Source organism: Lissotriton vulgaris, chromosome 4_1 (assembly GCF_964263255.1).
Source record: "Lissotriton vulgaris chromosome 4_1, aLisVul1.2, whole genome shotgun sequence".
In the NCBI taxonomy this organism is placed as follows: domain Eukaryota; kingdom Metazoa; phylum Chordata; class Amphibia; order Caudata; family Salamandridae; genus Lissotriton; species Lissotriton vulgaris.
The window spans coordinates 910,426,985-910,499,073 of NC_141691.1; positions in this window are offsets into that span (position 1 = coordinate 910,426,985).

The following is a 72,089-nucleotide window of genomic DNA, read 5'->3' on the forward strand; positions in this document are numbered from 1 at the left end:
ATACGGTAACACCAGATATGGAATTCCCTTATCCATAGTATGTGGCATCAACCCACACACCCAACAATTAGTAGTGTTAACCACTAACTGATGCTGATGAAGGAGCTGAATAAAGGAATTGTTGCGGAATTCTGCACGTCTAGCCTGCTCGTGTTCAGGTAAGATATGGAAGGAATGGGGAGAAGCGGTGGAGGTAAGTTTAGGGTCAGGGGTAGGAGTAGGTGTAGCAGAAGGTAAGAAGTAAGACATCGTGTAATACACCCCACCCGCCAATAATGCAGAAGCAGTCAAAAACAATACAAATATTTGGAATATAAAACATTTGGTACGACTGAGTTGCTGCAGCTTGAATCTATGAGCCTGAGCTCCTTCCAAATCCTTCAGCTTCAAAAATGCCATTCCCTACGACCGTCCGCAACGTTTCTTGACGCACTTCGTTCTGTGTAGCAATAGTCAATCCCTAGGAGTTCCCAGGAACCGACGGCCTTTAACCTAGCGTCAAGACCTACTATCCAGAAGGAAGTACGCGCGCGGCCCTACGGCCTTTAATGCACAATATTTATGTATACAAAAACAATGTCTCTCAGCTGTGGAAGCAAAAAGTGTAAGGAACGAAGCTCAATGAATATGTACAAAATAATTACAATGGTACGAATGTTCAAAACTGATCACGGAAAACGGGATAATGCAGTTGTCAATACAGCAAAGCAGGATCTTTTATTAGTCTTTAGTGCTAGATCGCAAAAAGTATCGAGTTTTCCCAGGACGTGTCTGTTCGTCAAACAAAGGATCCGTTGAAGGGACAGCGTCCTGTTGATCAGCTGAATGTTTTGGTCTTGAGTCTTTTGCTGACAATTGTTCAACAGTGTCTCTCTGCTGCACTGAGGATTCTCCGACAGGTTGTGCGTCGCTAAAAGGTACAAACGCCGGCAATCCTTCGGTTTCAGTTGATGCAATGCCTTTCCTCACCCACGAGTCTGCTGGCAACGGGATGGGGACTTTCTTTGTGTGGGTGGCGTGCACCCAATTCTTCCGCCCCTCAAGACGAACTGCAGTTCTCGTGGCAAGGAGGACCTGGTAGGGTCCGGTGAACCTCGGGTCCAAGTTGTTCTTGCGCGAAAAGTTCCGCGTCACCACCCAATCTCCGGGCTGGAGCTGGTGGCCTGGACCCTCCGTCTGCGTCGGCAATGCTTCGTGAACCTGTTGGTGAATTAACCTCAGTTTAGCAGTCAAGTCATGAAGATAATCGATCAACATTGGATACTCAAGATCACAGAAAATACCTGGCCTAGGAACCCCCCACACATTCGCAGGACGACCGAACACTATTTCGTAGGGACTAAGCCCTACTCGGGAGTGTACAGTCGCCCTAGTTGACAGTAATGCTAAAGGTAAAGCGTCAGGCCACGAAAGACCAGTCGTAGCCTGAATCTTCGCTAGCTTTAGTTTAAGGGTGCCGTTATACCCTTCAACCAAACCAGCTGACTGGGGATGATTGGCGCTGTGGAATTTCTGATTAATTCCAAGGCCCTTACACACACTCTTCATCACACTACCCACAAACTCACTTCCGTTATCTGACCACACGACTCTAGGCATTCCATACCGAGGAAAGTATTCCTTCAGTAGGATTTTCGCAGTAGACAAAGCAGTATTGTCTTTGAGAGGATAAGCCTCGATCCATCGGGAGAATGCGCAAACCACGACTAAAACGTATTTCAGGTTATTGCATCGCTCCATATGGATGAAGTCCAATTGAATCACCTCAAAGGGACATGAAGGAGGAGCAAAACTGCCAGGAGGAGTTGGGGTTCCCTTGCCAGGATTGTACATCATGCACACCATGCAATTCTTCACCAGACGTTCAGCACATTTCGTGATACCATCATTCTTCCATACAGGAGACAACAATTTGCAAATACCTTTCGCGCTAATATGTTCTAACCCATGCGCCATTGTCACAACGGCCAGCACATACGCATCCGGTAACATCCATCTTTTCTGATCAGACAAATCAATCCAACAACCATTCGCATCCAACCTTCCCGTACTTTCTTTCCACTTCGTCTTTTCAGTGTCGGTGGCCTCATTCTGAATTGCTTTCACACTCTCTGTAGTGTCCTCACACATGCTCGATTCTGTAGGCCACCTAACCGAACTCGTCACATACATTCGAGTGCTAAGGTTCCGGGCAGTCTCCTTAGCAGTCTCATCCGCAAACGCATTACCACGACCAACATCATCCGTCACCTTACGATGCGCACTACATTTAACAATCGCTACTTGTTTAGGCAACGTCAGTGCATCCAAAAGATCATTCACAAGCTGTCCATGCTGAATCTTCGTACCATGCGACGTCAAGAAACCTCTCTCTCTCCACAATCGTCCAAAACTATGTGCGACGCCAAACGCATATTGGCTGTCGGTAAACACATTCACATGTTTCCCTTTCGCTAACACACACGCTCTAGTAAGAGCAATCAGCTCTGCAGCTTGGGCAGAATTCTGATTTAATCTTGCAGTCTCAACAACAGTATTCAACGTTACAACAGCATAAGCAGTAGTCACATCGCCATTCGGCAACTTAAAACATGACTCATCCACATACAGTGTACCATCCGGATCTTTCAATGGGGTGTTTTTAAGGTCCACTCGACCTTTTGTTTCTTCTTCAGTCCTCAAGTAACAATCATGTTCTGCTACTACATCTGACTCTGTGCTAATTGGTAACAAAGTTGCCGGGTTCAGAACATTACAACGTTTTATTTGAATGTGGCTTGCCAACAGCGTCAACTCGTAACCAGACAACCTTGCACTCGTCAAGTGCTGAGTTTTCGTACGATTCAAGAGAGTATCGACTGCGTGCGGAACCATCACCGTAAGCATATTATCCATGACCAATCCTGCTGATTGTCGGATGGAGACCGCGGCTGCCGCTGTTGCTCTCAAACAACTCGGCAATGCTCTAGCTACCGGGTCCAAGGTCGAGGAAAAATATGCACATGGACGTTGCTTACCACCAAAAGGCTGCGTTAAGACACTCAACGCACAACCTTCTCTCTCGTGAACATATAATGTAAACGGCTTGCTATAGTCAGGGGTACCTAACACAGGAGCCGAACACAATGAATCACGTAATTCAGAAAAACTTTTCTGACATTCTTCCGTCCATGGTAAAGGAGTCGAAACATCCTTGCACGTAAGAGCCACCAATGGTTTCGCTAGCAATGAAAAATTTGGAATCCATTGCCTGCAGTACGATGTAATACCTAAAAAGGCACGCACATCTCTTTGGGTTGTTGGCACAGCCATTCTCGCAATCGCTGCAATTCTCTCTGGGGTCAACCGCCTTCCCTCCTTTTGACAATAAGTGACCTAGATAGGTTACTTCTTGACAACAATATTGGAGTTTAGAAGGGGACACCTTGTGATTCAACTCACAGAGATGTTGCAGCAACGATACCGTAGCGATTTTGCAAATGTCCTGAGTATCAGCAGCCACCAATAAGTCGTCGACATATTGGATCAAGGCCGCACCAGCCGGCAACCTAAACGCATCCAGTTGACCCTTCAAGGCTTGACTGTAAATTGATGGACTTTCACAGTAGCCCTGAGGAGCGCGTTTGAACCGGAAGCTGCGTCCACCAAGAGAGAAACCGAAAAGGTCTCTGCTCTCTTCGGCAATCGGGATGCTGAAAAACGCGTTTTTCAAGTCAATCACCGAAAACCATGATGCAGAAGCTGGAATCAGAGTCAGTAGCGCCGTGATGTCAGGCACAACGGGGAATTGAGGAACCACAATTTTATTCACCTCCCGTAAATCGATAACAAAGCGATAAACAGGCGGTTTTGAGGGATCAGTACGTTTAAGAATGGGCAGTACAGGACTATTGCACACGTTTCCCCGAGTCTCTTCAATAACATCTTTATCGATCAAATCATAGATGATCGCTAACAGTGCTCGTTCACCATCAAGGGAGATACGATATTGGGGAATACGTGGCAATCGCACATTAGATTTCAACTGAACAACATATGGGGAGATATCAAGTAGGCCCACATCGTTGGGACCTGTCGCCCACAAAGACGCAGGAAGAGAACTCAATTCCGGTGGAAGCTTATCGAGAGACAAGTACATGGGAGAGACAACCTTCTCTCCCAACGTAAGCTTTACACCCGCAGGAGAACAATACAAAGTTGCATACAAACGTTTAAGCAAATCCAGGCCCAAAAGATTTTCACCACAACCCGTAGTTAAAATCAACGGAGCTTCAAGCTCACGAGGCCCAATTTTAAGGGGCAAAGGGCACGAAACTGGATTGCTAACAGGGGCGCCAGAGAATCCAACGGAAACATTTGTTAAGCCAGACAAAGGTGCGCCAGGGAGTTTCGAATGCTTAATGGAACTTTTCGCTGCACCAGTGTCCAACAGAAAAGGCTCAACGACGCCCGATGTAGCAACTGCGACGTAATGCCCTCTCTGACCAACCGGAACTGATACCACTCCCTCTCCTTGTCTATGGCTGTCCTAGTAATTACTGTCGTCAGTTCCCTGATCGACGTAATAATCGTCTACATTGTACTGCGCAGATCGTCCTTGCGACGATCCACGTTGATCAAAACAATTATCGGAATTGGATGAGTTTTCTGAGCGATCGTTCTGAGCACCACGACCTCTACCACGTGGTGCCTGCTGCGAACCACCACGACCTCCTCTCGATGAATTACCACTATTACGTTCATTTAGAACAGGACAATTGAATTTAATGTGACCCTCTTGTCTACAATAAGCACATTGATTGTATCCTAGCGAGGATCTTTGGGAAGAGGAGTCATTACGAGTTTGGGATCGGTTCGATTGCGGCTGCGATCTATTTTGTTGCGAATTATTCTGATTCAAACGTGGAGGATACGCTTGCTGAAGCAGCACTTTAGTTTTTAGCTCTTTCGTCTTTTTATCAGCACGGTCGTTCTCTTCTTTCTCTCTGTTCTCATAATATTGTGCCGTAGCCAATATCTGAGCTGAGGTAGAAACGGCCCATGCACTTTCTGAATTCTTTAATTTATTGCTCAAATCGGGCAATAAGTTTGAAACAAATTTATCCACAAACAACCTCTGACCACCCTCAGTGCTCATATCCTGACCACTATGGTCGATGAATGCTTCCTCGAACCTCGTAAAGAAGTCGGAAACACTCTCGTCCTTCTTTTGCTTACAAGCTGACAATTTGTCCCAATTTACTCTCATAGGTGGCATAAGAGTTTTCATTAACGTTATTATTCTTTGAGGGAGAGCAGCAATCAACTGTTCAGGCTTAGCACCACCAACTTGCAACCCATCCGCCGCTATAATGGCCGCCCAATCACCACCTAATTCGTTTGCGTGATTTTCCTGACGAATCTTAGCCCATACCGGTTGCGGTACAACATTGCCAAACAGCATGTCAATATCGGCAAGATTCATTATCGTAGCATCTACAAGCTGCGATAACTCTTTGTAATACCCTGCAGGATTTTTGCGAGGGTCAGGCAAAGATTGCTTCACCTGCAACACTTCTGATCTTTTCCATGGGAGATGTATCCATACTCTCTGAAAATACGGCAGGATAGGTGGAACGTGAGCAGCATCACCTGGCATCAACACGGGTGGAACTTCACGCATAGGAAACTGACCAGACTCATCTGGCTGTCTTTCGACATCCTCAACAAACAAGGCTTGAGGTATAGGAGTGGGACGAAAAGATAACAATCGTTCAACAGCACGTCGAACATTGGTATCCACTATCAGTCCAGCCGAAAACTGAAGCTGTAAATCAGACAACGCGGTCAGCACCTCGTCAGGTGAGTCGGCCGATATCTGATCACGAAGGACCTTGCACATTTCCTCGAACACAAATCTCTGGGTTGGTATATTGAACTGACAAAACGTGTCGAGTACAATACGGGGTGGATTTCTAAGGGGGTGCGTCATCCAACCCATCGCCATATTATATAGCGAAGCACGTTCTCTGTTACCTGGAAGCTGACTACGTCTCTGAGGACCATCTGAACCAGCGGACCCAAGAACGGGTCCGAGCAAATGGAAAAAGCTAGCCGCAAGAGGAGAATTACGACTACGAGTAGAGGGAGAAGTATAGGACACAGGACTAACAAGTGAAGGAGTAGAAACAGGAACAGCAGCAGGGGTTAACAAAGCAGGAGCAGTAGCGGGAGCAGGAGTATGTGGAAGCGGAGGAGCAGTAGGAATAGCAACAGACGAAGGAGCAGGAACATTCGGAAGAACGGGTACAGGTTGAGGAACAGGCAAAGGAAGAATAGGTACAGGAACAGGTACAGGGGGAATCACAGGGGCTGTGGTACCCTGTACGTACGGAGGTGGCGATTTCATAAGATAAGACATTAAAGGATCCTCAACTGACTCATCCTTCTTTTCCGGCTCCGTAGGCAAAACAGGATAGCATTTATCTATAGTCATACGCTGTAATCTGTCAAACACTTCCTTTTCCCTAACCTCCTTATCATGCTGAAACTGCTCTGCTTTCTTTACAATGGTACCAGCACTATCTCTCTGATTTCGCTTAGTCTGTCTGATTTCTTTCTGTCGGGCTTCTTTGCGCCACAACCGAAAGGCATCAAACATGGCCGGCCTTGACTTTTTCGCGAACAATTTAACCTCTAGATTATCTAAGATCGGGGCCTCGAAGCTACCATGTGGTGGCCAGCGAAGGTCACCGTCCTTCTTCGTGTATTTGATCCAGTAATCATTAAAAGTAATCGGGCCTAGCCCATGTTTGCTGTACAGTTCATAAGTGGGAGTTCCAACCGGAGGTATCGGACACGAGTCCTCCAGTCGGGAATCCGTACCACAAGGTCTGAAACAACTAAACAAAGTACTGCGACCAGGCATCTTGCACACTAGCCGAGTTTCACAAACTTCAAGGGTTACGGGATTTACCAAGTCCCAGAAAAGAACAAAACCCTCGGTTTTTGGCGGCTGCAGTCGTCAAACAACACAACAAAGTACCAAGAACTACAAATGCAATGGAACCATGCAACCACTAAGTAACCACAACCAAGAACTCTGGGAGCGACCCACAAATACTTAACTCAAAGATCGATGGCGTCTCCAGGAAGGCCCGTCAATCGTCTCGCTCTACCAAGGTCTACGCCAGGCGCCAAAACAGGTCTACAGTCAGGGCAGCAGTCCGTCGCAGCCGTCAGGAGGCGGGAATCTTCGCGGGAAAAGTCTTCGGGCCACTTATTTCGACAACAGGATCGATGAAGCGGAGTGCACCTTCCCTCGGAGATTTCACACGAAGTTCCTCACGATCGTCGGGCTTGGACCGGTACGACTGATGCAGCCCCACGTGGGCTCCAACTGAAGGACTGGGTTCTTTAAGACCCAGCGGTGCCAGGGCACAACACCTGAAACATTCGTGGGCAACCTGCTCTGGCGTACGAATGACAGAGACACGGGACACTTCCTTCGGCGTCAAAGATTCAAGGTTTATTTGCTGCAGGGAACACAGATATCACGACAAGTACAACTCGTGCAACTTGGGGAGACTGCTTCAAATTGGTTCTGTGGATCGCTCCTTTTATACAGTTTTTTCCCATAGGACAACATGGTACACAAAGGTTTACAACCCGGTTCCCACCATTATCCCCCAGAGGGGTCGCTTTGGTCACTTTGATACACATAAGGTCCGGAACATAAGTGCGGAAACATTTGGCGGTTCCCAACTGTAAAAACCCATCTTCCCAACATTAGTGCATTCCAATCGGCAGTAAAACAGATCGAAATAGGAACAAGGACAGGTGCAGAGGAAGACGGAGACAGTGGGGAGATCGGAAAGGGTGTAAAAGGGGAGGTATCGGGAAACACGAGATACAGGCATCAAAGGGACGTGCCTAATGAGATGCACGGCTGAGACAATAAACCGGCACGGCGAGATGAGCCTCGAGCGGGGCCATCTGCCTTACAGTATCATCCCCCTCGTCATAAAGGCACTTACAAAGGACATGTGTCTTCCGCAAATATCTTGGGAGTCCCAGGGTCGCGAAGCGGACAGCGTCCGTTCGCTGGCTACTTGAGGGCAAGAGACAAAATGGATGCCGTATCTAAGATGGAACCCGTGGGTACAGATGAAAAACCCACATAACAAACGAACGGTTTAAGTTAGCACAGCGAAACTTCGCACACTTACTAAACTCGTCATTTGTGGTTCATAGATACCAGACTCGACCATATTCGTGCGAGTCGAAAACACCACTTACAATTGTCACGGAACCTCAGCTCAAAGGATTGAGACATGCCTGGGGCACACAAGGTGTCCCATGCATAGTCCAGTTCAAACCGGTGCTGGGGCTTCCCTGCCCCAGCTCTGGCACGAAACTGGACAAAGAGAAAGGGGTATAACCGTCCCCTTCCCTGGTCCGACCCATGGGAGGGACCTAGCAGGTAATCCAGCCCCTAAGATCAGTATATAGGTAGGAGCTGAGTCACTAGGACTTTAGATTATCCTGACTGAAACTTTGAAACGAAACTCTGGACCTTCATCACTCTAATTTGGAAGAAGACGACTGAAGAATCTCCCTTGTGGTCAAGGTGTGACCACCCTGCACAAGCAGGCACCATCCAGCGATCGACGACTTGCTTTGCCGCCGCCTCCGGCCGGAGCCCGAGCCCAGAGCCTATCAAGAACTAGATTCCCAGACATCCAACAGCCTGATTCACAGTCCCTGCAACGCTGAGAACCGTGGAGGCAACGTGAGACGTGGGACAGACCATCTTGAAAAGTCTGCCACCTGCTAACTGTGCAGCCCCCGAGGTCCCCTTGAAGCTGTGCATTGGGGTTTCAGAAGCCTTCAATCAATCAATCAGGAGTTTGTTAAAGCGCGACTACTCACCTGTAAGGGTCTCAAGGTGCTAGGGGTGGGGTGGGTGGGGCGGGTGCAGGTTCCATTCCATCAAGGAGGGGGTCTGTCAAAGAGCCAGGTTTTGAGGTTTCTTGCGAAGATGGGGAGCGATGTTGTCTGTCTGAGGTGGAGCGGAAAGGCGTTCCATGCTTTGGCCGCGAGGAAGGAGAAGAAGCGGCCTCCCGATCTGGTCTTTCTGGTGCGGGGGACCACAGTGTAGCCTTAGCCCTGAGCAGCACCTGCACCAAAGTTTAGCCATGCACACTTCCCAAGTTCTGCGTGGGGCCCTTTTGCATTTTCCTGCTTGACACGTCTGCCCGGTCACTTGCCCATTGACTAGTGGCCATCTTGGCGACGATCTTGAGAAACTACACTGCTGGTCTGGTTGTACCAGAGTGGCCCTTGCTTCCCTGAAAAGAAGCAGCCCCTCAGACCTTGCTGGTCTGAGTAAGAAGCCTATATTGATTCCTGCATGGGTTGCCTATGCCATGGCTTGTTGCCTCCAATCTTAAAGCCAACACCACCGACAGCAAGAGCCTTTGTGAGACAGCTTGTGACTCAAGCCTGATTGTCGTCAATTACTCCTGGACCGCGTGGCTGCAGAGACAAGCTTCCCATCAGCACCTGATCTCATTCCAACATCGCCTGGTTCCATCCTGGTTCCACGCTGGTCACTGGATAGTGACCCAGACTGTGTCCCCTCTGCTTTCAGGTACTCTGCATCTTTGATCCACCCTTGGATCCACCCGCACTCTTCTCTTCTGGCCGCCTGCAGCATCTTCACTCCAAGGCTCCCTAGATCTCCACGACAAAACCCGACACACTTTTGAACCTGTGCACCCGCTTCCTGTGGGTTAGGTAACGCAAGTACTACGGTGCTCCTGTAGAGGTTTACATCCCTAGTGTCCTAGTTTCCAGTGGATAAGTTCTATTCCAGCGGGAAGTCTCCTAAATCTTTAACTTTTTAACTTTTACGCACCCATTGACTTCAATGTGTACACTCGTATGCTTTTAGACACTGCACACTCCTCCCGTGGGCCTCCTGCTCCCTAACTATTGTTAGCTCAGTGTAGCCTCAGCGATTCCCTAGGCCCTAGGCTTTACCATTGTTTGTGTCGTGGTACTTATACCACTTTTTTATTATATGGTTTGACGGGCCAACCCGCCCTATCCATAATTGTGCAACTTTTATCTATTCTATTAAGTTAATTGTTTTGCGCTTGTACTTCTGTGCTCATAAAGCGTTCAGTGGTTTGTTTAGAAATAAATACATATACATTTTCAATATATATCTTGTGTGGTGTCCTTTCATTTGGTATTAAAGGGATTTCATATGATAAAATGAGGGAAGTTAATCTCAGAATTGAGAGAGAAGAACTTGCCCTAGCCAAGGAGAAACTTGCCTTTGACAGAGAAAGGAAGTTAGGTGGGGTAGAACCCACTGGTGGCAGCAGTATCCCTAAGGATAAAGACAGGTCCTATGACAATAGACACCTGAGTAATATTGTGCCCCCCTACAAGATAGGGGATGACATCCACAAATGGATAACTGCTTTGGAGAGGGCCTGCAAAGTACAGCAGGTACCCTAAAGTCAGTGGGCAGCAATCTTGTGGTTCTCCTTTTCTGAAAAATGTAGGTATAAGCTCCTCACAGTTAGTGATGATGATGCTAACAATTACACTGTCCTGAAGAGTGCTCTGATTGATGGGTTTGGCTTAACCACTGAACAGTACAGGTTGATGTTCAGAGACACCCAGAAGACACAGACTCAGGACTGGACTGATTTTGTTGATTGTGCCACTAAGGCTCTGGAAGGCTGGTTGTTGGGAAGTAAAGTTAAGGACTATACAGGATTGTATAATTTGATCATGAGAGAGCAAATCCTTAATAATTGTCGGAACCAGTTGTTGCACCAACACCTGATTGACTCAGATCTGACCTACCCCCAAGAATTGGGTACGAAGGCGGACAAGTGGGTCAGAACCAGGGTTAAGCAGAAAAACCAGGGCCAAGGTGGTGATCAGAAAAATGCAGACCAGAAGGGTGGGGAGCAGAAACAAAAAGACCAGAAGTCTTCTCCAGGGCCCCAAAAGACCAATGAGGGTGGGTCCCAAACTTCCAAGAAAAAGAAAAAAGATGGCCAAAGGAAACCTTGGTGTAATGTCAGTAAATCCACTAGTCACTGGACTAGTGATTGCACCAAGAAATATTCAGCCCCTACCACTGCAGCCCCTAAGGCACCTGCACCCCCTAGTACCGTTGGCAGTGTTAGTAATCAATCCAATGGTATAGTAGGGTTAACCCTGGGAACTGAGATGGATTCTGGCCTAGTCAGGATACCAACTCTGGCTGTTCTAGTTTGTGATGTGGACATGGCTATGTCCTCTACTGTGAGTCCCAGTACTCTTGGAAGGTACAGGCAGACACCTTTGATAAATGATAAAGTGACTCAAGCATACAGGGACACATGTGCCAGTATCACAATGGTGACACCTAACTTTGTGAACCCTGGTCAGGTTATACTGGGTGACAATTACCTAGTGACTAATGCCAGCAATGTCACCACTACACATAGTGTGGCAGTTGTTAATTTCTCCTGGGGAGGGGTAACTGGCCTAGACCTCCCAGTTGAATGTCTTTTGGGCAATGACCTTGAAAACTCACAGTGGTCAGAAGTGGAGTACAGGACTCATGCTGAGATGTTGGGTATATCATCACTTGTCCTTGCTGTGACCAGGTCACAGGCCCAAAAGTGCCTCACTGAACAGGTCTTGGATCCTTGAACAATGGACCAAGCACCTTCCAAGAGAAAGAGCAGTAGGGTTAAGGCAGTGCCTTTCCCCCTGCCTTCAAGTGAAGATCGGTACAACAGGGGGTGGTGATGGACGGAGCATCTGAATCAATCAAACACTCACACCCAGTCAAAGGATCTGGGTTTAATCCATCGCCGCTCTTTAGCCCACTCTGCCACCCCAGTTCAGACATGGCTATATGCAAATCAGTCTGACCCTGTGCCTCATGGGAACAGTCCAGCCCGAACACTTATGGCAGCCAAAAGCGGTACAAAAGGGGCTGGTGATGGACTGAGCATCTGAATGATCAGCTTTCACAGGAAGCTGATTTTAAGGCCTCAAAAAGAACTGTTCTAGAAGAGCTTGAACCTGACCAGTTTGAGTTTCTTGGGACAGTGGGGCCCTCCAGGGCAGACTTGAGGCAGGCACCGTTAGACTGTCCATCTTTTGAACCCCTCAGACAGCAAGCTGCTTCTGAGGCTTCTGAGGCAGCAGGGAATGCTACAGGTACCCACAAAGTGTACTGGGATGAAGGACTCCTTTATTCTGAGGCTAGAGACCCCAAGCCTGGTGCTTCCAGGAGGTTGAACATACCTCAGTCCTTTAGGGGTTTCCTTCTTACCTTAGCCCATGATATTCCCCTTGCATGACATTTGGGCCAGAACAAGACTTGGGACAGGCTTGTCCCTCACTTTCACTGGCCCCATATGTCTGAAGATACAATGAGTTTTGTCGCTCCTGTGTAACCTGCCAAGCCAGTGGAAAAGCAGGTGGCACTAAAAACGCCCCCTGATACCATGACCTGTGGTTGGGGTACCCTTTGAGAGAGTTGGGATACACATTGTTGGACCAATGGATCTCCAAACAGCATCTGGGCACAGATTTATACTCATGGTAGTGGATCATGCCACCAGGTATCCAGAGGCTATTCCCCTAAGGACCACAATGGCAAGAGCCCTCCTGGGAGTATTCTCAAGAGTGGGCTTTCCAAAGGAGGTTGTATCTGACAGAGGTGCCCACTTCATGTCAGGATACTTAACTGCAATGTGGAAAGAGTGTGGTGTAAACTAAACGTTCACTACACCCTACCATCATCAGTGCAATGGGCTTGTTGAAAGATTCAACAAGACCTTAAACGGTATGATTAAGGGTTTACCTGAGAAGCTTAGGTGAAGATGGGACATCCTTCTACCCTGCCTTCTGTTTGCTTACAGAGAGGTCCCACAGAAGGGGGTTGGCTACAGCCCTTTTGAACTTTTGTTTGGACATCCTGTAAGAGGACCCCTATGTCTAGTGAAGGAAGGATGGGAGTTACCTCTCAAAAAGCCTAAACAAGACATAGTGAATTATGTACTTGGCCTACCCTCCAGGATGGCTGAATACATGAAGAAGGCATCCAAAAACCTTGAGGCTAGCCAATAACTTCAAAAAGCTTGGCATGACCAAAAGGCTGTGCTGACTGAGTACCAGCCAGGACAGAAGGTGTGGGTGTTGGAGCCAGTGGCCCCAGCAGCACTCCAGGACAAATGGTCTGGACCCCACACCATTGTTGAGAAAAAGGGAGAGGTCACCTACTTGGTGGACCTAGGCACTCCCAGGAGCCCCCACAGGGTGCTCCATGTCAACAGACTGAAGGCATATGTTGACAGGGCAGACATGGGCTTGCTCATGGCTATATATGAGGGGCATGAGGAAGAGAGTGACCCTCTCCCAGACTTGCTATCTCAGAACCCTGATGATGGTTCAGTTGATGGTGTGGCCTTAGCTGGCAGCCTCACTGACCAGCAGCAACAGGACTGCAGACAAGTTCTACAGTCTTTTAGGCATATGTTTTCATTGACACCTAGTCAGACTAACTGGTGCACCCATGAGGTTGACACTGGTGACAGCCTGCCTGTGAATAATAGGATCTAAAGGCAACCTGACCATGTCAGGGATTGTATAAAGACTGAGGTGCAGAAAATGCTGGAACTGGGAGTGATTGAGCCATCAGAGAGCCCATGGGCCAGCCCAGTAGTCCTTGTGCCAAAACCTCACACTCAGGGTGGTAAGAGAGAGATGAGGGTCTGTGTGGACTACATGGGTCTCAATGCTGTCACTAGGACAGATGCTCACCCAATTCCAAGGGCAGATGAGCTCATTGACAGATTGGCTTCTGCCAAGTTTTTGAGCACATTTGACTTGACAGCTGGCTGTTGGCAAATCGGGTTAGCTGAGTCTAAGGCCAAAGCTGCTTTCCCAACCCCAGGAGGTCATTATACATTTGTGGTAATGCCTTTTGGCTTAAAGAAGGCACCTGCCACTTTCCAAAGGTTGGTGAACCAAGTCTTCACTGGGTTGGATGACTTTTGTGCAGCATATCTAGATGATATTGTTGGCTTCAGCTCCACCTGGGAGGATCACCTGATCCACCCGAAGAAGGTTTTAGAGGCTCTGCAGAATGCAGGCCTCACTATCAAGGCAACCAAGTGCCAGATAGGGCAGAGTAAGGTTGTGTACCTGGGCCACCTGGTAGGTGGGGGTCAGGGTTCAACCACTGGAGAGTGAGATCCAGACCATCAAGGACTGGGCTCCTCCAACCACCCAGACACAAGTCAGAGCTTTCTTGGGCCTGTCTGGGTACTACAGAAAGTTTGTTAAGAACTATGGGTCCATTGTGACTCCTCTTAATGACTTGACTTCAAAGAAGATGCCAAAGAAGGTTCAGTGGACAGTAAGCTGTTAAAAGGCATTTGAAGACCTGAGGAAGGCCATGTGCTCTGCACCTATCTTAAAGAGTTCTGACTACTCCAAAGAGTTTATTGTCCAAACGGATGCTTCTGAGTTGGGGGTGGGAGCTGTACTTTCACAAATTAATGTAGATGGTCAAGACCAGCCCATTGCTTTTATCAGCAGAAGGCTGACCCCTAGAGAAAAACATTGGTCAGCCATTGAGAGGGAGGCCTTTGCTGTGGTATGGGCCCTGACGAAGTTGAGACCATACTTGCTTGGCACTCACTTCAAGATTCAGACCGACCATAAGCCCCTCTTGTGGCTAAATCAGAAGAAGGTTGCAACCCCAAACTGCTCAGGTGGTCCATTTCCCTACAGGGGATGGACTTTACAGTGGAGCACCCCCCAGGGACTGACCATGGTAATGCCGATGGTATCCCCAGGTACTTCCACTTAGAACATGAAGACACAACTGGTCATGGTTAGTCCAATGTCCCTGCTTTTTTTTGGGGGGGGAGTTGTGTAGGGAAGTAGGGTCTGCTTTCCTATGGTCACCCAACTTTTTGCTTTTTGCTTCACTGGTTCTCGACTTAATGTGGCTGTGAGCCTGCTAATCAGACCCAAAGCTCAGCTGCTCTCTCTCTAAATTCACTACAATGTACTTTAGGTACATTACCAATTGGATACTGGGTCACCTTATGAGCCCCTGTACAGTGTACCATAGGTACCCAGGGCATAGGTGCATCCAAGGCCTACCAGGGGCTGCAGCATATCATTTGCCACCCCTGGGTGGCCATTCAAATCGACACAACTGGCTGATCACTCAGCTGGGGCAAGGTGGTATAATCACCCCTTGCTTAGATATAGTATACCTATATCTAACCTTATGTCTGGACACATATACACCTGTAAGTCACTCCTATGGCAGGCCTTAACAATCCTGAAGGCAGAGTGCTTGGTTTTATGTGATATGGTGCTCTAGCATGAGCTGAACCTGTCTGCAGCTTTCGGAAACATGTCCTTTAGCTGTTCTGGGATATTGCCATACCATATACTCTTAAGTGCATTATAATCCACGTGGTTAGATGCTAACTATGGTTTGGCTTTATCAAAACATGTCGAGTAAGGTGTCACACGATTTGGAATACTACCCCCTCGCCAGTCCTGGCAACGGTGGGAGCATTCCACCCTTCTAGAGGGAGAAGACATGTTGTTCTAACTATTCCCGGTTAAAGTTAACCAGAGCCTCAGCATCACAAAATGGATGCTGCTGCCACAGATACAAGTCTGACCCCCTGCTGCTGGGAGTCCTTCCAGAGAGGGAGGCTTGGACAATAGGTTTCCTGCCTTGGGAGGTGCTAGCACCACCCCAGACAGGATTTTGTGTATTGGGACAGGGAGGGCTCAAAGGATTGAGACATGTCTGGGGCACACATGGTGTCCCATGCATAGTCCAGTTCACACCAGTGCTGGGGCTTCCCTGCCCCAGCTCTGGCGCAAAACTGGACAAAGGGAAAGGGGTGTAATTGTCCCCTTCACTGGTCCCACCTATGGGAGGGACCTAGCAGGTAATCCAGCACCTAAAATCAGTATATAGGTAGGAGCTGAGTCACTAGGACTTTAGATTATCCTGACTGAAACTTTGAAACAAAACTCTGGACCTTCATCACTCTACTTTGAAAGAAGATGACTGAAGAATCTCCCTTGTGGTCAAGGAGTGACCACCCTGCAGAAGCAGCCACCATCCAGTGATCAACGACTTGTTTTGCTGCCGCCTCCTGCCAAAGCCCAAGCCCAGAGCCTGACAAAAACCAGATTTCCAGACATCTAACAGCCCGATCCACAGTCCCTGCAAAGCTGAGACCTGTGGAGGTGACATGAGACGTAGGACCAGCCATCTTGAAACATCTGCGACCTGCTAACTGTGCAGCCCCCGAGGTCCCCTCGAAGCTGTGCATTGGGGTTTGAGAAGCCACAGCCCCACGAGCATCATCTGCACTGAAGATCTGCCCTGCACACTCAACGAGTTCTGCGTGGGGCCCTTTTGCATTTTTCTGCTTGACGCATCTGCCCGGTCAATTTCCCATTGGCTTGTGGCCACCTTGGCGACAATCTCGAAAAACTACACCACTGGTCAGGTTGCTCCAGACTGGCCCTTACTTCCTTGAAAAGAAGCAGCCCCTCAGACCTTGCTGGTCTGAGTCAGAAGCCTACATCGATTCCTGCATGGGTTGCATTTGCCAAGGCTTGCTGCCTCCAATCTTAAAGCCGAAACCGCCGACAGCGAGAGCCTCTATGGGACAGCTTGTGACTCCAACCTGGTTGTCGTCGATGACTCATGGACCGCGTGGCTCCAGAGACAAGCTTCCCATCAGCACCTGATTTCCTCCCAACATTGCCTGGTTCCATTCTGGTTCCACGCTGGTCACTGGCTAGTGACCCAGACTCTGTCCCCTCTGCTTTCAGGTCCTCTACATCTTCGATCCACCCTTGGATCCACCCAGACTCTTCTCTTCTGGCCGCCTGCAGCATCTTCACTCCAAGGCTCCATAGATCTCCACGACGAAACCCGACACACTTTCGAACCTGTGCACCCGCTTCCTGTGGGTTAGGTAATGCGAGTACTACGGTGCTCCTGTAGAGGTTTACATCCCTAGTGTCCTAGTTTCCAGTGGATAGGTTCTATTCCAGTCGGAAGGCTCCTAAATCTTTAACTTTTTAACTTTTACGCACCCATTGACTTCAATGGGTACACTTGTGTGCTTTTAGACACTGCACACTCCTCCTGTGGGCCTCCTGCTCCCTAACTATTGTTAGCTCAGTGTAGCCCTAGCGATTCCCAAGTTCTGCGTGGGGCCCTTTTGCATTTTCCTGCTTGACACGTCTGCCCGGTCACTTGCCCATTGACTAGTGGCCATCTTGGCGACGATCTTGAGAAACTACACTGCTGGTCTGGTTGCACCAGAGTGGCCCTTGCTTCCCTGAAAAGAAGCAGCCCCTCAGACCTTGCTGGTCTGAGTAAGAAGCCTACATTGATTCCTGCATGGGTTGCCGTTGCCACGGCTTGTTACCTCCAATCTTAAAGCCAACACCACCGACAGCAAGAGCCTTTGTGAGACAGCTTGTGACTCCAGCCTGATTTTCGTCAATTACTCCTGGACCGCGTGGCTGCAGAGACAAGTTTCCCATCAGCACCTGATCTCATTCCAACATCGCCTGGTTCCATCCTGGTTCCACGCTGGTCACTGGATAGTGACCCAGACTGTGTCCCCTCTGCTTTCAGGTCCTCTACATCTTTGATCCACCCTTGGATCCACCCGGACTCTTTTCTTCTGGCTGCCTGCAGCATCTTCACTCCAAGGCTCCATAGATCTCCACGACAAAACCCGACACACTTTTGAACCTGTGCACCCGCTTCCTGTGGGTTAGGTAACGCGAGTACTACGGTGCTCCTGTAGAGGTTTACATCCCTAGTGTCCTAGTTTCCAGCGGTTAAGTTCTATTCCAGTCAGAAGGCTCCTAAATATTTAACTTTATAACTTTTACGCACCCATTGACTTCAATGGGTACACTTGTGGGCTTTTAGACACTGCACACTCCTCCTGTGGGCCTCCTGCTCCCTAACTATTGTTAGCTCAGTGTAGCCCCAGCAATTCCCAAGGCCTTAGGCCTTACCATTGTTCGTGTCATGGTACTTATACGACTTTTTTAATATATGGTTTGACGGGCCACCCCGCCCTATCCATAATTGTGCAACTTTTGTCTATTCTATTAAGTTACTTGTTTTGCGCTTGTGCTTCTGTGCTCATATAGCGTTCAGGGGTTTGTTTACAAATAAATACATATATATTTTCAATATATATATCTTGTGTGGTGTCCTTTCATTTGGTATTAAAGGGATTTCATATGGTAAAACAGCTGCCTTCACATGCCCTCTTGAGTTTGCTTTGTCCATGCTACCCCTAGGATAGCTGGTCTATAAGGTTGACTTTACAACCATCACCATTAGGGTTGTTTGGACTGGTGCAAGGTGCTCACTAGAATAGTGAACATCATATACCAGGCCAACTTCTCACAACGTGGGCATAAAGGACTGAAACAATAGCAAGTAAATATCTATGAGAATAGTTACATCATAGAGCAGGAGTCTTTTACTGACAAAGTGAATATATGGACATTAGGGTATAAATGGAGAAGGGCTTAAGAATCTATAGTATGAGAGCAAGAATTCAAATATGGACAAAATGAATACGTGGGCATTGGGGTATGCGGGGCTTGCGCTGGTTGTCAGAATTCGGGTGACATATACCAAAATAAGAATTTTACAAAAATTACATTTGCCATTGATTCGCCTAAAGAAGGGAACATAATATGAGGGCACAATTCAAATCTTGACAAAATGAATACATGGGCTTTGGGGAATGCGGAGCATGCGCTCGCTGTCAGAATGGAATGACATATACAAATTGGGAGGGGAAAGAGCAACAATGCACAGGCATTACATTGATTGATTGATTATATTGGTTCATCTGTGATTGGCCTGCAGTGAGGAGAGAAACAGAGAGCACAATCCCACTTCCTTATGCAAACAAGCAAATGTAAACACCTATGCACAAGCACCTTAGCGGAGACACGCTAATTGTGCATAACTGGCATCTTGTTCATTTAACCCATTCTGAATGGTGTCCAAACGGGTCATCCATTTGCGTTCTCGCAGTTGAGAATAGAGCCTATATTCCCACCCCAGGGGCCTAGAGATACTTTTTCCAGAGCCACCCAGTTTAATTCCTCTATTGTATGGCCAGCACTCTTGCAATGTTCAACTAAAGGTGCTCCTTGGACCTCAAACCTAATTCTGCTGTGGTGCTGCAGGATACGGGCTTTTACCTTTTGTTGTGTTTGACCTATATATGCCAGGCCACACGGGCAGGTGACACTGTAGATTACACAATTGGTGTTGCAGTTTGTAAATGTTTTTAGATATATAGTGTGATGTTTGTAACTGAATAGTTTAGTTTGTATGCACGTAAGGCAGGCCTTACAGTTCCCACATCTAAAGTAACCAATAGTTGTAGGTAGGTTCCACATAGTTTGCAAAGTAGGCGGTTCTGGAGTATCTAGGAAAGAACACACCACATGGTCTTTTATACTCTTCGATCTTTTAAATGAGTGCATAGGTAGTTCACGTTGGCCAATGTCCTCAGCAATCAATGAACAATGTTTGTTTATGATTTTTGCGGATGGCATTACTTTGTGTGCAGTATGTAGTAACACAAATCATCCTTTCCATCATCTCGTCTTCCCTTGCATGTGTTGTGAGGAGTTCTTCACGTGGGCTGTACCACGCCCGTTTTTGTGCTCTCTTGACGAGTCGTCGTGGATACCCTCTGTCAAGTAGTCTGGCACTCAAGTCTTCTGATACCTTGAAATAGTCATCTCTTTTGGTACAGTTGCGTCGTATTTGTAAGAATTGTCCTACAGGTAGGTTGTCCCTCAGGCCTCGTGAGTGGTGACTATTGTAAAGTAACAATGAATTCCATTCTGCTGGTTTCCGATATAGTGTTGTGGAGAGCTTATTGCCTTCATGGAAGATAGTGATGTCAAGAAAGTCTACTTTATTACTGTTGGATTGAGCTGTGAATTGGATGTCCTGGCTCTGCTGATTCAACCAGCGGTGGAATAAGTTGAGGTCTTCCTTAGTACCAGTCCAAAGCATGAGCACATAGTCGATATAGCGTCGCCACATTGTGACACGGTCTTGGTAGGGGTTATTCTGGCTAAGCACATGTTTCTGTTCGAAATCGTCCATGTAAATAATGTCCAGGTCCGGCGCGAAAGCTGCCCCTATCGCGACGCCCTTGACCTGAAGGTAGAAATTTCCTTGGAATATGAAGACGTTCTTTATCATGGCAATGTCCAGGAGTGCAACGATAAAGTCCGTTGGTACAGCCATGGGTGCTGTGCGTCCGTCCAATACTTTTTGAATGACGCTCAAGGCTTCTGTCTGTGGGATACTAGTATACAACAATGTCACATGTTACAAATAATTGCTTTTCGGTATCAAAGTCCATACAATCCACAAGTTTGATAGTCTGCACTGTATCACGTAGATATGTTGCCGTCCCTTCAGCAATGGGTTTAAGGAACACGTCGATATACCTGCAGAGTGGCTCCTGGATAGAACCACATCACGATACTATTGGTCGTCCCGGGGGATCTTGCATACTCTTACGTATCTTTGGTAAGGTATATATTGTTGGTAAATGTGGATCATTCTGATTGAGGTATTTGAACTTCAGTTCACTCACTAAGCCTTGGTCCTTGCCTGTCTTAGTCAGGTTGAAGATCTCTAGGGCCAGGTTTTTTGTGGGAACACCTCGTAGTTTCTTGTAACTCACTCCATCTTCAAGTTGTCTGACGATCTCGCCCTTATATTTCTCAACATCCTGTACCACAATTGCTCCCCCTTTGTTAGCCGGCTTTATTACAATGTCTCTGTTTTCTCTGGTAACATTCAGCTTGGTATATTTGTGCGTAGACAAGGCCTTGTCCACTTCATTGAGTACTGTGTGCTCATAAGCCAAAATTTGGTTGGTCATGGTATTGCCTGGTGGTACAAAGGTAGAGGGTACCTGTAGTCCTGTATTGGATGTAGTTGTAGATGGGACAGTTGAGCATGGCTGGCATCCAATTTGTTGAGGCCAGTGAGTATAGAGTCCAAACGATGCATCCATTTGCATTCTCTCAATGTTAAGATGGTTTCAATGTTACCCCCTCTGGTGTCAAGGGTAGCCTTTTCTACTAGCCATTTGAGATCATCTGGCCCGTGTTGTGCATCTCTGAAGTGTTCCACAAGGGGGGCCCCTTGATTTTCACAACGTATCCTAATGCAATGCTGCAGAATGCTAGCTTTGACCTCCTGTTGTGTTTGTCCAACGTATATCTTGTCCCATGGACAGATGATTACATAAATTAAATTTGTTGTGTTGCAATTACTAAAAGATTTCAGGTCAATTTTATGCTGTTTGTGGTTGAACTGTTTTGTGTGAATGGTCATTTTGCAAGCCTTACAGTGGCCACATTTGTAGTGGCCAAGTGTGGGGGGTAAATTCCATAGCGACTAGATTGATGGTTCCTCCGGTGAATCATGGAGTGACCATATCACGTAGACCTTCCCACTTTTGGCTTTCTTGAAAGAATGCATGCGTAACTCCTGCTGTTCCAAGTCGTCTGATATCAATTCCCAATGGTGGTTTATACCCTTCTTGATTGCGTTACTACTAGTGGAGAACGTGGTAACGCAAATCATCCTCTGCTTAGTGTCACATTTTCTTTCTTTAGATGTCAACAGTGTTTCTCTTGGGCTGTACAACGCCATCTTGCTTGCTCTCTTGACCAGTCTCTTCGTTTAGCCCCTTTGTATGAATCGATCACTCAGCTCCTCTGATTCCGTCATGAAGCCTTCCTTCTTGGAGCAGTTATTTCGAATCCTCAGGAACTGACTGAAGGGCAAGTTGTCTCGTAGGCCCCTCGGTGGTGGCTGTTTTACCAGAGTAGTGTATTACGTTCAGATGGCTTCTGATACAATGTGATGTATAATAGATTGTTCTCATTCCTAATGGTGATGTAATGAAAATCAATCTTCTCTGGCTCACAGTGTATGGTGAACTTTATATCCGCACTCCTCAGGTTAAGCCATGTATGAAAAGGAGTCTACCCTGGTCTGCCATACCAGAATGTTGTCAGGAGCCCCCCCCCCCCCCCGGAACGCACTTACCTGCAACAGAGAAATGTGCCCACAATTCCACAAATAAGCAGTAAGCACACACAAGATTTCGCAAGACTGTGACTCTTTCGGCTGCCATTTTAGAGTCAGACTCATGAGCCAATAGGCTTTAAGGAAGCAGCAACCTTTAAGTCTAACACACCTGCATATGGGCAGTGAGAGAGCCCAGACGGCCATTTTTAAGTCAGGCACACGAACTGAGTGAACACTGAGTGACCACTTGTAGCTAGTGAGGTAACCTCCAAATTAAGCAGATGCAGCAAAAGCACAAAATACTAAAGGAAACATAACAGGAAAAGAAAATATAACCAGTGGCAGCCCCACTGCTCAAAAGGAAAAATTAAATGATAATAATGTAACATTTTTATCATTTTATTTTTCCTATTGCAGTCAGTGGCGGGCAGGATTAGCCAGAGCAGGACGAGGAGTAGTTTGCAGTCACTAAGTGCTCATGACTGTTTGCAGGCCTGCCAAACAGTCATGCGCACTTTGCATGTTGCCCACCAGGCTGCATTACACAGCTTGGTGAGGAACATGCGCAGGCTCCTTGTCCCCGTCTGAGTGCTGAACCATGGCACTTAGACAAATCACAATGCTGCATTGCATTGTTGTGATTGGCTATGGGGAACCTGTGTGTCCGTTGCTTCCTGCTGCCAGCTGAACAGGAAGAAGGAAGATGAAGAGGACGAGGACGGAGGAAAGGCAGCAGCCGGCCTCACCACCCCATCCGGTAGCATCCACTACTGAACAAAACTTACTATAAACCACAGTGGAGGCTGCTCACTGGGCAAACTCAGACACTTTTAAAGAGGTAAAACATCTAACAATGTGCTTTTGACCAGTTCCCGCAACCATGACTGAAGAATGCAATGAGAGTGCAATTCCAAGTGTCATCTCCCAATACCCTCTGCCTTCTGACCTCTCTTATTCTCAAATGAAGGGTGCACACTGGAAGAAATTGATCAGGCTACGTGAACACTACGTGCGTGCCCCCTCCAACAATCACTAGGATGACCAGGCCAGAGAACTTTTGATTAACCTGGTTGATGATGATGTTGAATATCTACTCGTGACTTTCCTGCCCAATTCAATTACCATGCACAAAGGCCTGATGAAATGTATCACAGACAGCTTCAACCCCCAGCCAAACGTTGATTTCAAACACTACATGTTCAACTTAGTGGAAACTGGTTGACTAATCCCTCGACCGATGCTAAAGGAAATATACACACTAGATAAAATACTGACCAGAGCCACATCACATGTGATCCTTATGGAAAATGGTAGAGTGTGAATGACTGAGCAGTCTCACTGAATGGCAGGGAGCAACAGCAGACATGACAGGTTATTGAGGCCACTCAAAGAAAAACACGAACAGACAGGCTATTGTTGCAAACTGAAATACCCGCATGTTGGCGCCTGCCGGGCCATGGTACAAAAATGTCGTAAATGCAACCATGACAATCACTTTGCAAGTGTCTGCATGGGCGTACACATCTAGTCAGAGAGTGAGCGACCTACCCGTCGACGAATAACCTTGAACCTTGAGTCGACACGCATGGCACATGGAAGCATGCAATCGCAGCTCATCCACTGACTCTGATGCCGCTAACGCACATGAAACCACCAAACATTTATAGCTTATGTCAAACGCCCCAGCACAAGAATGCACATCTGAACATGTCCATTTCCTTGACAAACAACAAATAAAGAGGACAGCGACAGTAGATCTTCAGGTCGGAATTCACACAATGAATTTGTACTCAACACCTGAGTCACATGCAACATCATGCACGTGTCAGATTTTTAAAAAATGAAACACAAGTCTCTGTTGTCACCCTCCATTATCAATATTTTTACATGGGGTGCGAAACAACCTATAGGGATCATAGGGAAATTTGTGGAAAACCTCATTTACAATAAAACGTCTGTGAAAGAAGAGCTGCACGTCCTATGGGGATACTTCCAATCGAGGTGTTTGCCCAGCAATGTCATTGCCCAAGTGATGGACCTCATGGTCCATATCACATATTTGAGCATTACTACATCCTGAGAGAACACCCTGCATACCTCAAAGGGCTTGGAAAGCTGAAGGACATGCAAGTCACCCTTCACGTCAACGAATCAGTTAAATTAGTGGCTCAAAATCACTGCAGAGTTACTGTGCACCTCCAACCACAGGCAGAGAAATACCTGAAGAGCTAGCACGGGATATCATTGAGCTAGTGGAAGGACCAACTCCATGGATGTCCCCCATTGTGGCTGTGCCAAAGAAAAAGATCCCAAAAATACGCATCTGTGCCGACATCGGTCTGCGGAACATAATTATTGAAAGGAAACAGCACCCAGAACCTCACTTAAATTACATGATCAGTTGCCTTACGGGCCTCTGTGTTCCCTTACTAGGCATATTCAAAGGCTACCACCAGCTGGATCTTGACCCGCAGTCCTGTTACATTACCACATTCTCCACTCGCCTAGGGCTATTTTTGCTTCAAGCGATTAATCTTTGAGGTGTCACCAGCAGCTGAAAAATTTCAGGAGATGGCGAAATGACTGGTCCGGCCCATAAAAGATTGTCTAAACCAAAGAGATGATATCCTAGTGTTTGGTTGCACAAATGAGGAGCATGACACAGCACTGCAGGAGGTATGCAATCAGTTAGAAAGTGCTGGCCTGACATTGAATGAGGGAAATGTGAGCAGGGAGAACTCGTTTTCTTTGGACACATTTTCTCCCAGAAAGGGATGCGACCAGACCCCAGCAATGTAGAAACACTCTGAAAAACATGACCCCCAGTGGACGTAACAGAGGTGAGGTCATTTTCTGGGTTGGTGAGTTACTGGGCCCACTCCATCATTGCCAGAGTGAGCACCCTACTTCATGAAATGACTAAACAAGGGCAGCATTTCCTCTGGACTTCGAAATGCTACAAGGCATTTGACGACATCCAGCATGCTGTCACAACCATGGATCATCATGCACACTTTGACACATTCCTGTACACTGAGCTCACCATAGACGGCATCCCGGTGGTGTTAAGAGCCAGCCTTATTCAACATAAGCCTGGAAGAGACTCACCAAGGCACATTGTCGCATATCTGATTAGGAGCCTGTCAGATGCACAAAGGGCATACTCTCAACTAGAGAAAGGGAGCCTAGTGGTAGTATGGGCATGTGAGCACTACCACATGTTCATCTACGGGAAGTCATTCAACATTGTGACAGACCACCAGGCACTGGTCACGATATATGGCAATCCAAATGCGAAACTTCAACCTCGCATCGAGTGGTGGAGAGTACACCTGATGGACTTCAAAGTAGTTCACAAACCAGGGAAGAAGCACAAACCTGCCGACTACATCTCACAGCATCCCCTGTCCAAGCAACAGAGACATCCTCCATGGCCAGAAACTACCTCAAATTTGTGCTGGGACAAAACACACCTGCCTTAATCACAATGGTGGAACTGGTGCAAGAGACAACGACTGATGTCCCACTACAAGTGGTCAAAACACTAATGTAGCAACGGAGGTGGGGACATGTGAACAACAGCAGACCAGTAGATGGAAGGGTTAGGAGAGAGGAAATACCTCCATTCAAACAAGTGCAGGAAGAGCTGTCTGAAACACAGCAAAGGATACTGCTTAAAGGCACCAGGATAGTCATACTGAAGACCCTTTGAAGGCAGACAGTCATTCTTGCAAATGAGTCTCACAGAGGCAGGGTGGCAGCAAAGCAAAATCAAGAGAGAAAAAAAGGGTTCCAGGGACTTGACCGTCTGGTAGAGGACATGATCAAGAACTGGAGCCACAACACATGTCTGGCTGTATGTGCAACACTAGTTGCAGATTTCCTTTGGCGGTTGGATACTTGTGGCTGCCTGCTGGTCATCATCAATGAACACTCTTCCTTCCCTTTAGTGCGTAAAATACCATTAACATCAGCCACTTGCACCCTACTCATTATGGATGACATCTTTGCAGCTTGGGGCGCCTCTCTCATGCTCAAGACAGACAATTGACTCCCATTCTCAGGAGAGGAATTTTGCAAGTTCATGGTTTATCTGAGAGTGCACCATAGGAAAATAACACCTCTGTGGTCACAAGCAAATGGCATGGTGAAAAAGTTCATGGGAAGTTCTCCTGCATCCGGACCAGCCCCGCACCAGCACCCGCCAAGTCGAACTCCAGCAGCACCCACCTCAAGTGCATCCTGCTCAACACCCGCTCCGTCCACAGACACGCCATCGAACTCTGGAACCTCCTGGACGCCACAGCCCCTGACGTTGCCTTCCTCACGGAGACCTGGATGAACGCCTCTTCGGCTCCCGACATCGCCATCGCCATCCCAGAGGGCTACAAGATCGTCCGGAGGGACCGCAACGCCAACCAGATGGGAGGAGGCATCGCCATCATCCACAGGGACACCATCCGTCTCACGACCAGCACCGACAACACCCTGACCAGCGCCGAACACCTGCATTTCCAGATCCACACCAACCCGAACACCACCCTCAGAGGCACCCTGATCTACCGACCCCCTGGACCACGCACGCAATTCAGCGAGGACATCGCCGACTTCGTCAGCCCGCATGCCCTCCCCTCCGCTGACTACATCCTCCTGGGGGACCTGAACTTCCACCTGGAGAACAACAACGACCACAACACCAGCACCCTGCTCGACAACCTCGCCAACCTGGGACTCAAGCAACTGGTGTCCACCCCCACCCACCTCGCCGGACACACACTCGACGCCGTCTTCTCATCCAGCACAGACATCAACTTCAGCCACGCCACAGAGCTTCAATGGACGGACCACAGCTGCATCCACTTCACCTTCAAGAGAACGACGACCCACCAACACCAGCAACAGGCCGCCCGCAGAAGCTGGAACAAGATCACAGCAGACCAGCTAGCCACCTCCCTGAGCCAACACCCTCCTGCCAGCTCAGCGAACCCCAGCCAGGCCGCCGACAACATCACGAAGTGGATCAGCAACTGCGCGGACGAACTCGCCCCGCTGAGGACCCCGCCCAGCAGACCCGGCAGCAAGAAGGCCCCATGGTTCACCGACGAACTCAAGAGCTCCAAGAAGAACTGCCGAGCCCTCGAGAAAGTCTGGAAAAGGGACCCGACACCGGACAACAGGACCTCCTACAAACTGGCCACCCGGAAACACCACCAGCTGATCCGCGCCGCCAAGAGAACAGCATTCAAGGACCGGCTGGACAACAACGCACACAACAGCAAGGAACTCTTCAACATCGTGAAAGAGCTTTCCAACCCCAGCGCAGGAAACAACGACATCACCCCATCGCAAGACCTCTGCAACTCCCTCGCCTCATACTTCCACAACAAGATCACGGACATACACAGCAGTTTCAACAACCAACCAACGCACACCACGACCGACCCGCCACCCCCCCCCACCACCACCCTCCACGCCTGGACCCCGATCAGCACAGAAGACACCATCCGCACGATGAACTCCATCCACTCCGGATCACCAACCGACCCCTGCCCTCACCACGTCTTCAACAAGGCCGACGCTGTCATCGCACCCCACCTGCGAGACATCATCAACACATCCTTCGACACCGCCATCTTCCCCGAAAGCTGGAAACACGCCGAACTCAGCGCTCTACTCAAGAAACCAACAGCGGACCCCACCGACCTCAAGAACTACCGCCCCATCTCGCTTCTCCCGTTTCCAGCCAAAGTCATCGAGAAGACCGTCAACAAGCAGATGGCCGCCTTCCTCGAGACGAACGGATCCCTCGACCCCTCACAGTCCGGCTTCCGAGCCAAACACAGCACCGAGACCGCCCTCATCGCCGCCACCGATGACATCCGAGCCCTGATGGACATTGGAGAAACAGCGGCCCTCATCCTCCTAGACCTCTCCGCGGCATTCGACACGGTCTGCCACCGCACCCTAATACGGCGCCTCAGCAACATCGGAATCCGGGACAAGGCGCTGGAATGGATCATCTCCTTCCTCGACGGAAGAACACAGCGAGTCCGCCTACCACCGTACAAGTCAGAGGCCTCCGAAGTCATCTGCGGCGTCCCCCAAGGATCATCACTGAGCCCCACCCTCTTCAACGTCTACATGAGCCCCCTCGCGGCCATCGTACGCAAACACCACCTCAGCATCATCTCCTACGCCGACGACACCCAGCTGATCCTCTCCCTGACCAACAACCCCGCCGCCGCCAGAGCCAACCTGCACGAAGGGATGAAAGAGGTAGCCGAGTGGATGACGACCAGCCGCCTGAAACTGAACTCGGACAAGACGGAAGTCCTCATCCTGGGCTCTTCACCCTCCGCCTGGGACGACTCCTGGTGGCCTCCCGCCCTGGGCACCGCACCCAAACCGACAGACCATGCACGAAACCTGGGCTTCATCCTGGACTCCTCCCTCTCCATGACCAGGCAAGTCAACGCCGTCTCCTCGTCGTGCTTCAACATCCTACGCATGCTACGGAAGATCTTCTGGTGGATCCCCTCAGAGACCAGGAAGACCGTCACCCAGGCCCTCGTCACGAGCCGACTAGACTACGGCAACGCCCTCTACGCCGGGACCACCGCCAAGCTCCAGAAGAGACTCCAGCGGATCCAAAACGCCTCAGCCAGACTCATCCTCGACATCCCACGGTCCAGCCACATCTCCGGACATCTGAGAGACCTTCACTGGCTCCCCATCAACAAGAGAATCACCTTCCGCCTCCTCACCCACGCACACAAAGCCCTACACGACCAAGGCCCGAGCTACCTCAACAGCCGAGTCAACTTCTACGCTCCCAAACGCCACCTCCGATCAGCCAACCACGCCCTCGCCGCCGTCCCCCGCATCCGAAGAGCGACTACAGGAGGAAGGTCCTTCTCCTACCTGGCCGCCAAGACCTGGAACTCCCTCCCGTCCGACCTGCGCCTAACCCAAGACCACCTCTCCTTCAGGAAGAAGCTGAAGACCTGGCTGTTCGAGCAGTAGCGGCACCCCCCCTCCCCAGCGCCTTGAGACCCTACGGGTATGTAGCGCGCTTTATAAGTGTCACTGATTGATTGATTGATTGGAAGCATAAAGAAAGCTGTCCAATGGGCAAGGCTGGTGCAGATCTCTGTGGGACAAGCACTGTGTCAGATACTTCAGAACTATCGCAACACCCTGCACAGTTCCACATGGAGGACCCGTATGCCTCAACTGAAAGCCAATACCTCACCAGAACACAGTGACATTGCCGAACGTGACTAAGAGACCAAGAGGAAGATGAAATGACAAGCTGATGCAGGGCGTCATGCCACAGTGCCCAGACTAAAGCATGGAGATCTGCTCCTTCTGCACCAATGGCAAACATAACAAGCACTGGCGTTGCCAATAGGTTTCGCATTTGGAAAGTTGGAGCTATTGGTTTTGTAAATGACATTTTATATTTATATATCATTATTGGCATTGTCAATAACAATATATAAATATAAAATGTCATTTACAAAACCAATAGCTCCAACTTTCCAAATGCGAAACCTATTGTCAACGCCAATGCTTGTTGATTACTCCAGCTCACGCTCTTATCACCAGAGCGCGGTCAGGACACACATTTCATGCAAAGAACGGGTTTACAATTACAAAAGCCCCGCTTACGCACGACCAGGGACAGGAAACAACACGGCCTGCTCCTGGCACTCCAGCTCACGCTCTTATCACCAGAGTGCGGCCAGGACACGGATTTCATGCAAAGAACTGGTTTACAATTAAAAAAGCCCCGCTTACGCACGACCAGGGACAGGAAACAACACGGCCTGCTCCTGGCACAAGACAAGAAGGGATGTGCAAAAGCATGACTTCAATGGGGGAGGGAGGAAACGTGCAGGAGGAAAGTGAAAGGAGAGAACCGAGGAGGGAGTGAAAGCAAAAGGGTGGCGAAGTCGGAGGGAAAAGGAAAGTGAAAATGTTAAAAGTGAATGGAAGGAGGGTAGATGAAAAGCTGAGTAAAGATAGAGGAAACACATAACATTGGAGAATAAGGAAGAAACGTGAATAAACAAATGAAGTGAGTGGCATGAATTGAGAGAAAAGAAGAGCTGAAGATGAGAACGATTTTGTGAGGAAATAAAGCACAGGGTGAGAATAAAAGAACAAGAAGAAAGAAATCAAGACTGAGAATGGAACGACGGAGAAGAACTGAAAAGGAACAAAATGAACAATTGGGAACGGCAAGGTAGAAAGGAGAAAGAAGTAAAAGTAAGTCAAAGGAATGATTGGGAAACAAACTCTCACGTTTTACTTCTGGTCACTACAGCATACAGCTTGGGACAGTGAGTCAGTCATGGGCTCTTTGGGACTGCTAGTTGTGGCTCCTTGCCTAATCGTGCATGCACATTGTGGAAAGGAGCATGAAAAGCAGGAGAAAGTTAGATGCTTTAATAAAACCTTACTGTGCCGCAGCAGGAATCTGCCTTGCAGGAATCCGCCTTGCATGAAAACTCTGCATCCTATCAATTTTCAGCAACAGACACCACAAGTCAACTTGGATCATGAACACATAGGTGGGAGTAGTCGCGTACCAAGACTCACATGAACAAAAGAGCGCGATACAAACCCACACAAGACTGGAAAATACTATGATGAAGTCATAGAGACAGACGGATATATGTTCAGAAATTGGAGTAAGAGAGGATAGCGAGGATAATATAATAACATAACCTACCTTGATAACAAACGCAAAGAGGTGGAGGGAGTGGGACTCATACATATTAATGGGCTGTTCTAATTAGATCGATAAGAATAGAGCTCCTGGCAAATGGCCTCGAAATGCTGGCAAATGGCCGGAGGGAAGCCGGATGGGGGCGGGAGAGCCTGGTGGGGGGGCGGGAATGCGAGCGAGGGGAGGAGAAGTGTGGAAGGCGGATTAGGGAGATGCGCGTGCTTGTGTGGTCACGTGACCCGCTTTTGTGGTCACGTGACTCACATGCACTGTGAGAAAACCGCAGTGGTTTCACGAGTCGATCGAGCCCTTGAATTTTTGCCTATTACATTCGCAAGCGAATGATAATAGGCGAAACCTAAAAATCAGACAGTCCAATTTTGAGCCAGCCACTAAAGATAAAAACATCAAAGGGACAATGATCACAACAGTGGCAGAATCCGACTCCATCACTATGAATAACTCTCCCTTCAGAGAGCTCAGAATATCAGATGATGATGAAGGAGAGGCATGGGCAAGTGCTCAATGGAAGTCTCCGGAGAGTCAATGTAAGCTGCTCTTCCCAGCAGTGAGGGACCTCTCTGGGCTGAGGAAGCAAGAGAAGGAAAGGGTCATGGAAAGGAGAGTTCCCACCCAATGAGAGTGAGTCAGAAGCCCAAAAGACTGATTGAAGAACTATGCTGAATGATTAAAAAAACAGCTGTCTCGATAGTCAACCACTATGTCTCTACTTCACAATCTCCTCCTCTCTCTCTCTCTCTCTCTGTCTCTCTCTCTCTATCTCTATTGCTATATATGTGGGTGGAAACTAGGACCACACATGGGAGGTGGCAGGACATCAGACACCACTTCCGTTCAGGGAAAGGGACAGCTACTAGCGGAAACACCAAAAGGGGAGAAGGAGGTGCCTGCATTCATAGCGTTGATGATCCAGAATAAAAAAGCATCTATACGCCCTTACCAGCCTCCTTGTATCATCCATTGGGGTTGGAGCAGGGGCACATGACAGTCACAAGCGGACACCATTTAAAAGATGTGCAGTTAGTTAGGAATACTGTGCAATCCACTAGGAAGCAATTTATATATATAGCATGTCATGTGGTGGTCTGAGTGTCTAACCCTGACTTCTGAGGTATGAGCCAGAAGATTCAGCTATCATCTCCTGTTTCCTGCTGCTTCTGCAGTTATGATCCTTGTTACTGATATTTCTACATGTTCAAGATCAATAGGTGTTTACCAGAAAGCAGCATTTACATGGAATCCTCTGTCATCCTGCATCCACTTATAAGAAAGGGTGTAGTGTTGAGGCCAGTGTTGGCGATATTGGAGCTGGGAAACCAGGTTCAAGTCTCGACATCGGATCAACATTCTGCGACTTTGGCCAAATTACGACTCCTTCTCATTCCTAAAAAAAATAATGTGATCTTATGTATTGTAACCAGTGCTCATGTAACGCACACCAATACCTTCCGGTCGATTCTGGGCTATATAAAACGGTCCCCAAAAAATCGTGAGATCACGGATTGAAGCAAATTTTAGTTAGCCACCACATCCTGTCTGGTTATTCTGCAGGAAGGATAAAAATACGTAGAATGAAAAAGCACAGGGCGGCTCCTCCGTTGGAGCAGAGGAGCTTTGCTCCACCTAAATTACCCCCCAAAGATGTAAAATAAAAGAGTGATAAATTTCCATTTTATTTTTTTTCCTCCTGTCCTGCGGGCCGCTGCTGAATGACATCAGCAGGGAGGAAGATGGACTGTGTTTGCAGTTTTCAAAGTGCGCATGTCATTTTGGCTGGCTGACCTGCGATGGACAGCCACACATGCGCTCTTTCAAAACCTCTAACCCAGCTATCTTACCACAGCTGGTTCAGAGTAAGTGCAGGGCTCCAGTGTCCTAGGGAGCGGTGAGTGAGGGTGTTCCCTTCAATTGGGGAACTGCTCTCACAGCGTAAAAGCAGTGCCAGGAATGGTGCAAACAGAGTAGCATTTGGTTGAGAAGAGGTTCAGAGCTGAGGAAGTCATAGGACGTCGGTTAAGGTAGGTTTTTTTTTTAATTAAAATGTTTGCACGCATCCTCCCACTCACCTCCCCTTAGATGCCAGCCACCACTGAAAAAAGCTCGACTAAAACTAAAACAAGGTGCACTAGAGTTTGCAATCTGTTTTAGTTTCAGAGTGAATTACACTCCAACCAATGCAGAGTTCCTGAGGCATTGACCAGAGGGATTGCTGCCAGGCTAGAATGTAGGCTCAGCTGGAAAAGTCAGAATCAGGCACAGAGCTCACACCGTTTAAAACCACAAATGCAAAGTGACGGTATTTACTTTGGTTAGTGATTTTGACAACAATAAATATGGAGCTGAAAATGATGGGCATACTGTGGTGGCCAAAGTTGTTGTGAAGGTGGAGGTCAGATCTATCGGGCAAAAAACTCTGCATCGCAAAACTGTTGTACCGCATTGCAAGGAGGTATTAAGGCAAGAGGAGCATCAGAAACAACCAGAAATGGTGGCAAGCAGGGGTGGCCTGCACAGCTGGTGCTGTGGCAGGAGGAAGGAGGGGGCCTCATGGGCTGCTTTAAAAAAAATAATAATAAAGAAATAAAACTTACCTTGCCACCACCACGGTCCTGTGTCTTCTCTCCTGCGTCTGACTCCAGGTCGGAACAGGAAAGAGACAGCCAACCTCCCACCCCTAAGCCAATCAGAACGCTGCAATGCAACGTTGTGATTGGTCTTAGTCTCTGACACTGCGCCCAGCCAAGGGCTGTAGGGGTTGGCATGTTCTCCATACAGGCTGTAATGCAGCTTGCAGGGTGAACAGGGAGTGCGCATGACTGTTTTCGGCAGGCCGAGACGGCTGACCAAACAGTCGTTGAGCACTGGAGTGTTCACCCACTCCTCTCCTGCAGCTCCGCCCCGTCCACTCACGCACTGCTACAGCAGGATAAAAAAATAAAATGATAATAACATTATCATTTTATTTTTTCCATCCTTTGCTGCACCTGGCAGTGGGGCGACGCTCCTCTGCCTTAGCGGGGGAGCCTCCACTGGCGTCAAGACGTGTAAAACAACCCACAAGGGACAACATATAAAAATACATGTATACAGCTCAACTCTGATAAACGACAGCGGGGGCTTCTTAATAAAAACACACCTCCTCTTTGGGTTATTTAAATGATATCAATCTGTGTTTTACATGACAAAAACATACCCCAAATAGTGTTCTTGCCACTTACTCATAAAACTTTAGACTGATCATACATCATGATCGGTTTTTCAGTAATTCCATATAGTGGTTTCTCAAATCAAAAACCTTTCCTCTTCTGTTTTCCACATTAGAAGAAAGGAAATGCAGCTCCTAGGGTAAACGTAGGCAATTGTTTCTTTAGAGGTAATCCAATATGCATGTGACCTAAACGTCAAACCCATCTTCCTTAAATGCGTACCTATAGATTTATATCCAGTGGCAGATGAATGAAATGAAATGAAATGAAATGAATGAAATGAAAGCAGGATTTGTATAGCGCATGGCTGCCCGAGAGCGTCCCAGCGCTGAGATTGCATATACAGCTGAGGGGAGGAAGAGGGGGGGGACAAAGGGTAAAAGAAGGGAGAGGAGTTTATTGTGGGAAGAGGTGCGTTTTGAGTAGTTTTCGGAACTTCATGTAGTTGGGTTCGGCCCGAAGCTGAGTTGGAAGCGCGTTCCAAAGAGTAGCGGCTGTGACCGAGAAGCGGCGTCCTCCAGTGCGGGCTTTCTTTACTCTGTGGACCGTAGCCAGGTTCCTTTGAGAGGAGCGGAGGGGCCTATTGGGTTTGTAGGGGTAGATCATGGTCTTAAGCATTGGTGGCCCTAGGTTTTGCAGGGCCCTATGGGTGGTGCATAGGGCCTTGAATATGACTCTTTCTCGAATCGGCAGCCAATGGAGTGCCTTTAGTGCTGGTTTGGCAGAGAGTCTCCGAGGTGTTCCTGTCAGTATCCGAGCAGCGGCATTCTGTGTCCTTTGGAGAACATTAAAGGTAGCTTCTGGGGCTGCCAGGAAGAGGGCGTTACTATAATCTAACCTCGATAGTATTAGTCCCTGTATCAGCAGTTTTTGAGATTGTGCGGGGAGCAAAGGGAGAATCTTCCTGGCTGAGCGGAGTAGGCCGACACAAGTGCCGGCAGTTTTTTTGGCCTGTGTCTTCATGGATAAATCCTGTTCTATCCAGAAGCCTAAACTCTTGAGTTCCGTCTTGGGCTGAGGAAGGGGACCTAGGCATGAGGGCCATATGGCGGACGGGAGAGGTGATAATTGGTGACCCAGCAACATGAGCTCGGTCTTGGAGCCATTGAGTTTCAGCCTTGATTTAGACATCCACTTATAGATTCCCTCAAGGCAATCATGGAAGTTTTTTATTTTTTCACCTTCAAGGGAAAAAGACACAACCATTTGGGTGTCGTCGGCGTATGTTACAGCTGTTATCCCAAAGGGAATTACCACATCCTCCAGGGGGGCCATGTAGGTGTTAAATAGTGTGGGGCTCAATGAAGAGCCCTGTGGAACCCCACACTGGAGGTGGAATGGGTCTGATCTTATATTCCCTTCACAGACCTGGAAGGTTCTGTCCTTCAGGAATGATGAAAGCCAGCTGAGTGCCTTGTCTCTCACTCCCAGGTTGAGTAGTCGCTGGATCAAGATCTTATGGTCCACCGTGTCAAATGCAGCGCTTAGATCCAGGAGGATCAGTAACACCGATCCCCCTGAATCCAAGATGCATCTGGCTTCCTCGACTACCTTTACCAGGGCGGTCTCTGTCCCCTGCCCGGGGCGAAAACCTGTTTGTGATGGGCGTAGGAGATTGTTACTTTCAAGAAAGTTAGATAGTTGCTGGTTGACTAGTTTCTCTGCAATCTTACTCATACCTGGTAAGAGAGAGATTGGGCGCAGGTTCGAAAAGTCAGAGGGGTCCTGGCCTGGCTTTTTTTGAAGGGCTTTGACGATCGCATGTTTCCAGTTTGGGGGGACTACTCCTTGAGTAAGGGAGGCATTGATAAGATTTGTTGCTAGGTGTGAAATGACAGGGCCAATTTGTTTGAGGATACGGATAGGGGCAGGATCGATGGGTGAGCCACTTTTCATGCCTGAAAGAGTTTTTAGGAAGTCTTCGTTGGACAGTTGGTGAAAGCTATCTAAGGTCGGGCCAGTTGTGAAGGGCACCTGTTCCTCAGGGGGTTCATTGTTTGTTATGGGTGGGAGGGTTTGTAAAATATTGATGATTTTGTTCTGAAAAAAGGATGCAATTTGATTGCATCTGGAAATTGTGGGTTGCTCAGAGGAAGGTGGATTAGGGATTTTGAGTAGCTCTTTGAAGATTTTATAGGTCTCTCTGGATGAGTTGGAAGCATTTTTTATTTTTTCATTGAAGAGGGATGATTGTGCTGATTTTCGTGCTAATTTGTAAGTTCTCATTACTTTTTTATATTCATCTTTAATGATGGGGTCCCAATTTTTCCTCCAGTTTCGCTCTTTGATCTTACATATTTTTCTAAGGTTCTTCAATTCTTGGGAGTACCATGGGGATTTAAAGGTGGTGTTTTTTTTAGTTATATCTTTTTTGGGAGCAACTGTATCCAGAGTAGATGTGAGCCATTTGGTGAAATTTTCGTCTGCTTTTATGGGGTCAGAGAGAGCAGAGGGGGCCGAGCTTATCAATTCTTGGGTCCAGCGCTCAAGTGAGAGTTTGGACCAGATTCTGTCATGTTCTCTTGCTGATGACGTTAGGGGGGTGTTAGGGTCGATTTGCCAAATAAAAGGGATGAGGAAGTGATCCGACCATGGTAATGGGAGGGTTGGTCGTGTTTCTATTTTAGACAGGTTGGAGAAGATAGGGTCTAGCAGATGGCCCTTGGTGTGGGTTACCTCCGAATTTAAGAGGTGTAAGTCCAGTGATTTTAGTTCAGAGATAATGTCCTTAACGGTGCTGTCTGATCTGTCCTCAAAGTGGAGATTCAGGTCTCCCAGCAAGATAGAATTGGAGGATGTGGTGCAGGATGAGGTCGTGAAGTCAAGGAGTGACCCGGCAAAATTTCCTAAGTTGCCAGGTGGACGGTATACGAGGGTACCCGAGAGGGATTTGTTAGGAGTAATTTGGAGGGAAAAGAGGGCGCTTTCGCAGTCATCGATTCCTCCTTCTTGTATCCTGCAATTAATGGAGTTACGGTAAACAATCGCTATACCGCCTCCTTTTCCCTTTGGTCTGTTAAGATGTTGTATCAGGTAACCATTTGGTAACATATTCACCATGTCAGCTTCTGAATGGGGTGTAAACCAGGTTTCCGTAAGGAAAAGTATGTCCAGATTGGTATCTTGGATTAAGATTTTAATTTCTAGAGAGTGTTTGCAAGCGGATCTACAGTTGAGAAGGGCAAGGCTAACAAGGTAAGGTGAGTGGCAAGTGGCTATCTGAGGGGGTTGGCCCGGCGGCGGGGGTGAAAGGGTAACGGTCGGTGAGGCTGTGTCAAATTGTAGGAGGTAGTCCCGGGAATGGATGATCGCACATCTTATAAAAAGCCATTCATTTTCCACTGTTTCTGTTGGACCTGGCCCTCCCCAGTGAATCAGTAACCTAATTGCTAACAGTTTCGTACTTTTCTTCCGTATACATGCCACGTATGCCCATTATCACGACCAATACAGCTCCCAATCAATAACTATTCATGAAGATGATTATTGTGGTAAAAAATGTGGTTAAACTAATGCTTGTAAAAATCTTCCCTTTTTATTATTGATTTAACCTCGGTGCATTCAATATCCATCTGGACAAATGTTAGTCCTGCAATCGAAATCATTTTAAAGTGGCTATTAAAATTACTTCCATATTTTTGTCATTCGTCAATTAACCTTTTGTAAAAAAAACCCTGTAGAAATGATTTTGACTCCAAGAGACAAGACGAAAGGGTCACACTTATTGTTGCCGGGAACAGTATTAAAGAGCGCTTTCAAAGCCTTGGGGAAGTTACCACACCTACAATAAGTAACAGCCACTCTGGAAAAGATGAAAGAGGTGTGTCGGCCTAGACAGTCGGGGCTTATTTATGAGCCCTTGCGTCACTTTTCCGCCTCTGGGCGTCCTTTTTTGTGACGCACCCAGCAGGGGAAAAAAATTCTCCTTGTTACGTCATATTTACAAACTGATGCATCTAGGTAGATGTGTCACTTTGTAAAACCCTGTGCCACATTATACATGCACCTGGTATAATGTATGCAGGGTTGGGGTTTTGAAGCAAGTAAACCTCGTAGAAGTGAAGAAGTGAAAGTTATGAGATTTCACTGTGTCACTTCTAGGATGCAAATGCGTCAATATCTTATGCCTGCCTTACAGCAGGTGTAAGACTGACGTAGGCACATTTGAAATGGGACTTGCCCATGTGAAATAACCCATTAATGGAGTTGCATCACTTTCGTGACACACTCCAGCGATGTGTCATTGTTGCACCAACAGATACGTCAGAAATACTGACATATCTGTAACTCCTTGCGACATGATGAGTCATACTGTAAATATGATGCATCCAGCATGTCGCAAGGATGGCACAATGAAAAGTGAAACATAGCAGTTTTCACTCAGAAGTGTGTCACCTTTCATAAATGAGGCACTTCATGTTTTCAAATCAGTAAAAGAACTGCTTCAGCCAAAGTCAGGCGCACTGACACTCAGTTATAAGCTGATATATGATGATTACACTCCCAAAAAGCACTTGCAAGTTGCGTATCGATTTTATACGAATGGAATTTACTTCCGGAAACCAACCTCAGAACAAGAGTTCGGTTCATGAAATAACGAATCGCAGAGGATCACAAAAAGACTAGCCTAATTAATATTCTTTAGGCAGGTCGCAATTTGAGTCCCATGTGATTAGCTATAATCAAAGGTATGCTGGCCTTCCAGCGACAGTTTACCACCATCCCTGTGATTGTGTTCCATGGCAGAAATCTCAAAAATCAATTAATTTTTTTTCAAAGCAGTCTTTGTTTCTTTAGGAACTTGCACCGCTGTAAAAAAACACAAAGTTTACTGTTTTGGAATACCTCAGAAGGAGCAGTTAGTGTTTCCCTCAATCATCAATCAATCAATCAATCAATCAATCAATCAATCAATCTATCAATCAGGGGTTTGTAAGGATACGACTCACCTGTGAAAGTCTCAAGGCCCAGGGGTTGGAGGGGGGGGCAGTATTTCCTTTTAGCCGAAGAGCCAGGTAATGAGAGCCTTCCTGAAGGTGTTCAGTGAGGAGGCCCGTCTGATGTCGATTGGGAGCTCATTCTGAGTCTTGTCCACGATATAGGAGAAGGCTCTTCCCCCTGTTTTGACTCTACGGATACGTGGGGTTTCAGCGAGGGCGAGGTTGGCAGATCGGAGGTTCCTTTTGGGTGCGTGGAAGATGATTCTGTCATTGAGGTATGGAGACTGATGTTTTGTAGGCATTTGTAGGCGCAGTGAGTATCTTGAAAGTGACTCTCTCCTCAATGGGGAACCAGTTGAGATTCCTTAGGTGTTGGCTGATGTGTTCGTGTCTTGGAATACTGAGGACTAGTCTGGCAGCGGTGTTCTGTATCGTCTGGAGCTTGCAGAGTAGATACTTGTTTATGCCAGCTTACAGGGTGTTTCCGTAGTTCAGTCTGCTGGTGATGAGTGCGTGGGTGACTGTCTTCCTTGATTCGGGGGGATCCATTTGAAAGTCTTATGGAGGATGCAGAGTGTGTTGAAGCAGTTGGAGGTGACAGTGTTGACTTGTTGGTTCATAGAGAGAGAGGAGTTGAGTGGTCCGTGGCGGTCGGGGGTGCAGAGGGCGGTGGGTTACCAGGCGTTGTTCCATGCCAATTGGGTGGATCAAAGGACAAGGACTTCTGTCTTCTTTGAGTTGAGCTTCAGGCAGCTGTTGCTCTTCCAGGGAGGGACGTCCTGCATTCCTTCCTGGAAATTGAGTCTGGTGGTGGTGGGGTCTTTGGTGAGGGAGAGGAGGAGCTGGGATTCGTCTGCGTATGATACTATGCTGAGGGCATGCTGTCGGACAGTGGCGGTGAGGGGGGACATGTAGATGTTGAAGAGGGTTGGGCCGGGCGCTGATGCCTGGGGCACTCTGCAGCTGTTTTCCGTGGGTTCGGAGAGGAAGGGCGGTAGTCTGATCCTTTGGCTTCTGCTGGAGAGGAACGATTGAATGCAGTCGAGGGCGGTTTTTTGTATGCCAGCGTTGTGTAGTCTGGTGGTGAGTGTGCGGTGGGAGATGGTGTCGAATGCTGCTGATAGATCGAGTAGAATCAGGGCTGCAGTGTGATCTTGGTCCATGAGGGTGTGGATGTCGTCGGTGGCAGCAAGTAGGGCGATCTCGGTGCTGTGGTTGCTGTGGAATCCGGATTGGGACAGGTTGCGGATAGCGTTGTCCTTGATGAACCTTGTCAGTTCTGTGTTGACGGTCTTCTAAGCGACTTTCCCTGCAAAAGGGAGGAGCGAGATCAGCTGGTAGTTCTTGAAGTCTGTTTGATCAGCCGAGGGCTTCTTGAACAGGGGCCTGACTTCTGCCCATTTCCAGTTGTTGGAGAAAGTGCCGGTCTCGAAGGTGGTGTTGATGGTTCATCGTATTTCTGGTCCTGTGGCCGTGGCAGCTCTGCGGTAGATGTGTAGTGGACAGAGGTCTGTGGGGGCCCCCGAGTGTCCAGGTAAAGATGGTGGGCTGGCTGGTGTTGCCGGAAGATGAAGAGGTTGTGGAGTCCGCTGTATGGTCGTTGAAGTTGTCGTAGTGGTTTTTGTTCTTCAGGTGGAAGTAGAAACCAAGCTTGTCTCAGAGGTCTTGGGAAGGGTTGATGTCCGTTGGGTCACAAGGGGCTTGATGAATTCCTGGATGCTGCTGAAGAGTTCCTTGAAGTTACTGGAGCTGGCAAGGATTTTGTTGTGTATGAAGGTCCTTTTGGTGGTTCTGATGCGTTGGTGGTATTGTATCATGGTGTTCTTGTAGGTAGTGTAGTTTTCCAGCATCTTCTTGTTTCTCCAGTTCTTCTCCAGTTGTCTGAAAGTGTGTCTGGTTTCCTGGAGGTCAGTGGTGAACCATGTGGCATTGTCCGTCATAGTTACATAGCAGGGCGAGCTTGTCTAAGAAGTTGGAGATTCCTGTGTGGAAATCCCTGGCTGCAAGGTTGGCATCGGTTGTAGTGGGGGTGTTGTGGTTGAGGGTGGAGTTGAGCTGCTCTTCGGTGATTATGCTCCAGTTCCTTTACGGGGTGCGAGCTGGTTTGGGCAGCTTGGGTTTGTCAATGAGGAAGTGTATGCAGTGGTGGTTGGTCCACATGGGTTGCGTAGTGTGACTGAAGTGGATGCTGTTTCCTCCTGCTAAGATAGGGTCGAGGGTGTGTCCTGCCTTCTGGGTCGGTGTGGTGATGAGTTGTTTTAGTCAGATGTTGGCGAGGTTGTCACGGAGTGGGGTGGAGTTGGGGTTGCTGGGGTTGTCGAGGTGGAAGTTCAGGTCAATGATGAGTATGTAGTCTACAAAGGCAATGGCGTGGTGTGAGATGGGGTCGGTGATGGAGTCGGTGAAAAGTGACCGGGGGCCGGGTGGTCTGTAGGCGAGGGTGCCATGAAGTGTGGAGTTTTTGGGCACGATGTTGAGGCCTCCAACCGGGTGGTTGGGGCGGTCCTTCCTCTGGATCTTCTATCTGTCCGGGATAGCAATGGCGAAGTCTGGGGCCTAGGAGGTGTTGGTCCAGGTATCTGTGTAGAAGGCGAAGTCGGGTGAGAGGATGTCCAGGAGGTTCCAGATCTCCACGGTGTGTCTGTGTATGGAGCACACGTTGAAAAGGATGCATCTAAGGGTGGCGGGAGTGTTGTCGGGCGGGCGGTGGTGAAGGTTTTGTGGCCGTGGCGGCAGAAGAACTGCCCGCGGGTCTTGTTCGGTCTTGTTCGGTGTGGACTGCTTGCAGTTGTTGTTTCTTCTGCTGTTGAGTACAAGGAAGGTGGCTGAGTCGTAGCAGTGGGTGGTGGGAGACCCAGTTTCCCAGGCGCTGGTCGCGGTTGAGTCACGGACGGGTGCAGACAGGCTTGCCTTTGTTGCGCCTTCGCCACCATTAAGTAGGGAGGGGGAGGGATGTGCAGCTGGGAGGCGCGAGCAGGGACTGGCAGGGGGAGGGGACGCAGGGTTAGCAGCAGTGAGATGGGAGCGGGAAAATTAGTTCAATTGGCACAGTAAGTAAATGCAATTAGAGCACAAGTACAGCAATTAAAAAACAGGGCAGAATAACAAAAAACAATATCAGGGCAAGAAAATCAGTAGAATCTGCAGCAGAATAGAATGGGCGCACTACCTGACCTTGGCAGTAGCAGCCTTGAACCCCTTCCAAGGAGGCGGTGAAGTGGGTCAGCGGAGGTGGCACAAGACTGCAGAGCTGCTGGGGAGATAGCAGATCTCAGACCAGGAGGTCAGAGGTTTAAAGCAGGGCACAATAACAAAAAACAATGTCAGGGCAAGAAAATCAGCAGAAGCAGCAGCAGAATTGAATAGGCGCAATACCAGACCTTGACAGCAGCGGTCTCAAACCCCTCCAAAGGAGGAGGGGAAGCGGGGTCAGGGGAGGTGGCACAAGACTGCGAAGCTGCTAGGGAGAGAGCAGGTCTCAGACCCAGAGGTCAGAGGTCTTGCTAGCGCTCCCCCGCAGCGGTGCCATTAAGTAGGGAGTGGGGTGGGATGTGCAGCTGGTAGGCGGGAGTGGGAACCAGCAGAGGGGTGGGCCGCAGGGGCAGCAGCTGCGAGATGGGAGTGGGAAAATTAATACAACCGGCACAATAAGTAAACGCAATTAACAGCACAAGTAAGGCAATGAAAAACAGGGCAAAATAACAAAAAACAATGTCAGGGCAAGAAAATTAGCAGAATCAGCAGGAGAATAGAAAAGGCTCAATACCAGACCTTGGAAGCAGCGGCCTCGAACCCCTTTCAAGGAGGATGTGAAGCGGGGCCAGCAGAGATGGCACTAGATTACTACCCATTCCCCCTGAGGCTACCTACTTGATTCCCAAAGGTTTAGGAGCACCAAATAGACCTCTTCCCATTTGCAAATCCATTACCACCTCTTTTGAGGAACTGGTCAATACTTTGCAAGGGTGAGGGACACTTGACCCTGCTTTCAGGTTAGGCCGCTTCTCACGCCGCACAGCACCACCTGTGTGTCCGTGACTCTCAGCCCAGCTGCTGTCGCCACTGTGAGTTTGCTGCTCTTCCTCGCTGTATTTGTACCCGCTCCTGTAATTCCTTAGTTATTTTTTTGTCTAGTTGTCTAGTTTTTTCTAAAGTTGTCCAATTGTTTTGCCTTATTCCTGTTCTGCACTGTTATTATTTTATCGATGACCCATTGACTTCTGTTTCCCCCGCCCGCTCGGTTCCCGCCGCTGCCTCCCCTGTGGCCCCGCCCCCCTGTTCGTCCATTCGCCACCCGCTCCCGCCTCCCAGCTGTTCCTCCCTCCCACCTCCCCTGATATGGCGACCGCTGCGCGGTGAGGAGAGTGACCCTTGACCCTGTTTTCATGTTAGGCCGCTCCCCACGCCGCACAGCACCACCTGTGTGTCCATTACTCCCAGCCCCACTGCTGCTGCTACTGTGAGTTTGCTGCCCCTCCTCGTTGTATTTTTACCTGCTGCTGTAATTCCTTAATTATTTTTTGTCTAGTTTTTTTCTAAAGTTGTCCAATTGTTTTGCCTCATTCCTGTTCTGCACTGTTATTATTTTATTGTTGTCCCCCTTGCCTTCTGTTCCCCCGCCCGCTCGGTTCCTGTAGCTGCCTCCCCTGAGGCCCCGCCCCCTGCTCGCCTATTAGCCGCCCGCTCCCACCTCCCAGCTTCTCCTCCTTCCCACCTGCGTGCAGCGGGCACACCACTGGTGCATCAAAGGCAAGTCCATCTGAGCACGTCCGCGCCAGGACTGCGCCCTGTGCCAGAACCCCTGGCCCCTGCGAATGGGCCAGCACCCTCAACGCACTGAACACCGGATGAACAGAAACCTTTTTCCTGGCTTTCCGAAGTGCACTCAAGGACCCTTCTGCAGCTGGAACCGCAGCTTCACCAGCATCCGATTAGCCAATCCACCCACCGTGAAAGAACGCAACTACCTCAGATGTATTCTACTCAACACCCGCTCCGCCCGCAAACACGCCGTCGAACTCTGGGACCTACTCGACACAACCTCCCCAGATGTCGCCTTGCTGACAGAGACCTGGATGAACCCCTCCTTGGCACCCAACATTGGCATAGCCATCCCAGACGGCTACAAGATCACCCGCAGGGACCGCACCAATGGAACAGGAGGAGGTATCACCATCGTCCACAGGAACACTCTCAGAGTCACGACCAGCACTGACGAGACCCTCAGCACCACCAAGCACCTGCACTTCCAGATCCACACCGATCTCAATACCACCCTCAGAGGAACCCTTACCTACAGATCCCCTGGACCCCGGCCACAGTTCGGCAACTCCATCGCCGACTTCATCAGCACACACTCCCTTGCCTTCACAGACTACATCCTCCTAGGGGACCTGAACTTCCACCTCGAGAACAACAACGACACCAAATCCACCACTTTGACTGCCAACCTTGCCAATCTCAGACTCAGAAAGCTCGTCACAACACCTACCCACTCTGCCGGGCACATGCTTGACCCCATCTTCTCCGCAAGCTCGCACGTCTCCTTCAGCCACACCACTGAACTCCACTGGACCGACCATCGCTGCATCCACTTCACCTTCCGGAAATGCACCACGCACCATCGCACCCAACAGAGCCGCTGCTGGAGCAAAGTCACAGACGACCAGCTAACCACAACCCTCGCCCAGAGCCCACCCACCGACCCCGACACTGCCGCCCGCAACCTCAGACAGTGGACCGACAACTGCGCCAACACTCTCGCTCTGATCAAGAACCCTCCAGCAGACACACCAACAAGAAATCCAACTGGTTCACCGGGGACCTGAAGGCCTCCAAGCAAACCTGCCAAAAACTAGAGAAGAAATGGCACCATGACAGACACTGGACAGTTACGCAGCCAACAACAACGCCACCCGCAGACACCATCATCTCATCAGATCCGCCAAAAGAGCCTCCATCAAAGACCGCCTAGACAACAACGCACAGAACTGCAAAGAGCTCTTCAACATCGTGAAGGAACTCTCCAACCCCAGCTCCAACATCAACAACATCCCACCTTCGCAAGACCTGCGCGACTCCCTTGCCACCTTCTTCCATTGCAAGATCGCAGACATCCATAACAGCTTCAACGCCATGACCGCCCCAACAGCTACTGAAACCTCCAACCCCAGGGCCACCATCCGCACCGATCCCCTGCTCTCCGGACCAACATAAACTAGGACAATACCATCAAAATCATGAACACCATCCACTCCAGCTCTACGTCAAACCCATACCCACACCACATCTTCAACAAAGACAGCACCACCATTGCACCCCATCTCCGCAAAGCCATCAACATCTCCTTCGAGACAGCGACCTTCCAGGAGAGCTGGAAGCACGCCGAGATCAACGCGTTACTCAAAAATCCCAAGGCCGACCCTAAGGACCTCAAGAACTTGTGACCCATCTCCCTGCTCCCATTCCCAGCAAAGGTCATCAAGAAGACCGGCAACAGACAGCTGACCCACTACCTCGAAGAGAACTGCATCCTGAACCCGTCCCAGTCCAGGCTTAGCAGCAACCAAAGCACCGAAACTGCCCTCATAGCCGCCACTGACGACATGAGGGCTCTGCTGGACAACGGCAAAACCGCAGCCCTCATCCTCCTGGACATGTCAGCCGCCTTCAACACTGTCCGCCACAGCACCCTATGCAAACCCCTCCATGACGCTGGGATCCGAGACAAGGCTCTGGAATGGGCCACCTCTTTCCTCTCCGGCAGAACCCAGAGTGTCCGCCTCCCCCTTTCCGTTCCGAAGCCACTGAGATCATCTGCAGTGTACCCCAGGGTTCAGACCGACACTGTTCAACATCTACATGGCACCGCTCGCCCACGTCGCCCGACTGCACGACCTTTTCATCTTCTCCTACGCTGACAACACCCAGCTGATCCTCTCCCTCATCAAGGACCCCCTCACTGCCAAAACCAACCTCCACCAAGGAATGAAAGCTGCCGCCGAGTGGATGAAGAATAGCCATCTGAAGCTGAACTCGGACAAGACAGAAGTCCTCATCCTCGGATCCACCACCTCGGCCAAGGATGACTCCTGGTGGCCAACTAGGAGCACTCTATTTTTAATCAAGTATTCTAATTGTACAAGGTAAACCAAGGGTGCAAGCTGCTAACTATGCTGGCTACACAATGTGTGAACAACATAAGGTAAATGTAAGTGAAGCCTACATGCAGGATGCCTACACGCGAGTCTTATCAGAAGGAACATGTAGGAGATAGATACGAAAACCCTTTGTTATTTGAACGATACTGCCGGCAAGTAAAGTCTTTTATCGTGGCACATCGGGACAGATATCTCCCTTCAGCCCTGCTATCAGCCACCATAGCTTTGAAAAGTAGGATATCATCGTGTTTCGAAGGGTATTCCGCTATCACATCGAGTTTCAAGACAGATGTTTACACTGACAGTGACGACCTGTGTGTTCGTTGAGTTTCTGCTGTGCACGAATTGGTTTTCGCCCCTGAAGAAGGGAACAGGGCTTCCCGAAATGCATCGGGCGACAGTGCCTCATAACCTTCGGTGTCATTGTGTTGTTTAAATAATCATTTTTCAAAGATAGCCATGTACATGAATACATGAATATATGTATGATCTCTATATGATTCACAATCAGAAATAATATACACATACATTGTGTTTATGTTGTATTATAAGAACAATGCAGAAACACAGTATTGTTTTTCTTGAAAATCTATGTTGAAAAATAAAATCATTGAGCATATGAGAAGCTGACAGACCATTCATTTTTTAGAGTAGGAATATACCATTTAACTTGTTGAGAATTTAATATTCTCTAGGAACAGTGCATCCTGCATGTAGGCTTCGCTTACATTTACCTTATCCTGGTGGCCAACTGCACAGGGAACAGCAATAACACCTCAACTCTACTCTTTCCATGACAAAGCAGGTCAATGGCGTCTCGTTCTCCTGCTTTAACACCCTCTGCATGCTCCGCAAGATTGACAGGTGAATCCCCACCAAAACAAGAACGGTCACCCAGGCCCCCGTCGGCAGCAGGTTGGACTACGGAAACGCCCACTACGCAGGAGCCTCAGCCAAACTCCTGAAATGACTACAACGCATACATAACCCCTCGGCACGCTTGATCCTCGACATCCCTTGCTGCAGTCACATCACACCCCACCTGAGAGACCTGCACTGGCTCCCCGTCAATAAGAGGATCACCTTAAAGCTCCTCACCCATGCACACAAGGTCCAAAACACCGGACCGGCATACCTCAACAGACCTCGACTTCTACACCCCCAAAAGCCAGCTATGCTCCGCTGACCTCACCCTTGCCATGGTCCCCCGCATCCTAAGAGTGACCTCCGTCTGCAGATCGTTCTCCCAGACCTGGATCACCCTCCCCATCTTCCTACGGCAGATCCAGGATCTGTTAACCTCCAGGAGGCAACTCAAGACCTGGCTATTCGAGCAGTAGCAGCATCCCTACCTCCAGCGCCTCGAGACACTCACGGGTGAGTAGTGCGCTTTACAATTGATCTAATTGATTGATTAATATGATTGATTAATTTTAAAAAATTGATATATGAGTTACCGAACCCCAGTTTGGAAGGAACATCTCCTTGATCCTGCTTACAAATAGTGATTCGGTATGGATATCAGAACCCATTTTATAAGTTGCAAAACGTTTTCTGACTCGCAAAATGGGTGTTGTACATCATAAAGGTGGATTTTACAACCACAAAGCTGGTGATTTTGCAAATGACAGTGATGGAGACCGCAAAATCCTTTTGTGCCTTCAACCCTTAGTGACCTCTTCCACACTTACTCCCACAAAAGATGATATGAGTTGAAGTGGAGGATTTTATAAGCAGCATGTTTTTCACTGAATGTCCATGCGATCCCTTCCCTTCTGCTAGAATAAAATTATTTTGCTATATGCTCTTGATATTGTTTGCCAAAATTATTTTAAAAAAACTCTCTAGCAGAGACGAAGGTATAGGAGCTCTTAAAAGCATGCTTTAATCACTTTCACTCTTCAAAAAGGTCTGAGTCCATTTGATCTAGCTGGGTATACTCCTACTTCATAGAGCTCTGTTCTTTCCAGTATCCTGCAGAAGGTTTACATCAAATAACCAATTGCCTTTCTGTAGGAAGGTAATCGCATTTTAGATCTCACTAAGATACAGAAACTGCCCTAATCTACATCAGAAAAAGGGTGCTGTTATTTGTAGATAGAGTCACAGCTGTGCTTTTCGTGCCATGGCTCATGTTACCTTTATCAACAGCCTTCCGCAAATGGCTGATGGGATCCCCTCATCATGGATCTAGATCATTTCTCTGTGGGAGATCCATGCAAGTGGTTTAAGACAGCATGATAGCACCTACAAAGAAATGAATTTTTGGTGTACCCTAGTGATTAGCCCTATACCCGCGCTTTTCCTGGAGCAAATTAAGCCCTATTCATCAAGTTGTAAGCGCAGGATTTTTTTTATATTTAATTCACACACATATGCTACTCTGACTGAATGGTGACTTGTGATTCACAAGAGCTGATCACCTTAGTGAACATTATCGATGAGAGAGGTCCTTGTTCTCAATATCGGCAAATACGGAATAGATGCTTGTTGAGTCCCAGTCTACCATCTTGAAGCTGAGTGGAGTACACAAATACTGGAGCCAGGTTGCACCAATTATCAGCCTCCTGTGGGAGGTTAAGACCGTATTAGTGACATCTGACAATTAGCTTAATATGAATGATCAATTCCCAACTGAGTATTAAATGTTATCACATTTGTCTACTCGCTAGCAGCGGAGTCACTAAGGAGGTGCGGGGGGTGCGGACCGTACCGGGTGTCACCCCATCATTGGGTGACACCAATCTGGTTAAGGCCTAGCTCTGTCGGTGTTTGATATCGCGCGCCGTCGTCTCCCCTTCATCTGGTAATGGGTCCGGAGGCCGAGGTGAGAAGAAATATCATTTATGTTATGATGAAGTTTACTTTAGAAAGGGAAATGTGGCACACAACAATCAGATCGCATTCGCAATCGCATTAGACTCCCAGTCCCCAAGGTCAGCCCAAGACAGTCACAGTGGGTGCTATAAAAAAGGAAGCTTTTTTATTTATGTACGCGTGGCGTTGCTGTCTACTCTTTGGGGGTCGGGTTTGGTACTGAAAGTCACTGCATATGATATCCCTAAATATAACCAGGCGGGGTTGGCCCCACCATGTCCACCATGTCCAGGCACTAAGGGCCTCATTTATGAAAAGTGATACATCGCTGCGTGAAAACAGCGATGCGTCACTTTTCACTGCGCACTCCTTACGACATTCCTGATGCGTCATATTTAATGTATGACGCATCATGTCGCAAGGAGTTACAGATACGTCAGTATTTCTGACGTATCTGTAAGCACAAAAGTGAGGCATTGCTGGAGTGGGTCACAAAAGTGACGCAACTCCAGCAATGCGTCCTTTCACATGGGGCAAGCCCCATGTGAAAGGGCCTGCGTCAGTCTTACGCCTGCTGTGAGGCAGGCGCAAGATTTTGACGGACATCTAGGTATATAGGTGTACAGATAAGACAGGCCAGTTGTCAAGAAGGAGCAGTAGGGGAGGATTAACGAAGTTGTATAAAAATTATATTTTTTTTTGTATATTTAAAAATCATATTAGAAATGACGGGAGGTCACACCAATATGATGGGTATTAAAATAGTTTTGGCAAAATTACATACAATAATCATAACAAATTAACATGAAATTCATAATACATAAAATAACGGAATATGTTAACAAAAGCATACAGATAATCACATCAATAATAAAACAAGCATAAGAACTCGACGCGCGTTTCGTCAGGGGACCGCCTTCTTCAGGAGACACAATTTTAATTCCTGAAACACAATTATAAAAGAATATCTATGTTATCTAGACATCCATAGAGGTTATAATAACAACATGTACAAGTATTATTACAAATAAATTTAAAAACCTACATTCCTGACTTGGGGACTGACTTTAAATTGTGTCTCCTGAAGAAGGCGGTCCCCTGCCGAAACGCGCGTCGAGTTCTTATGCTTGTTTTATTATTGATGTGATTATCTGTATGCTTTTGTTAACATATTCCGTTATTTTATGTATTATGAATTTCATGTTAATTTGTTATGATTATTGTATGTAATTTTGACAAAACTATTTTAATACCCATCATATTGGTGTGACCTCCCGTCATTTCTAATATGATTTTTAAATATACAAAATAAAAATATAATTTTTATACAACTTCGTTAATCCTCCCCTACTGCTCCTTCTTGACAACTGGCCTGTCTTATCTGTACACCTATATACCTAGACGTCCTAGGATTTTTTTCGCATATGTTGCTACCCTGCCCTAGGAGTCTATAGATTGTTACTACCCAGGGGGTCCTTGCTATTCTCAGTTGCAAGATTTTGACGGAACAGCGTCCTAAAAGTGACGCAGTGAAATCTCATAGATTTCACTGCCTCACTATTACGAGGCTTTTTGCGGGGGAGCGCCCCCTCTGCATTCATTATACCTGACGCAGGTATAATGTGGCGCAGGGGTTTAAAAAGTGACGCATCTACCTAGATGCGTCACTTTTTAAACATGGCGCAACGAGGCGCATTTTTTACATCGCTGGTGCGTCACAAAAAGTGACGCACCGGCGGCGCAAAACTGATGCAAGGCCTTCATAAATAAGGCTCTAAATGTGTGCCACCAAACTCAAAACCCCCATTGAAATAGCAGCACCATGATGCCGTGTGAGGAGCTGGCCGGGGGTCAGGGCCTGTCTGCTTCGATACGTAGCTTCCAAGGTTTCAGATTGCTATGAGTGACATTTTCGTAATTACAGTGTTATTATGAGTGACATTTCAATGACTATGACTATGAGTGGCACTTTCTCACTAACAAAGTCAAGCAATGAAGACGATTGAAACATATAAATGTTACGAGTTAAACCCATGTGAGGAATAAGAGACTCTAAAAAAAATCTTAAAACTGCTGCTATACCAGAAATGGAAGGACACTAACTAATATGACACAGAGAGCCCTGCCCGCAAACAGGCCACTTGTTTCTGCTAGAAAGTCTCAGCTTCCATGCTCGCAACAATACCAGAGTGCACATTAGTGTTATTAAAAATGTTTACTTAAAGTACAGAGAAACGCCAATAAGAACAGGGCACTCTGCAGCCAGCCAGCACTTGACTGTAGAGCCTGTAACACAACACTACACAACATTCGGAATTACATAATATTGCAGATGTTAAACAAAATAGATAACAAAAGATAATGCAAATTTTCTTTTATCTCTTCTATGTAGTATGATAGATGTGATGAAAAAAGTTCGGAATGGAAAAGGTCAGACGTTTGTAATGTAAAAAACTAATCCTACTGAATATTTAAGTTTTACTTGTCTTTCATTTTAAAGTGTGTGAGCTATGATTTTATATGCAGTTTAAAGTGAACTGTGCCTATACCTTACACTTGGGAACTGCGACGATGCTGACCAGACATGACAGCCAGAATGGGTTGACCGAGGCGATATCTGTAAACATTATCGAACTGGGGCCATACTGCGGGATCACAGGGGTGTAGACTGAGGGAGGTCTGCTCTTTGGCTTGGACGGAAGGTGTTCAGACACATGGTTTTGCCCAGGAGCACGACCACTTACAGGCCCCGAAGACCACAAAGAATAGGGTCGGTCTGTGTCGCCTTCTCTGGGTGTGGAATTGACAGGCACGCCAGCACACAGCAGAACATGTCCCAACGTTACCTAGGATTGCAGTTCTTCCTGATGATGAGGACCCCTCCATGTAAATGGGGATATTTGAGGGCATCAAATGTGTCTTACAAATGAGAAGTAGCTTGTCACGATTGTCGAGCAGGTGCAGTGTAAGCATGGGCGGAAAATCCGTTCCGCTCGCGGATTTTGCGGATTTTTGGTAAATTCGCAATCCGTGAACGCTCGCAAATTTACCGAAAATCCGCAAATTCGCACGCAGTGGATTTTTTTTTCTTGGTGATACAATTTTGCGCCGTGCGGCGTTCACTTACCATCATTCAGCGTTTGCCGAGTTGTTTTTCTCGATATTTTGCGAGTGCTGCACCATTTTGGATCTTGCTGCGGGATCCCGCGGGAGTTTGGCGACGCATCGCGAGAGTTCGCAATTGCGAACATGTAGGTGCGGCGGGCAGCAACAATCTCGCACTCGCGAAATTACAAAATTTGCAATTCTGCACAAGAAATCCACTAGCAAGCAGCAAAGACCTTCTGAAAATGATGATTTTTATCAGAATAACTCCTCAGGTTGACATTTGCCTGCACTTTTTTGGATTTGAGGCCTTTTGACTTTCTTTGGATCACTTTTGGATTAGAAATCAACTTTCACAAGTAAGTTTGTTTGGGGCATTACAGTTGCTGTTCTGCAGAAAAACGAGTTTTGCAAAACTGAAAGCACTCAGCAGGTGCAAAAGTTCACTCATCATTAGTAACCATTCCCTGTAGTACTTCCTGAGGGGCCCCTCCAGAGTTCAGTTGCCTATGTTTGTTTGAGGCATTACAGTTGCTGTTCTGCAGAAAAACGAGTTTTGCAAAACTGAAAGCACTCAGCAGGTGCAAAAGTTCAAACTCATCATTAGTAATAGTAACCATTCCCTGTAGTGCTTCCTGACTGGGGCCCCTCCAGAGTTCAGTTGCTAGTTGCAACAATTCTATGACCCTGCTCTGACCCTCACAGCAGGCTCATAGAATAGCTACAAGTAGGCCACAAAGGTCCTGGAAAAATAAATTGCACTGCAACAGAAAGCAAATTACAGATAAGGAAGCAGGTGCCAGACTGGAATTTTAAAACAGTGACACATTAATGAATCAACCCCAAATTAATTCATGTCAGTTGAAGCAGGGCAGGTGTGCTTGCTTTCCCCCCCATAATCTACAGTGATGTTGAACCAGAGGGTGGCATTGATGTACCAGAGGGTGGCATGGGTGAAACAGAGGGTGCTGGGAACCTGTGATGATGAACCAGATGTAGAAACAACATAGTCGCGACCGTTGTGAGCCGACAAGTAAGTTCGCAATTGCGAACTGGTACGAAACCCTCGCGAACTGGCAGAAACCCTTGCGAACATACAAAAAAAAATACGCAAATTCTCGAGAATTTGCGGATTTTGCAGATTGCGAGTTCGCAAATACGCAAATACGCAAATTCGCGAACGCCAGATTCGCAAAATTCGCCCATGCTTAGTGCAGTGTTGTGCTGCTGCCCCTAAGGTAGGTGGGGCATGAAGAGGGAACGGCACGTTGTAATATAGAGGGCGGTTACTTCGAGAGCAGCAGTTTAATAAAGACTTTTGGCAAGGGGGAGATCATATTTAGCTAAATGGGCTGTTGGAGTGGAATTATCGGTTACAACACAAGATCAGTTTTAAATGTCTTCAGAGATTATTCACTGCATGATATTAATGGACCGCAATGACAGTTAGTTTAGTCTTAGAGCAGGTATTGAGTTCTAAGTGTTGATAAAAGGTTGACCATGTTACACACTGCGCACTTTAATGTAGTTAATAAATATGTATTTTTTTGTATTATTTCCAGCGTACCCTGATGAAGAGCACTTGATGCTTGAAATGCATTGGTTTTTAATAAACGCTGTTTAGGTCTCGTGACCTACAATGCGCGCAAGCGCATTGAGGGAGCGAGAATTCAAGTAGCCAAAATCCTCGTCAAACCAAGGGTTTTCTTCTGCGGTAAGCTTGAAGTTCACGTGAATCACGTGAGCAAACAGGCACGCGCATTCACGGCCAGCCCAGCACATCAAAGGGCTTCTCCTCCCCTAATTATTTATGGCCGGCCGCAGGCCGGCCGTACTTTCAGTTTCCCGGCCTTGATTTTTAATGCATCGCATGACTGTTCTCACATTGCCCTCACGTAAAGCGCATTTTGTTTAATTCAGATACTTTCCCGGCCTTGTTTTTTAATGCATCGCATGACTGTTCTCACATTGCCCTCACGTAAAGCGCATTTTGTTTAATTCAGATATCTGCTGTTGCCATATCATGTTGCCAGCGTGAATTTGGACAGATTATATCAACATTGCGGCGTATTTTGATATTGCGGTTCACTTTCGCCAATTGACCTGACCGCTAATTTGAGTTTCATGCGATGTGTGTTGCCAGCGTGAATTTGGACAGATTATATCAACATTGCGGCGTATTTTGATATTGCGGTTCACTTTCGCCAATTGACCTGACCGCTAATTTGAGTTTCATGTGATGTGCTGTCAGAAAAAAACAATCATTTTGAAATGCAAAGTGGTCTCTGGGGGTGCGATTTGGAAGTGGGGTCTGAGAATTAGAATACTGCACATGGGGGCATGGCCAGCCGCCTCGGCGTGGTTGTCATGCACACATGAACCGTATATCTCAATAAATTCAAGTATACTAGATGCATTCTTTAAAGTGACAGAAGCAGTGCTAAATTTGAGCCGATAGTGTCTGGTGCTCTACACCGCACTTGTCAACACCGGCGCGTGAGACGTTTGCCACAAGGTACGGCTGTCTGTCTAATTTAGAGAGGACCACAAGAGCAGTTAATTGTTAATTTAATATACAATAAAAATGACTATTATCTGCTGCCCAAGCCATTCTTGTAGCTTCGGGGGCCTGGAATAGTCAGAAGTGTCACACTTAAGAGTGGGATAGTAGTTGTGTTGTTACTATCACAGGCAGCATAGCAGGGTCACTGTGTGGTGCAAGCTGCAATGGGCTCATGGCGAGAGTCCTAGCACTTCTCTCTCTCTCCTTCTTTTTATTTTTTATACAAGTTAAGCACTCTACAGGGGCACTGATACTGTTCACCCAATCTGGAGCCATTGGGTCTCATTAAGATCTGGGCAAAATTGTGATTTAACGGGTTGTGAAGAAACACCCTGCACTGATTCCACAGGTTGTCGAATTACCACCTTGCAGGACGAAAAGTTTTACTGGGTGCAACATATCTGTAAAACTTACAGTGTCTGCTCACGTTCAACCTACCGAAAGAGAATGAAATCCTCCCAACACATCTTCCCCCCTCGCTCGCATTCCCGCCCCCCCACCAGGCTCTCCCGCCCCCATCCGGCTTCCCTTGTTTCTGTTTTCTATTTAACATTGTCGTGTCTCTGCGCCCCTCAATCAAACCACATTTTAAACGATGGGACTCACGCGCATCTGTCCCTCATGTGAATCACCCTTTACAGGAAATCAGTTGTTTTGTCAATGGATGAGTGTCAAAAAACCTAAGACTGTTTTACTCTGCATTTGCATCGTGTCTCGGTGACTCACTTCAGCTGCAGCAGCTTTGTGTGAAGTTTGCTTGGCTCGGCCTGCCCCCAGCAAGGAGGAGGGGGGTGGAGGCTTTTGTTCGTCGTCACGTCGGTGCCCTTTCATGTCGGGCTGTAAAAGCTTCTTGTTGAACTGTATGGCAAAGCATTCCCTCACACAGAGGACAGCAATGCCACTGCCAGGGAGACTAGCATCCAGCTCTCACCGAGCCGCCCTCCTTAAAGTTATACCCTGACATTTAGAGCAAGCGTGTATTTTATTATTACACAGTTGCGGCCAGCATGGCTTTTACAAACAAAACCATGAAAACATTCCAACTGCTAAGCAGTGAATACCAGGACTTGTAGTTTCCTGCCTGCTAGGGTTTTATAGTTTTTACGATTAAATGGTTAAAATTGCTTCCAGGCATTTTTAAGCAAGACATTTTATTTCTACAAATTCACGTGAAACACGTCCCCAGATCTACATATGGGCCTGATTAGGAGTTTTGGTAGTTTAGGTATTTTTTTAGGAAAGTTTCAGCTATTGGTATTGTAAATGACAAATATTTTATTTATGTGTTGGTTTTGAAACCAGCAAAATTAATAGCTTTGTTATTTACAATGCCAATAGAAGGGGAAATGAGTTGGACCAGCTTCAATTCCAATGTGTAAAACTCACACGGAGTTGGTTATCCGCAGCGAGAGCAGAACCCGCTGAACTATCTCCCCACCAACGAACATAATGAAATACATTTTCTCAGTTTAAAACATCTGTACAAATATAAAATGTTTCCTAGAGAGACAGCTGACAAAAATAAAATACGAAATAGCACATGAGGTCTTCATAATTACATTTTTGACAAAAGCTCCGCTGAAAAGACAAACCAGTGGAAAAAAAACAAGCACTGGCGTTGCCAATAGGTTTCGCATTTGGAAAGTTGGATCTATTAGTTTTGTAAATGACATTTTATATTTATATATTGTTATTGACAATGCCAATAACAATATATAAATATAAAATGTCATTTATAAAACCAATAGCTCCAACTTTCCAAATGCGAAACCTATTGGCAACGCTAGTGCTTGTTATTAGAAGCCTCCCCCCTCGCTCACATTCCCGCCCCCCCCCCTACAGGCTCTCCCGCCCCCATCCAGCTTCCCTCCGGCCATGTGGTCGCCTTTACATAGTGCATTACACAGTGAGTTACAGCCCTCAGTTCACGACAGGCGACACTGTTTCAAGCTGTTTTCAAGCTTTCAAGCTTTATTCTGCTTTTCTTCCTTGAACATCAGCGACTGGCCGTGCCCGGCATGGGACTTGAACCCTCCACCCTCATTATGCATGCAGATACTTTGTGAATATATATAAAGGTGGTGTTTGGGGCAGTGAGGTGTAAACATTGGTGTTGGCACTTTAGAATGAAAAGAAGACTACACCACACAGTGTAGGTACTCAGGCAATAAAGATTTAGGAAACTGCCCAATGTTTCCACTGGCAACTGGCAGTGCGGATGACACTTTCTAGGTTTCTCACTCTTGAACATGGCTCAAAGTAGACAAGCACTGGCGTTGCCAATAGGTCTCGCAGTAGGAAAGTTGGAGCTATTACAATTGCAAATAACAATGCCTTTTATTTTTGTTTTAATTTTTTTGAAGAACCCCTGCAACTGTCGTGATTTTGCAAGAGGTCCAGATGGGCACAGCATTCTCACTAGAAACTTGTAAAATGGCATTAATACCTGGAGTGTGGATGACAGTATTGGATGACTATTGCAGACAAACAGATTCAAAAAGGTTGAAAAAGTAAAATTATGGATAAAAAGAAACAAGATGAAGAAAATGTGAGCCAGACAGGCGCCATGCAATTGTGGGGTCGGTTGGGGCACATCACTGCCCTCTCCATGGACTTTATTACAGGTGCCATAGGGTTTTGGCACTAATCCGACCAGCACGCAGATGTGGAACTTTATAATTATCAAATGAAATTGTTGAACAAGTAAAGAAATGGAGTGCTCCCTATACCCCCTATTTTTTGGCTGGTGCCCCAGCCCCACAGCCGGTGAGGCACAAGCCACAGCTTGAGTGACTATACTCATTATGGTCACTGTAATGGTGGAGCTGCAGGCTTTGAGGCCCCAGGTTCAGCTGCTTCAACTTTAGTTTTCTCAGTATCAGACATGTTTAAAATAAATTGGAGAAGAATTGAAGATTACCTTGTGACACAGACACTTACTTGTACTCTGTAGCAGGCAGTGCTATCAGAGGAAAGGGCCAGCCTGCTGCAACGACTTTCTGCAGCCCGGCATAGGGGCACCTGGCAGCGGCCGTGGTTATTTGCCATCTGTGTCCACTGGCGGACTTGGAGCGGAGAGGGTCCATGCAGTAAGTCGTGAGGGGGTGACACCATGAGTTACCCACACCTGGTGACACCAACCCTAGTGACGCCACTGCTCGCTAGATTTCAATCTTACCTCACTCAAAGAAGTAGAGATGTTATAGTCAAGTCCATACTGTGTTCAATGCATGACTACTACACAACGCTGTATTCTTGTGCTTCTAAGAACATTTTTAGCCATCTGCAAAAAATGTATAAAGTGGGTGCTAGAGTGATGATGGATCTTAGCAGGCATGCTCACATATTTTCCCCCATTGTAAATTCTCTACTGGTTCCCAAACAAGAAGTGACATTTTGATCTCTCACCATGCTCCATAGGATTGTTCATCAATGGAAGCTGGTGCATTGGAACATGGGAATCAAATGTATAACTTGTACAGATTGCTTAGATCAGGGGATCAAAGACGACTGGAAAGGACAAAACAAGTGCACCGAAAAGTTAAACGCTTTACGTTATAGCAATCAAGTGCAGAGGTGTATGAAATCGAGTCATTTATTTTCCAGCAAATTGTAATGAAATCTCATGAATATTTGAAGAATTACACTTTCATACTGAAATGTGGCTTGTTGACATTTAAGGATAATTTTTTTTTTATGGCGTGTGAACCTCAGGTAAGGAAAAAGAAAGATTTGCAATATTTGAGAAGGAGACTGCTGGTAGCAGAAAATGTGTCTGTGCAAAAGATTTTCTGTCTAAACCAACCTACTGCTTGCATTTCACGGGACATTTTACCTGAGGCGTGCGCTCGAATTTCAGTAACTTTACTGTTGTAATTAAAAATTTCTATCAGGACTTCTGAAATGGTAGAAAATATGTAAGTGGAAATTTGTTATTTGAATAAACCTAAGCTGTCCATTAGAGGCTAAACTCATTCCATTTTTAGGACCCTCACCTTAGTGTTAGGCTCTGTGCTGCCGGTATTTGCACATAAATCCTTATATTTTACTTTCCATTGACATTTGATGCTCCTGGTACGCCATACAATTCACTGCCCTGGATAAGTGTATATTAGAGACTAATGGAGGACTTTTGGGGACGTCACAAAATCACTACTATCATGAAATTGTTCTTCTCATTTACAACAACTTAGTTGCTTTACATGAATGTCTGATTCGGCAAAACCTACAACTGGGGATAGTAGCTTTCATCTTAAGAATGGCGCCATTCTGTTCTCACTCCAATTGGCTAGAAAATTAGTCAATACAAGTTCAATACCTATTTCATCGTTGGCCAACAAATAACTCATACTCATTCCTCCAAAGCAAAGTCATTATGTTATGCATCTTCTGTATCAATAAACCTTCAGACATTTCTAGGCATCGCATATCAGCACTCTTCAGCTTTATTGCCATTTAAGATATAATTTCCTGAAGTAGGAATGTAGATAATCTTGTTAGTGCCTTAAAATTGCTCGTCCGATTTAGCTCATAGGAATCCTGTTCAGTGGATAAATTGCCTGTTGTATTATATGCAGACCTCCTGACCTGGTTATCAGTCATCAAAGATTCCATATTCATGCTACAAAGAAGTGCCCCAATTCATAGATTTAACCATGCAAACCAGCCCTGAAAACATTATTTTCACACACACTGCATATGAGTTTTGTAAAAAAGTGAATTATTAATTGGGATGGATAGTAGTCTACCACCAGTAATAAAGTCACTAATCTGTTCTGTCTAGGCAAAGTTTTCAATAACTTAAACCTGAGCTAAACCCCGGGTTGCTATTGCACAGACTGGACAGGCTTAACATAGTGAAAATGAATAAGCAAATAGGAGCAACAAAGCAGTTAAAAAGTCAGACACAACACAATAAAAAAACTTACATTTATCACAAAAAGTGGAACATTTAATAAATAAAATGATATCAAAACAACAAAAATCTCTTTAGGGGAACCAGAGCTATTAATTCCTAAACATTTAAGAGAAAAAGTGCAATGAAAAAGTAAGGTTCCAACATAAGATATTTTTAGCATGTGACTCTGACCAACCCTCGATTTCAGGCTGATTGCAATGGAGGGCAGATCGGATACACCAAGCAGGTTCATCCCAGTCAAAGACTAACTTCTGTCTTAGTGTGTGTAGTGGAAGTCAAAATCCTCCAGCTGGGCAAGGTTGAGTCAGTTAAATTTACAATTAATGACTGTTCTTGCTTGTCCCTGGTCATGCTGCGTGTCAACATGTTTATCAAAATTAGACTAGGACACTTGTAACTACGTTACAAAAGGTTCTCTAGATAACCCTCATAAACGCTATGTATCGTGCTGTGCGGTTTATATTTGTTCTCCACCCCACATAGATTCGACCCCAAGAAGAGGGAGGAAGGCCGAGACAAAATTTTGCTGGAAGAGGTTATGCTGGAAATCAAGGGCCAGATGTAGGTGGCCGTTTCAGGCCATTTACCGATCGGTAACGGCCGATTTTGGCCGTTACTGATCGGTAAATAGGTGAAAGGTATGTAGGGGGCATTTTTTTACCGATTCGTTAAAATTACCGAATCGGTAATTTTACCGAATCGGTAAAATAAAAATTCGGTAAATTTACCGAATCTGAGGCTCCCATATGTAGGTGGGACTCTTCTGAGTCCCAGAGGCCTTACAGAATCGGTATTTTACCATCAAATCCAATTTGATGGTAAAATACCGATTCCGGTGTGCATGCACATGTGTGCATGCACACCTATGCCATGTGACAGGCAGACCTGCCCTTAGGGCATGTATGCCTGCCACATGGCACCCGAGCCTGTTTTGGGGGTGCCAGAGGGTGTCAAAGTGACACCCCCTGCACCCTTGTGAAAATCGGTATTTACCGATTCGGTAAATACCGATTCGGTAATGCCCATTCATTCCTATGGGCTTCAAAGCCCATAGGAATGAATGGGCATTACCGATTCGGTATTTACCGAATCGGTAAATACCGAATACTTCCGAATCGGTATTCCAGCACATCTGGAATACCTACATGTACACAGCTTAGATTTACCGATTTTTAATTACCGAATCGGTAAAATTCGGTAATTAAAAATCGGTAAATCTATTTTACCTACATCTAGCCCCAAGTCCCTTACTTCCAACCGAACATGCCACCATATGCCGGCTGGATGAATCTCTTTAACCAATGGATGCCACAAATGTCTCAAATGATGGGCCTACAAATTACGGGAACCGAAAACTCCAAACAACAGCCTTTTTTAGCAAGAGGCCAACAACAAAGAGGAAGACGAAAAACATTAACCTGGCAAGATCAACAGAGGAACATGTTGACACGCAGCATGACAACCGAAAAACCAGGGACGCAAGAACAGTCATTAATTGTAAATTTAACTGACTTAGTCCTCTCCAAAGACCAATCAAGAGTCCTCAATAAAGGATTAGGATTTGTGCCTACTCCAACCTTAGACACTTTCAAACTTAAATGTGAGCTGGCAGATTTCTGTCGAACCCTGAAACTAAAAGCGTACTTCGCAGGAACTGATCGAAGGACAGATGATGGAGACAACAACTTAAGGAGAAAATCTACATTCAATCCTCCCAACAGTCTAGTACCCGTAGAAATCCAAACCTTCGAACAGGCCATCATGAAAGGCATTGATGAAATGAGTATCGATAGGAACCATACCTTTCAAAACTTAACAAAGAACGAACGCAAAGCTCTGGAAGAACTACGTGGAAATGAGAATATTATAATCAAGCCCGCAGATAAGGGCGGTGGGATTGTGATTCTGGAAAAAGAGGGCTATCAACAACAATGCCTAGCCCTTCTTGCGGATGAGAAATTTTACAAAAGAATCACTTTAGATCCCACACCAAGACTACAGAACTCAATTGCGATGATGGTCTATGAGGCTGAAACAAATGCATGGATATCAAAGAAAGAGGCAGATTATTTAATCACAAAAAAACCTAAGATCCCTTTCTTTTACTCCTTACCCAAGACGCACAAAAATAGGTCCCCTCCACTGGGAAGTCCGATAGTATTGGGCATAGGCTCAATACTAGAGCCTCTATCACAGTTCGCAGACCAGTTCTTGAAATCTTTGGTCCAAAAAAACACCAACCTATTTTAAGGATACCCGAGATCTTCTCAACCAAGTACTAGATATGCCTTTTGACCAAACAACAATGTTACTGGTAGGACTTGATGTAGAGTCATTATATACAAGCCTACCACAGAAAGAGACACTGCAAATGCTTGAGGATACACTATTTATGGAACAGTGGAACTACTAAACACCACGCCACTTTGTCCTAGAATGCTGCCGGCTGGCACTGACAGAGAATTATTTTGAATTCGATGGAAACTTGTTTTTACAGAGCCATGGTACTTCTATGGGGAGTGCTCCTTCCGTAGCAGGCCTGTATGTCAGCAATTTCGAAACTGTCAATGTGTTTGCTGACACCAATCCCTTCGCTACCAGTATTTTATACTGGAAGCGTTACATAGAGGATATCCTGATGATTTGGAAGAATGAGAAAGATCTGAATCTATTCATAGACTGGTTGAACACAAGAGACACGTGTTTAAAATTTACGTTCACATCAGACAATACCAGTATAGATTTCTTAGATATGACAATTTTATTAAAGGTGGACAGATCGAAACTAAAACCTTCACCAAACCAACAGCCAAGAACAGCTTGTTATCATATAAAAGTTTCCATCCTAAACCTTTGAGGGACAATCTGCCTTATAGTCAATTTTTAAGGTTGAAAAGAAACTGCAGCCAAGAGAATGACTACCGAAAAAACAAGCACAAGAGCTGAGCTTGAAACTTCAGAGTCGAGATTACAAACCGACCACTATCTCGAATTGCAGAAAGAGAGCAAAAAACCAACCCAGAACATGCCTACTTGAAACCATCATAAAGGAACCTGTCCGAGACTTGGTCACTTGTGTTACAACTTATTGTCCGGCAACTTACACGGTCCAGAAGCTAGTGAATAAGAACTGGCGGATATTGACATCAGGAAATCTAAAATGGCCTAAACCCAGATTTGCTAACCGACAAACGCGAAACCTAAAAGATATACTTGTCCACACCCGTCCGAGGAAACAAATCACAAGCGGACACATAAGGAATACTGAGATGACTATTGTGACAGGACACCATCCCTGTAGAACGTGTCTCGTTTGCAATTTAACAACCACAACAAAAACTCTACAACTGACAGAGACATTACTTTGGACTCAAAGGGAGCATATGAACTGCAACTCAACACATGTAATTTATATGATTACATGTCCCTGTGGTAAACAATACATAGGTATGACTTGCAGAAAAGTAAAGCTAAGAATTGGGGAACATAAAAGTAATATAAAGCTGAAGAAAAACAACACAAAACTCTGTATCCATTTTTGTTGAAACTGGCCATAGAGCAGAGGACTTAAAATGGGCAGTAATTGAAAAGTTAAGAGATAAGACCGGAAACGCAGAGAAAATTCTATATGAGAAGGAACAGAGATGGGTAGACAGACTTAAAACCTACCAGTGTGGATTGAATGAAAATGTTCCTTGGCATCAGCTTGCGTAACTATCTCTATACTGATATGACTAACTATGCATTGAAGTGTACGGGTCCAGACTCAGGACACTCTATCTGAGTCCGTTATATTATCACCTTCACTACACCGATATAACCATAACAATTCTGTGTAAAAGTCATGTGTTCATCAAAAGAAGAAAAATTCTGATTATGACTTATCAGGTGATCAAGACACACTATATTGATATCGTAAACCTGTTAGGATTACAATGAACGAATTAAGACCTAATATACTTAAAAAAAGAAACAGGACAAGTTGAGGACTACTGTCCTTAGCCTAAACTCAGCACTTTTATGAATTAATCATTACAGTACACAAAAGATAAAATAAAATACTGCTTGCAGATCATATTGGAGTTTCTAAAAACTTCGTTTTTAATCCCAACAATTGTGCCTTTAATTTGTACAAATACTCATTGACATTAGGCACCGCTTCACGCTAATGATAACTACAACATAACAACTAATAACTCTATAAACAGTTATAGATTCCTCTTGTAACAAAACAGTGGTCCGTATTCTTTTGATTGCCAAACCCGCAACACAACGCATTGCTGTATACTGAACACCGTCTGTCCTCGCTCTACTACCTTGATTGAGTTACTAGAAAAACATGGCATTGACGGGGTTTCCGCGTCCGGGGGCAGAGCCAGCAGCAGATGCGGAATTCGCCATTAACTGCGGGTGAGAAGAATAAAGCCGAAAGAACCCATATCTCGCCAGAGGCCATCTGTACTCGAGTAACGGTAACGCTTTGTACCCCCTTTTTTGCAGCCTAGGACCACATTGTTTGAATCTCCCGAAGACACAGAAATTCCTTACTAATTAGGTAATGACGTTACAAACTAAATGCCTGCTGCATATCAGTATAATCGCTGGTCTTAACAGGTTTACATCGGCAGAGCCAGCATGTTTTTTAACTTCATTCTTTAACTTTATCCTTGAGTTCTTGCAAATACCGTTACTATGGTAGAGTGAGAATGAGCACAACCTAACCACCACCGAGTTTGTGTTTTCGTGAACACCTAAAATATTGTGACCATTACTGTTAAATCCTTTAAGCTTAAAAATACTAACAGTACTTTCAATACGTGAATAGTTAACAACATCGTTCACCGTATACCAGATAAATGTGCCCAATTGTTTGTATCTAAGATTCTCTACTGTGATTCACCGATTAGTCCAACCTTAATGCTGAAATTGTGAATCATAAGTATTACGGACAAAGTATGTCTGTGTAATTAACTTATGAATAATCAATCATCAAATGATGTCAGTTTTGAAAATGCATACATGTAGAGGTACACCGAGAATATTTGAAAAATTGTCAAATTTCTATTTCAGGTAAATTGAACCTTACCATAAAACTACGGTGGGTAAAATCACAACCCCTGATATACTACACAAAAGGTGTAAGTATAAATTTTAACCTGTTTGTCCTGACGAATGTTCCATAGACCCTGCTTGCGACAAGGAGCAAAAACATGTTGACTGTATGTTTAAAGTGATATACGAGGATTCAGTTGCTTGGTCCAAGAGTATACCCATTTATATCTTTTATTAACAAACCACATCTATTTATTTAAAGTATTTGTCTGTATTGTGGGTTTGTCTTTTAAGAATGACCTTCTTCTTTGGTGGTACCTACACATATCTCTGGACACTGCTACGCTACTCCAGAGGTTACCTCAGGCTTGAGGTTGGCATGTAGCATACTAGATCACCCAATGATAAATGCCACAAAGTCTATGTGGGGCGGAGAACAAATATAAACCACACAGCACGATACATAGCGTTTATGAGGGTTATCTAGAGAACCTTTTGTAACGTAGTTACAAGTGTCCTAGTCTAATTTTGATAAACGCTTCAGTGGTAACCTGCATGTTTGTTGGTGTTTCTTTCACTGTGTCCAGCTGAAATATGTGTTGTTTTTATGGTCTGCACATATATTTAAGAATGCTGTGAAATGTTCCCTGGGTGAAGGACTATTGTGCTTTTGTTTTGATAAAATATTTGTTTTGTTTTTAGTATATGCTGATATGTTTCAGCAGATTGTTCTGGGTTTCAGCTCGGATTTTGTGTACTGTGTGTACCAATAAAGTGGATTGCTCTAAGGAGTTTTTGAATATAAAATCTTCTCCATTTGAAAATTAGCCCTAATGCTGAAATTCCGAGTTGGTATTTTAGATCGAAAGTTAATATATCCTCATTTAAAGCGAAGAACTGGAGGTAAACTTTTAGTGTATTGAGTTAACTCTACTTTTCAGGTTTACTTCCATATTAGTAATGAGGCAGTTAGCCTAATACTTTTTTTAAAACATCTTTTTATTTAAGGCTTTGTTTAGAAGCCAAGTACGAATAAACAATTCAACGGAACAACCGCCGGACATGAGGTTATATATAGCACAATTGGTTTAAGGGGAATCAGTTAAATAGAGGAAGTCTTTTCCATTGTACAAAACCCTTTACAGATCACAAGCATCTCCAGCCCCTTCCTCATCAGAGTGCCCATCATTAATGTCCATTGCCCCAATCCACTTCTCCGCCAGCATGCACCAATCCAGATTTCTAGTTCATTGCTCCTCTCCTGGGATCTCCGAACTGCTCCACAGTCTTATAATGTCTCTCCTTGTCACTATGATGCCACATTGCACCTCAGTACAGTGATTTTGGTGTGGTCTTTTCCCCCCAGACAGCTAAGATTGCCAGGGAGACCCTATTGGTAGATCCCCCACCCTTATTAAGGAAAGTCTGTGGGTCAAAATGACTGTGTGCAGGAACATTCCCAAAGAATTTGGAGAATGTGCCTGACCCGCCACTGCCTCTAAGGCAACGGTCTCTATCTGCTCCCTTCACGCTGTGCAGCCTGGTCTTTCTGTAATACACACAATATAAATCTTGCACTATTGCACTCACCAGAATCCGGCTATGATGGCCATCTCCCTTGGAGTTCGGCACTCCTCCCACCAGTGTGCATAATCAAGGGTACCTAAATCTTGCTTCCACCTGTCCTTCGGTGTGCTGAGGACTGCAAAGGTATTGCTCACAAGTGTTTTGTAAAGCTAGGAGATAGCGGGCCCGATTCACAGAACTAACTTAAGACAAAATCCTAAACTTACTACCATTTTGGTATTCACAGAAGGCACTTACTCGTTTCGGTATTCACAGAAGTTAGGACTCCTAACTTAAGGACTCCTAAATGCCTTCTGTGAATACCGAAAGTCTTAAAGTTAGGATTTTTCTCAGTTTAGGAGTAGTACAGTTAGGACTCCTAACTTTAGGACTCCTAAATGCCTTCTGTGAATACGGAAGGTCTTAAAGTTAGGATTTTTCTCAGTTTAGGAGTTGTAAAGTTAGGACTCATAACTTTAGGACTCCTAAACTGAAAAAAATCCTAACTTTAAGACTTTCGTTATTCAAAGAAGGCATTTAGGAGTCCTAAAGTTAGGAGTCCTAACTTCTGTGAATACCGAAATGAGTAAGTGCCTTCTATGAATACCAAAATGAGTAAGTGCCTTCTGTGAATACCAAAATGGTAGTAAGTTTAGGATTTTGTCTTAAGTTAGTTCTTTGAATCAGGCCCAGCTTGTCTATGGAGTGGCACAACCAGAATCCTATATTCTATTGGTGTTTCCTCAGGAACTTTCTGCAGCCTATCACTGTAGCCCCCAAGGAAATGTTGCACCTGGGCTTACTAGTAACACTGCATGTTCAATTGGCTATACTGTTTTAACAGTTTTTTAATGAGAAGAGTCCCTGGGAACTCCACAGGTCTCCCAATTTCGAAATGCCCAGAAGTCCCCATTGCATTCTGCCCTATAGACCCGAAAACATTTGATTTCCACAAAGGAGTTTCAAGTGTCACTACTCCCTCCCATGCCATAGCCCTCATTGTTTTCTACCATATTTTAACGATCACCACCATCTGATCCATGTCCCCCTCGAGCCTGCCCCTATCGTGAAGCTGAAATGGGTAGCCCCACAACCCCATACTCTAACTGCCTGTATTGTTGGCTCAAGTTGTGATGCAATGGCGCCCATACATTCACTACTTGAAGCCGGACTGCCCAGTAGACACTTTCAGATCCTGGAGCGCTATTCCCCTGTCATTGGGGTTCCTTGTCAGAGTTATTCTGGGAGACCGCCGTCCCACACTAGCAGTCTCATCACAGAGTCCAGGGTATTTTATGACATATCTATACATTTCTAGAGTGTGATCAGGTTGTAAAGGGTTGCTTTACTCAGCAGTGAGTTCTGGAGTTTCCACCAGTGGCCCACATCCAATGTGTAGTCTTTCAGTACCCTTCCTATTTTACATTGCTGCAACTCAACCATGTCCGGTGTCACATATATGCCTTTCCAGCCCACTCGGGAACACCATGCAGTAATCTGTAATGCCACAAACTTGCCCCAGTTGATATGCACCCTGAGGACCCCCCAAATAACCCTAACATCTCTAAGGCTGTAGGAATGGAGTGAAGCTGGTCTGCCAGATACACAAGTATATTATCCACATATAGCGATACAGCATATTCCCACCCCATTGCCCATCGCAGTCCACAAAGTTGTGTGTGGATTTATACCCAGTTTGCAGATAGCTCTGGAGCCAGTGCAGTGCGAACGTCAAGCAGGAGATTGGATATCCCTGCTTTGTCCCTCATTCTTGGTAAAACTTCCTGGACAGCACCCCAATGACCATAAGCCTTCCAAGGGACTTATCACAGAGGACCCTGATCCATGTCATAAATTCTGGCACAAACCTGAATCTCTCCAAGGTCGTCATCAAGTATGGCCACCCCAAGGAGTTGGACAACTTTCTGAGGTTGCTCACTGTGGACCTATGAGACAATAAACCTGAATGGTAAGGGGCTATTAACTTGTCAATTACTTGTATCAGGTGGTTCGCCAAAACTTTCACCAGTTTCACTTTATATTGAGGGTAATGGGCCTATAAAAGGCACACTGCTATACTGGCTTCTCAGTGTTGTGTATTATGACAATTGTAACAATGCCAAGATCCCTTGGGAGTAGCTGGAATTTGTCCTATGAGCAGGTCCATATTGGTAAGTTGGCAAGCTCTAGTGCAATTTCTGGTTGCTAGAAGGACATGCTTTGAGATTTTCCTAACATGGGTGGCCTTAACTGTTCATGGTCAAATGCTGACGCTCAAGTAGAAAATCTACTTGAGCAGCAGCAAAATCAAATTGAGTAGCTGTACCCTCTGTCACAGCGCGTGGTGCCGTTTGTGCTGATTTTTCAGCACAGAACTCGTTACCAGTGCTAAATCACAGCATGAGCAACATGAGGTGCCTAACCCTGCCCATTGGCTTAACTCCACAGAATCTTGCAAAGTTGTTATGTAATTCCACAGTATCAAATTCTGCAAGTTCCACCCACCCCATACTCAGGACACAACCCTTTTTACAATGCACCACATTTCTTTATTCGGTCCAGTAACCTTGCACACCATGCAATCGAAAAAGTCTGGTGGAAATCTTCTTTGAATTTTGCGTCAAGTATTGTTTCATTATCTCCATATAGCATAGGGGTTGGAATATCCCAAAGAAACACTCGACATCCCTCCGCCATTTCCGCCATCTTGATTCTGTAGCGGTGTGACAGAAGTGCTGTGAAGGCCTCCACCATTTCTTCAGCTGTATCCACTACCCTCCCTTCCTCATTCCCTATCGCGGCTATCTACTGGCCACACTGATCTCTGTGAGTCAGCCATGTGAATAATTTCCCCCCTTTGTTTCCAACTTCATAGAGCCTATGCTGGTTAACAATTCTACAGCATTCATCCCTCGTGAGTGTAATCAGATGCCTCCCACTGGCACAATTTGCGCTTAAGTTCAGCAATTGCCTTGATGTGTTCTGTTTAATTCCCTGCTATGTGTAAGATCAGGAGCCCCTGACCACTATGCCTCCCAGGCACTGACCCAAGATTGGACTGACATGCCATTTCCTTTAAAGTATTGTTCCATGCTGTGCCTAAGATCGGTTTTGTGTGCAAGTTCATTGTTTCCCATGAATCGAGTCTCCACTCAGGGCACCCCCTATGGACCCAACTCACCATGCACATTTACAATGGGGATTGATCTGATATTCCCCTGGCCAGGAATCTAGTGTCAAAGACTTCTACCTTTGTGTCCAGGGAATAAATGGGTCCATCTGGGACATCGAACTAGGCATGACCATTACATAAGAGTGCTGTCTAGAATTGGGGTGTGTCTCCCTTCACAGGTCCATCAGGCCCATTGGCTCAATGAAAGTAGACTGTCGCGTTGCTCCCTCCTCTTCACCCTCACCCCCCATGACCAGTCTGTCCTAGTCTCCCTTCATCACCAAATTAACGTTCCCTCCTATGACTTAGATGGTCCTGTACTCCTGACGGCCAATCTCCAAATGTCCTCAGTGCAAGTGTTTGGAGGTCTGATATCACTATCTCACCTTGTGCTTTCCACAGGAGCAACAGGTAGATATGAAATTACTTCCCAACTTCACCTCTGTACTAGGAAAACCAACATACTTAAAAGTATTCTGAACACAAAGAGAAAGAGGGGATGGACAGAGTGAGAAAACAATGTCCCACGTAGGTGGCTCTGGACTGTGTCTGCCTACGCCTGTAAAATATGGTGCTTCCTATAAGAAGGAGTGAAAAAATATGAGCGATAGTGCTTTTATTTACTACATTACAAACGTGCATAAGTAAATCACACAAATGTACCTTATGATTCCCCTTCCCGTTCTTTTGATGATTTGTTATCAATGTCTATCAGTTTTTGCATTTGTTGCTCTATAATAAAAAGTAATTAATGAATATGGAGAGAACAACAAACTGAGCACTTGACTATGTCACTGTTTGTAATATTGTCATACCTAATTTCTCCACATTAGGTCCCTTCCCAGGAATTACTAGACATCACCTTGGTCATCCATTACTTCATGAATGTCCCAAAAAATGTCAAAAAGATAAAAGCAAAAATGTTGGACCTCTAAACAGAAATTCTCAAACTACATTATGGAATTGCCCTATGGTCTCAGCACATTTACTAATGGCCCCTTTTTGTGTCTTCTGTCTGTTATAGGAACGGTATTGTAATCCCACCAAGCATATCTTGTTGGATCCACTGAAATAAGTTTGAATCAGATAAGCATTCATTTTGGCTTAATAGGCAAAACAGTACTAAGCATGCAAATCCCATTATAGTCACTGATACTTCAAAGCTCTTTACTTGTCCTTTCTCTTTGCAGATCCACCACAGTGCACAAAGCCCCTGTACGCTGATAGGGACGCGTCGCTAGGGAGAGGAGAAGAGAAGAGAAAAACTGATGTGTCAGTCTGCTGCCCGAGAGAACGTGGGGACCCTTGCTGTAATGTGAACAGACCTGGAAAAGGTGAGTACAGATCCGATGACAGAAAGCTGCAGGCTCAACACTAGAATGCCAAGCAGCTTCCTACCGTGGCTTCTCGCTTCTTGTGCGAGTTGGCCCCGCCCCTGCTATGCCCCAATGGGATCGCAGCAGGTTTGACACCTGGTGAGACACAAAAGGAGGACACCATGAATATTTTACAACTTCAGGTACCTGCCAGTACGGCAAAGCACCCCCAATCTATCCATTTTTAACAAACATGCAGCAGAAGGGTTAGTTAAGCTATATTCCACCCCAGTAGTGAACCCGAAGGGGCAGATTTACAAGCCCCTTGCACTGCCAGTACGTCACTTTTTGTGACGCACTGGCAGCGCATTTCCCTGACCCATATTTACAAGGACAAAATAAGCCACCCTGCCTGGCTATTAGACCTGGCACCATTGGAGTGGGTCACCCTTCCATTTTTTTCTGTTGCCTCATGTGTTTTTGCTGGTGTTAAATGCTTTGGGGACTGTGCCACTGCTGTCCAGTGCCACAGTGAGAGTGCTCCCTATTGCAAATTAATGTATGAATTAATGATTCCATGATTGGCTGGTTAGGGTTACCTGTCAGACCCTAATACAGTGCACCAGGAGTGCCCAGGTCTGGTAAACCAAACACTGCTGGTGGGCTTGCAGCACTGGTTGTGACACTCACAGAAGCAGCCTGTAAAAGTGTGTGTAAGGTCTCCTATTGCAGAGCCTGTGTGCAGTCCGGTACTCCCATATTGACTGAGCACGTGCACCCACTTGCCAGTCCCTAAACCATCCCTTTTCTTCCTATCAGACACCTCTTTGGTAGGCCCAAGAGCAGGGTGCATTGTAAGTATAAGGTAGGACATGCCCTGGTGTGTGTGGCATGTCCTAATAGTGAATTACAGCTATTTTCGTTTTTCACTATTGCAAGGCTACCTGTTCTCCATAGGCCAGAATGGGTTATTACATCTTATAATCCTAACTGACTCAGGGAACATGGTAGAAATTCGAGTTTAGTATGCCTGAACTCAGAATGATAAAATACATATTTTAGTGAAGTTGATTTTAACATTCTGTGTTTGAAAATAACACTTTTGGAAAGTAGGTATTTTCTTGTCTAACTATCTAAGCCTACCTCTAGTAGGCTGTGTATTCCCTGTCTGGAGTTTGAGTGACAGGGCTGGGGGATTTCAGGAGCAGAGTGAGTCAGCCCAATGGTGAATAGAGATATCTCCATGTAATTGGGAGGAAGGACATGCACCTGGGACCTGACTAGGGCTGTGCCTTCCCGCCATAATGCTGGCTTCACTTATTGTGGTGTGTCCAAT